The 69,439-nt window shown below is 37.4% G+C and overlaps 8 protein-coding genes across 11 annotated transcripts; 2 read left to right on the top strand and 6 right to left on the bottom strand.

Annotated features, from left to right (window-relative positions):
- Positions 1-6,492: 6,492 nt before the first annotated feature.
- Positions 6,493-11,696, bottom strand: LOC110786798 (glyoxylate/succinic semialdehyde reductase 2, chloroplastic). Its single transcript, XM_021991382.2, has 12 exons — positions 11,410-11,696; positions 10,757-10,835; positions 10,166-10,231; positions 9,882-9,957; positions 9,745-9,800; positions 9,014-9,098; positions 8,707-8,767; positions 8,474-8,526; positions 8,321-8,391; positions 8,148-8,220; positions 7,028-7,132; positions 6,493-6,924 (listed from the first exon to the last, which is right to left on the bottom strand). Exons 1-12 carry the CDS (start codon positions 11,618-11,620, stop codon positions 6,766-6,768), a joined length of 1,095 nt encoding a protein of 364 aa, XP_021847074.1. The 5' UTR covers positions 11,621-11,696; the 3' UTR covers positions 6,493-6,765.
- Positions 11,697-19,421: 7,725 nt separating this feature from the next.
- Positions 19,422-21,443, bottom strand: LOC110786806 (DEK domain-containing chromatin-associated protein 4). Its single transcript, XM_021991388.2, has 2 exons — positions 20,754-21,443; positions 19,422-20,096 (listed from the first exon to the last, which is right to left on the bottom strand). Exons 1-2 carry the CDS (start codon positions 21,235-21,237, stop codon positions 19,570-19,572), a joined length of 1,011 nt encoding a protein of 336 aa, XP_021847080.1. The 5' UTR covers positions 21,238-21,443; the 3' UTR covers positions 19,422-19,569.
- A 1,435-nt stretch (positions 21,444-22,878) lies between these two features.
- On the bottom strand, positions 22,879-30,267 carry LOC130463614 (uncharacterized). Its single transcript, XM_056832800.1, has 6 exons — positions 30,130-30,267; positions 29,769-30,044; positions 26,571-27,959; positions 26,125-26,443; positions 24,727-26,021; positions 22,879-24,613 (listed from the first exon to the last, which is right to left on the bottom strand). The coding sequence occupies exons 1-6, from the start codon at positions 30,233-30,235 to the stop codon at positions 23,301-23,303; spliced, it is 4,698 nt and encodes a 1,565-aa protein (XP_056688778.1). The 5' UTR covers positions 30,236-30,267; the 3' UTR covers positions 22,879-23,300.
- Positions 30,268-32,208: 1,941 nt separating this feature from the next.
- LOC110801066 (replication protein A 70 kDa DNA-binding subunit C-like) lies at positions 32,209-34,290 on the bottom strand. The gene is made up of 10 exons (XM_056832799.1): positions 34,114-34,290; positions 33,953-34,010; positions 33,744-33,874; positions 33,548-33,660; positions 33,262-33,419; positions 33,054-33,180; positions 32,796-32,969; positions 32,549-32,659; positions 32,313-32,411; positions 32,209-32,214 (listed from the first exon to the last, which is right to left on the bottom strand). Exons 1-10 carry the CDS (start codon positions 34,238-34,240, stop codon positions 32,209-32,211), a joined length of 1,104 nt encoding a protein of 367 aa, XP_056688777.1. The 5' UTR covers positions 34,241-34,290.
- An 806-nt stretch (positions 34,291-35,096) lies between these two features.
- Positions 35,097-39,190, top strand: LOC130462720 (quinone-oxidoreductase homolog, chloroplastic-like). 3 transcript variants are annotated; one of them, XR_008923423.1, is made up of 4 exons: positions 35,097-35,328; positions 35,416-35,489; positions 36,623-36,764; positions 36,909-38,193. XR_008923423.1 is itself a non-coding variant. In XM_056831550.1 (4 exons), the coding sequence occupies exons 2-4, from the start codon at positions 35,424-35,426 to the stop codon at positions 38,945-38,947; spliced, it is 240 nt and encodes a 79-aa protein (XP_056687528.1). In that variant the 5' UTR covers positions 35,104-35,328; positions 35,406-35,423; the 3' UTR covers positions 38,948-39,190. The 3 variants fall into 3 exon arrangements, 2 of the variants coding, with proteins under 2 accessions (XP_056687528.1, XP_056687527.1); XM_056831550.1 differs by lacking the exon at positions 36,909-38,193 and adding an exon at positions 38,916-39,190 and having other exon boundaries at positions 35,104-35,328; positions 35,406-35,489; XM_056831549.1 differs by lacking the exon at positions 36,909-38,193 and adding an exon at positions 38,916-39,190 and having other exon boundaries at positions 35,105-35,328.
- Positions 39,191-41,167: 1,977 nt separating this feature from the next.
- LOC110801065 (uncharacterized mitochondrial protein AtMg00810-like) lies at positions 41,168-41,869 on the bottom strand. The gene has a single exon (XM_022006385.1). It carries the CDS (start codon positions 41,867-41,869, stop codon positions 41,168-41,170), a length of 702 nt encoding a protein of 233 aa, XP_021862077.1.
- A 15,330-nt stretch (positions 41,870-57,199) lies between these two features.
- Positions 57,200-61,048, top strand: LOC110801045 (uncharacterized). The gene is made up of 10 exons (XM_022006359.2): positions 57,200-57,725; positions 58,054-58,148; positions 58,672-58,739; positions 58,823-58,866; positions 59,113-59,190; positions 59,279-59,432; positions 59,684-59,824; positions 59,940-60,050; positions 60,291-60,356; positions 60,557-61,048. The coding sequence occupies exons 1-10, from the start codon at positions 57,442-57,444 to the stop codon at positions 60,653-60,655; spliced, it is 1,140 nt and encodes a 379-aa protein (XP_021862051.1). The 5' UTR covers positions 57,200-57,441; the 3' UTR covers positions 60,656-61,048.
- LOC110801046 (uncharacterized) lies at positions 61,001-63,745 on the bottom strand. Of its 2 annotated transcripts, XR_008923165.1 has the most exons (6): positions 63,433-63,745; positions 63,241-63,345; positions 62,364-62,434; positions 62,203-62,265; positions 61,685-62,102; positions 61,001-61,353 (listed from the first exon to the last, which is right to left on the bottom strand). XR_008923165.1 is itself a non-coding variant. In XM_022006360.2 (5 exons), exons 1-5 carry the CDS (start codon positions 63,491-63,493, stop codon positions 61,827-61,829), a joined length of 576 nt encoding a protein of 191 aa, XP_021862052.1. In that variant the 5' UTR covers positions 63,494-63,745; the 3' UTR covers positions 61,531-61,826. The 2 variants fall into 2 exon arrangements, 1 of the variants encoding a protein (XP_021862052.1); XM_022006360.2 differs by lacking the exon at positions 61,001-61,353 and having other exon boundaries at positions 61,531-62,102.
- Between the last annotated feature and the right edge of the window lie 5,694 nt (positions 63,746-69,439).

Raw genomic sequence — 69,439 nt, 5'->3', positions numbered from 1 at the left:
ACTTGTTCATTCTCAATAGCTTCAATATGTAATGTTTTCATATCTATTACAATGTACATTATTCTATAACAGACACCAGGAGTGACATGTGTCATTTTCTGTTGCAAAATTTTTTCGCAAAATTTTTTTCCCTAAAAATATACTACCTCCATTCCTTAATGTTCTTTACGCATTGGAATATGTGTCCAAAGTAGGAAAATTTTGACTGTGGATTATCACTGTTATATACGTCAAAATGTTATCACGTAAGATCTTGTTAGATTGGTCTCGTCATGTATTTTCAAAATATCAAATATTTATAATTTTTCCACATACGAAAATGGATATATACGTGGTTAAATATTGCATTGGAGTCCATGAAAATAACATTATACTCCCTCTGTCCATTTTTATTCTTTACGTTTCTATTTAGGGTATTTACATTTAGAATATGTCCTTTTAGATTCTAACATAAAAAGTCCTTAATAAACTATCAAAAATCTTGTCAATTGATTTTGTAACCAATCAAATTCTTTGGGTCATTAAATCCTCACACTTTCCCATTGGAAAAATAAAAGTTTCTCACTTTTTCAATGTCAATTTTTTTATAAAAGTGAAAACATTGTTAATAAACGAAATTTACATTGTTTTATTAAATAAATAACAAAGAAATCATTATCTACCTTAATTATTGTTAATTCGCGTGCAAGATACCAGGTGTAAAGAATTAAAAAAAAAAGGCAGAAAGATTACCTTATAGGAACTTATAAGACCTTATATAACCTTATTGAACCTTATTAGACTTTATTTAAAGTTTATTAGATTATTACTAAACTTTTAACCATTAATTATAATGTTAATAGTAGTTGATTGCAAATATTAGTAAATATAAACTAATAAAGTAATTGTTATTTAGTTCTTATTATATTAATAATTATGTGTTATATGTTATTATTAATAATGCGAATCATTACTCCGTGATAATAATTCAAAATTATAAGATTCAAAGACGAATTCGATCCGTTTGTAAAATATTTATACTTAATAGTAATTGAACTTTATTGCGGAAAAAAATAGCTCTTTGAAAACCCCTTCGAGTATTTCACAAGTCACGTATCTATGGAAAAAAAATCTAAGTTAGGAGTTATTACTTCCAATGAATGCATTAATGTAAAGAAGTAATATTATAATCATTTGCGTATCACCAAAAAGACCGTCCGTTGATTTAATTTGTGATGCCCACGTAGTTTTAAAAGTATTTTATTAAGTTTTTCCCTTAAATTATATTGATAATAATTAATAATAACATATTAATTAATAATTATGTATCATTGATAATTGTTATCGTCAATTAATAACCACAAGTTATTTTAATATAATAATATCAATATGATATATTTAGGGTGTGTTCTCTTCAACTTATAAGGCATGAACTTATCTGAACTTATAGGAACTTATAGAAACTTATATGACCTTATAGGATCTTATTTAACTCATAGGACCTTATAAGACCTTATTAAACCTTATTAGAATTTATTTAAAGTTTATTAGATTATTACTAAACCTTTAACCATTAGAATATTGATAATAATTATCCAAAATTTATAAAATCCCGGTACGGATTCTACCGGTGTGTAAAAAAATATTTGTGATGTACACATAATTTTAAAAGTGTTCACTAAGCTTCTCCCTTATAATTATATTGATAATAATTAGTAATTACATAACATTGATAATTATTAACTTCAATTATATTAGTAATTACAAATATTTTAATATAATAACATAAATATGATATACGAAGTATTTAATATAAATACGCAAAAATGATAATATTAAATATTCTATTTAAAACGTTATTGAAACTTATACGACCTTATTAGAACTTATACGCCGTATTGGAACTTATAAGACTTTATTGGAACTTCCACAACTGCCTAACTAATAGTATAAGGCAACAAATAGAACAAAATCTAATTGAAACTTATACGACCTTATTAGAACTTATAGGACCTTATTGGAACTTCCACAACTGACTAACTAATAGTATAAGGTAACATATAGAACAAATTGTTAAAACGAAATATAATTTCCACTTTGCACCGGTAGTCGCTAGATATTGAAACAAATTCCCAAAGTACGACCGTCCATATAGGATCGTCATGGGCTTTAATTTTTGCCTATTTAATCTCTACCCTTTAAAAAGTGAATGGACACATTACTGTAGCTTATAAACAGTAACTATATTTTTTTCTTTTTTTTAAAAAAAATAATGTATTTTTGTATACACGTGCTCAGTGCTTCCCATTCTTTCTTCTTCTCCCACCTTCCATTGAAGTTGTTCCCCTTCTTTCTCATGAAATACCCTCGAGGTTTCATATAATGCACCAAATACACCTGCGTGTTTCAAAATACATAATATACCCCTATTTAAACTTATTTGCACCAAATGCCCCTGAACTTAACGGAAGTCTAACGCCGTTAGTAATTAACCTCTAATTAATCTAATTAACCCCTTAATTAACCTAATTAAACCTAATTAACTCTAAACTATCCTAAACTAATCCTAATAACTACCTAACTACAACAAACACCAATCCACCATTGTCGTCCTAATACCATAACCACCGTACCTGCAAACACCTTCGCTGGCCCTTGCGTCACGTCGGCATACTCCGGCTCCCTCGCTTGACATGTCAGAGCCGCCGACGCACCTCACCGTCCCCTATTCTTGCTCCCTATTCATGAACCCATGCCTCCACAACCCAACCCAATTCTGTTAACTCTCCACGAAGTATCTCATTTTTCATCTCTCCACCTTTACCCCATCACCATTAACACTAAATTACGTGTGGGCTTCGTCGAAGTCGAACGCAGTTGCTGCTAGTAGTGGAGGGAGTTGTGAGCTTTACTACGACAATGGTGGAGGATCTGGGCTTCGATTAAAGGACATCCATGGTTAACTACCATGGAATTGGCTTGAACGAATGAGAGGGGAAGGGATACATTACAAGAAATCAGATAACAAATCAAACCCAATTCTAATATGAAACCACACAACACCAATTTACAAGAACAAACCAAAATAAAATTAGAACATCCCAAATTCAACCGCCTTCAAAGTACCGCCGGGAACACAAATTTTGTTTTTCCATAATCCCATTATTTGTGCTTAATCATCGCAAATCATCACAAATCATCCCAAACACCAATTTTGTTTTTCCATAATCCCATTAATAGTATGGGGAAAGAGAAGAGAAGATGAAGGTTAGGGTTTGATCAATTAGGGGTTAGGGTTTCTAGGTCTTCAGATTGGGCGTTGAGGGTAGAAATGAGCGAGCCGATCCACCATGCTTGGGCCCACATGAAGTAGCGTAGGTTGGTTTGCCGGCGGGGTTTACGGGGGACTTTTGATTAAGGGTGGTGGCGGTTGTGGGTAGAAATGAGCGAGTCGAACCACCACCGTCGCTGCCTCTGCTGCGGTTCCCCAGGTAGGTGGAGATGGGCGTGGAAGTTCGGTAGTGGTGGTGGTGGGAGGTCGGTAGTGGTGCCGCCGGTTGGGGTAGTGGTGTCGGGTTGGGATGCTGGAGAATGGTGGTGTTGAATTGAGTGATGGTGGGAAGGAGGAGGAAGAGAAGCAAGGAGATGAAGTTAATTAGTTAATTGGGGGCTAATTAGTTAATTAGGAGTTAATTTTTTAATTAATTAGGTTTAATTAACAGATTTGGGGTTAAATCACTAACGGCGTTAGACTTCCGTTAAGTTCAGGGATATTTAGTGCAAATAAGTTTAAATAGGGGTATATTATGTATTTTGAAACACGCGGGTGTATTTGGTGCATTACGCGAAACCTCGAGGGTATTTCATGAAAAAACCGTTAATTAAAGCTTTCTATCTCCTTTAATTAATGGAGGCATGAGCCCTAGAAATTTCTCCTCTTTAGGGCATGCTTGGATTGGGTGTAATGGATTATGGGGGTAATAAAAGTCAAACCACCATAATAAATGGACAATGAAAATGAATTGAGGTGGTTGCAAGGAGGGTGTTATTTGTGGTATTGACATGAGAAATTGTGGTAGTGGTGGTGTTGTGAGGAGAAGGGAGGAAGGGGTGAGTAATTACCCCCTAAATGAGGGTAATAATCACCCTAGTGGGATGGTGGGTAACTATTCCACTCATGATGAGGGTATTTGTTCCCCCTTCCCTTTTATTTTTTTCTTGCCAACACTAGCTTGTTTCCTTCATCCCCACTTCATCCCCTCAACATCACCTTCAATTACCATAGTTTGACTTTTATTACCCCTTTAATACATTACCCTCAATCCAAGCATGCCCTTAATGTTAGAATTCATTGATCAACTTGATACGGAGTAATAAGTTACAGATCCCAGTTATATGAGCAACAATTACTCGGTCCTTCATGTTCTTCTTCCAAGAAATATGAGTAGCAAACTTTAATGGCCTCTACTTTAATTGTAAACTAAGAGATGTAGTGACCCCTGTTAATGTCGCATGAAACCCAACTTGATTTTCCTCCCCAGTCCTCCCTTGTTAATATCATTTGTGAATTAAAGATTTTAGGGTTTTTCGGCTTCATTTTCCTCCTCGTTTTCACCAAAATTTGGTGGTGGAATTATATAATTCAATTCCAGAGAAACCCAAAATCAAAATCTCTGGGTTTTTATTTTATTTCTGATTGTGGATTTTTTGGCTTAATTTTTCTCCTCGTTTTCACACACAAGGCTATCAAAAAGGCCATTGAAATTTGTCTCCTGATTAGTTACTAATTTTTTTTTTTGTTCTACTGCGAGGAGTTTCCACCGCATTAGGCGAGTGGACTAATCTCCCGCGGGAGTTTGCATGGGTACCTCGATGGGCAGCATCCCTCCCAGTTGAGATTTTTTCCATTCCCAAGGCTCGAACCCGAGACCTTGGTTAAGGAGCAAGAGGCCCTTAACCACTCATGCCAACCTCAATTGGTTAGTTACTAATTTGAACATACTAATTTGAATTCTTCATGTGTAAACAAAAACGGTAATAACATGATACTTCAAACACTAGCGTTGTTGGTATAGAACTACAAATGCAAACATACCTCTGTAAGTCTGTAACACGTTTATTTTCACATATATTTGAAACATACATAAAGGCGGTGAAAAAAAATCCGTTAGTAATGAAAAAAGGGTATTGCGGGTGCCAACAGTAAACAACGGTTGCATCTTATTATGTCTATTGGTCTTTCATTTGTATGCTATTAAAGTTGTTCCATGCACAAACAACGAAAATAATATGATATCAGTCCATTGAAAGATTAATTCTAAAGTAGAATTTAACAAGATGCAAAATTAATTAAAAAAAAAGCATGAGAGTTGAAATGTAGTAGATCTAGCCATCTAGGTACCTCAATGGTTATATTTATTTGATATTTTAAAGTCTCTCTTTTTGGTCAATTTTTTTTTGAAAGCAAGTAAATCTTTTCATGGCAATTACTTTCTGTATTATGATTGGTATAATATGAATCACTTAGTAAGTTTCAATATTCACTTTTTACGACGTGGAAAATGACTAAACTATATTACAAACCCTCTTGCCTTGAGAACAAAACTTCTAGATACCATTTTCCTACAAATCTTTAGAAATTTGAAGTCACTTTTATCTGAGTTTGTGTTACCAGATAATAAGCTCTGAATTCTTTATATTGAATTGGTTATTAATACCCAAAGAAAAATATCAACATCTTTATTGAGTCATTAAGTCCAAGACCGTGTTGTTCTTGTGAGATAGAAAATATGTCAAATTTACTTTGAAACTTGTCAATATACTTTCCCACGTCTTGTATATTTTAAATACCCCCAATGATAACACAATTTCAACTCTATGGTGAATGGGAAAACATTGCAGAAATAACAAAGGAGTTGAAAACGATAATCACATTCATCCAAATAGGCCCAACAACAACATTACCAAGGAGAAGGTCTTTGAGATGGATGATCAAATCTATTTCTCTTGAGTAGAACCTCCTTTCTTGATGGCTTTTTTGGAACTCGCTTGGGCTTCTTAGAGGAACATATGATTTCTTAATGTTGTATATAAAAACAAGCTATCTGTTTCTATGAAACACGTTTTGCTATATTAAATTAGTTGTCCGTCTTATGGACATGTAGTAATAAATATGTTTTGCCAAAACACGTACAACTCTAAATAATACACTATAAGCTGTACTCCGTAGCTAACACATATTTGCTTTTGTACTATGATACTGAAAAATACTTAAAATATTAGAACATCATTTGTACCAAATCTAAAATTCCCGGCCACACCGCGCGACGGCCAGACACTAGTGTTATAAACAGCGAACAGTAGAGTTATAGTATAAATACCGCTACTAAGGTTAGTGTTTTTACACGGCAACGGAGTAAGAGGGCATGATTAAAAATTTAAGGCGGCAAAGAGATGGCACTTCTGGCTTACATTGTTTTTCTTCAGAAACAGTCTCTTTGGCTTACACTAAAATGTTAAACTTTGACAAGCACCTGTTCATTCACAATTACACAAAAGTTCATAGAACTTGAGAATCACATACTACAAATTTAGTACCTTTTTTCACCAAGAAGCAAAACAAAGTACACAAAGAAACAAAGGTGGGGAGGGGCGGGGGAGAAGAAAAAGAAAAGAATCGATCGGACTTATTTCGTACACTTCTCTCATGAGAAAGTAGGTCAGATTCTACAGGACCAAAGAAAGATAACAAAATGTGGCAAGAAGCAGTGTAATATCAGATGCTGCTTATTCTGTGGTGTTGGATTTCAGAGCCTCAATGACAGCTGAGAAGTCCTGATCACTAAGGCCACGTGATTTTGCGATCTTGTAAAGCTCATTTGTAGCTGCTGCGATTGGTATTGGCTGAGAGACAGATTCAGCTAATCCAAGAGCAAGCCTTAGATCCTGTCCCAAGTGTTAAAAATCCAGGTCAAATATTTTCAGCAAATGAAGTTGATCACTGAAATTCTGGTATGAATTAACGGTTTATATGGATGCTTCAACTGACCTTCTGCTGATGCTTTAAGGGAAATGCTGTAGGATATTGGGATTGGATCATTGATGGCCCCTTGAGTTTGAACATTGGTGCATTAATTGCACCTTGTGTGATTACCTGGAATTGTAACATAATCAAAGATTTCGAAGAATGTTATTACACTCAGTTGTTATTACCTGCAAGTGTACTAAATGTCATGCAGAGCTATCTATAATGTCAAAAATATTGTTAAAAACAGCTTCTTCCTCAGGGCCTCCCAATATGCTAATCTAACTGCTCCAAACTAGTCCTAAACTTCCTCATTAGCACATACGGAGTACAACCAGAACAACTCAACATATAGCAAATTGTAGGCGCCAAATCTCCACATCAGATTGTGTTCCGATTCTTGCACTTTGCACAGCTTAATTTAAATTTAAGCTAGAATAACAGAACGCATGAAATAGGAAGTGTGCACTGGTAAATTTTGGGGGGAGATGGTTGCACAAGGGAAAAGTTCAACATTCTATGGATAAATTGCTAATTCATGGTGAAGTATCCCAATTCCCAGCAGTACTAGGTTACAATAGTCCTCCAATTCAAAGAACGTCGGTTAAGTTATGAGCTAAAATCAAAGAAATAGGGTAAATATGTCTCTGCATCTCTGAATATGTCACAAGTAGGATAGGGCATACTGAAGAATGAAAAGGAACCTTAGGGGAAAAGTCACAGATCAAAACTACTCCTTTCATCTCATATATAAGTATACATAAAAAAAATAGCACGCAATTAAGGATGAAGAAAAAAGGTGAGTGGGCGGGCGTGGACCCAACTTTTATTTTATGTGAAGCAGAGAGAAAAAACTTGCTTAAAAGGACATGCAAACTTTGAGATTAACATTCGTATATTGTATATGTATACTTAACTATAAGATGGATGAATGTATACTTGACTATGAGATGATGGAGTCGGTTGTTACTATTATTGGCAAGTTACCTTAATGGGACATACCGACTGAGGACACTTCTATGCATTGAATGCAGTCACAGACCTCAAAGTAATGCAGTACTTCTTTGGCACGACTCAATGACCACACTTGGACCCAAAGAAATGCAATCACATTTGTTCAATACGAAGTACTTCTTGTATATACCTCAACAAGTACACTTGGATCCAGCCCAACTTTTTCACTAAGCAGCAGTCCTTCAGAAAATGATGCCATCATACTGCAAAATGGCCAAAAATTATGGATGTGATGCTAGTTAAAATCATATAAATTTACCCCTTTAAGATGAATAATCATCAAGGATTTGATAGTCTTCGTACCTTCCCATGACCATGTTCACAACAAGTTTCATTGCAGCTCCATTGCCAACATCTCCAAGATAGAATTTTGACTGAAAAGATACTGTATTTGATTGAGGGACATACAAAATTAAATACGGGTTTGAGAAATAATACCTAACAAGAATGATGTACCTTTCCCATGATGTCTAAGAGGGATGCAACCTTTTCGTATAGGGACTGGTCACCTGTGATATTGCAAGTTGAAAAGTTGTTCAAACAAGAAAAAGGAGATAAGCTGAACAACAGCACACAACAAGATATGGTGCATTGAAAAATACTTCGTATCTACTGAGTACAATAATTCATCAGCTGAATATTGGAATGTCAGACACCAAATTTGGAGATGGTAACGGACCCAGGGTTACCTGCTGTAAGAAAAATGAGCTGCCCGTCTTCTGCAGGCTTCTTGGAGCCAGAAACTGGAGCCTGTTAAAATTCACAAGTGTGAAACAAAATAATTTGGTCAAAATTTATGTTTCAACAGAAACAAATGATTCCTGAATTTTCCGCTTTAAGGACTCGAAAGACATCCGTGGCAGGAAGCTACACAAACAAAGAACCAATTTCATATTGGCCATTTCCTGCAATTCCTTTTATCCCTTTTCCGCAGGGGAAAAAGGGTTCTGATAAATCTTGATAGCATGCAGACAAAAAAGGGAAAAGAAGTACTACCTCCAAAAACAATGCCCCGGTAGCCTTTATACGCTCACTTATAAGTTTAGATGTCCCGTCATCAACAGTTGAAATATCTACATACCTTCACATCTCAATCCAATAAAAGTTCCAGTAATCAACATGTAATGTTATGACATACATAGACAATCGAATTACAAGTATGAGAAGTTACTTTTTCCCTTCACTACTACAGAAACCATGAAGTTCCTAACTTCCTAAGACTATTGATTTTTGACTTATTGGCCTAAGGTTTCGTTTGGTTTGGTGTCGATTTTTCCCTTTCCAATCATTTTACGTTGTTTGGTTTGACAAGGGATGAAAAAATAATTTTCCATAACCCCATCAAAGGTGGAAAAACCTTTTCCATTTGAAAGGAAGAGAAACCACTTTTCCACATTTCTCCCTTACCTCTTCTTCCTTCTTCCCCTCAATCTTCACCCATTTTCTTTTTTCTATTAATTTTCTTTTAAGGAACCAAACAAATGAAAACTAGTTTGAAATTGTGTTTTCCCTTTGGAAAATGTTTTCTATGGAAAATATATTTTCACTGAAAAAGTTTTACACCAAACCAAACGGAGCCTAAGAGTCTAACCCTGTGTGTAAGAAATACAAGTACAAAAAGAATGAAGAAGATAGCAACTACCATTGTGAAAAACATCTCTTATAAGACAGAGAAAGTGGCATTATGTATAACTCTAAAAATCTGACATTAATGTAGAACTCCTCACCCTTTGCCAGGACCCATTCCATTTGCTGCTCCATGCTTCCCACATGCAACATCAACCTAATGCAAAAGGGTTAGCTATTGGTATCACTGTCACTGCAAATAAAATCAAGCAATAGAACACAAAAGAAACATACGCACTGCACTCTCAGGATCTGCAAGCATGGCAAATGTCACATCACAAGACGCAGCTACTTCTTCAGGAGAGGGTTGATACCTGTGCCAGGGACAAAGCTATAAACTGAATATAGAGGAGCTTTTCAAACAATCTATTTCCAGCAGCAGAACTATAAATTACTTTGGTAATTTAAGGAATATATACACACTTTGAGTCAAATAGACCAAGTATTTTCTACCAGTTTTAAGATAATATGAGCAAGAAGGAATAACAATGTTGTACGGAGTATATGTATACAGAAACTTACGTAGCACCCAAGCTGATGAGAGGATCACATTTGCTCTTTGTCCTATTCCAGACAGTCACATCACATCTACATCATGCAAAATCACAAAGTCACAGCAATAAGAAGAAAATTTTCATAGTTGATTCAGTACAGAGTAGTATTTGTAGTATGTAATGAAGCTCATTCATGCAAGAAAACACTTAGAAAATCCTGCAGATTACACTATGGAAAGAAGACATAAATTATTTCTTAATTTCAAAATTTTAATCAGCAAAATGATAACTTTTGTCAAGCAAGGAAGTACGACTCTTTAAGAGACTGGGCAGTGCTGCCATGAGCATTTCCAGTAGAAGCCAAGAGAGTAATAAACTAATAATGAAGGATGGAATCAAGGGCTAATGTTAATCATAGAACATCTAGGCTTGAGAAAAACCAAATATTTTTCTCATTCCAAAAATACCAAGGAGCATAAAAGGTAAGTTCATCATGTCTATCCTGAACATGAGGAAATATCAAACCCTTGATATGGACAATCGGACATACGATAAGACAAAGTAGTTTCTTCTATACTGGACAACTAGTGTAAGAATAGCTAATTAACACAGTTCTCACCCGGCCTTTAGGAGATTTTGGGCCATCGGAGAACCCATGATTCCCAAACCGAGAAACCCAACGCGTCCTGAAAATTCATCTGCAATAACACATACTCCGTATCAAAAATCCACCAATGTTATATTTCCAATCTCAACTAAGCATTGAAAACAAATTAAACTGGAGCTGAACTGGAAGTAGCAGTACTCATAACTATCTTATGCACATTCACCATTCTATTACAAATATAGCTTCATTTGGTAATATTCGATATTTCCATTCAATATAAACAATTGCTTACTTCATTCTATCACGATGTCATTTGTTCAGGTCTGTTTTACACATCATAATTTACTACATTTGATAATATGAACAAGAAAAAGAAAAGCATACTTCATAATATTTACAAAATCCAGCAATTTCTTGTAAATTCTAAATGAAAGACACTCTCTTAATCACATCATATGCATCAATTTCAATTTAAGAAAGCTAACAAATTTAAATCAGACTACAATTTCAATTTTATATTTCCAATCTCAACTAAGCATTACAAATTACAATACACCCAAAAAACATGATTGATTTAAGAAAGCTAAAAAAAACCACATCATAAAAAGCTGAAAAAATATCAAAGACTGAAACCTTAAAAGATAATAAAAAAGAAATGGCGGTACCTTTGGTTGAAGCATTGATCACCCGTGAAGAAAATTGCCTGGAGGAGAGGAAAAAAAGAGGTTTAGAGAAGAGAGGGAAAGTGGGTTTAGGCTTGAATTGGGGACAAAACGCCGAGGCAGAGTTAAAAGCAATAGCCATTGAAGTAGTGGTTGAAGGACAAATTGAAATGGGCGTTGTTTTAGATATCAGAGTAGTCATTGCCATGGCCATTCCAATTGCAAGATAATTTTGTGGAGTGCACAAATGCCTACTGGTATACTGGATAGAATTTATTTATTTTTAAGTTAACCTAACCTTTTTTTTTAAGGTTATTGTAATGTTAGAAAATTTAATTCTATCTCCCTACAATAAAAATCTAATAGAGGATAATTGTATTATTGTACAATCTATCTATACTACTCCCTCTGTTCCAAAATTATCTTCCTGCTTTCCTAAACGAGCGTCCCAAAATTATCTTCCTGTTTCTAATTTTGGCTACTAAGGTCCCCACTTTCTCATGTACTATATTAATTAAAATTGAATTGAAAACCCCACTCATGTACTATATTCCACTTTTCCCATGTACGTTATTCTACTTTTCCATACAACTCAATCATCATTTGTACTTTATTCCACTTTTTCATGTACTATATTCCACTTACATGTCATTCCATGTCATCTATATGTATTCCAAAATCTCAAAATCAATTAGAAATACGTGTATAGCTTATACAAGATTCTAACACATGATCACTTGGTTCAAATGCATATGCCTTATCCACTTGGCTATGTCATGCTAGATGTTATTTTTTGCAAATGAAATATAGTTAGTGATGATAAAATCAATAACTTAATAAGAATAGGAGTTAATTATATTTTTTTATTTACAAAAAGGTATAGTTAAAGTTATCCAAGTAATGACTCGGGGCATCGCCCGAGCCAAAAAACTAGTATTATTATAAAAGAAGTATGTGAATTTTAGATACCTTGTTTCGGAGTAAGTCATATTGTATCGTAATATTCATATAATCTAATCCAATCTACAATAATTAGTTGGAAAAATTACTTTAAATAATCCAACCTTTCGACGATTTTCCGTTAATAATCCAACTTTTGGATTATTATCTAATAATCCAACCTTTATACCCCATTAACTTTTATTGAACCCAGGTGACTTGAAACCGGCTAAGAAGATCAACTTTTATTTACTTTTTAATTTTTTTTCAAGCATCTTATTTCCTCCTCCTTCTTCTTCGATTATATACCTGAAGTTCTACCATATTAGCAAAATCACCAATCAATTTCAAATCAACCAATCTTAATCTCCATCATCAACAACATTCAACAATGGCGTAATTTATAGAACTAGAAACACAAGGAGTTTGAATACCATTCCACGTCGTAGCCCAAAACAAGAATCATCCAACAAGACCCGCCTACTGAAATACACATTTATAATTGACAATTTGTCTCCTCCTCCCAGCTTTCTCTCTCCCCCATTCATCTCCATCAAATCTTAGCTTGAAGCTTCAACGATGGCGGTACCCTCGGATGAATTCACCCAACATCAAACGACAACATTAGAGCCGACAATCCGCAGGAAAATGGCAACATTGAACTACTAACGACGTCGTTGTAGCCATAATAATCCAACAGAATATGGGCGTCTAACACCATCTAATTTTACCCACATCAATTGCCATAATCAAAAAATAACATCAACAATATAAGAAAAATAATCTTATCTCACTAATTAAATTAAGCTCAATCCCGTAATTCTCATCAATTTGGTATTGTCGCCAATTTACATTCCGAAAGAAAATAACTTTATTCCTTAAAAATTGAGTTTACCTCTGCAACTACCTCGAATTTGATTAACTTGTCGATCCTTTGATCCACCGCCGTTGTAGAAAATGAAATCGTAAGTTTTGTTATCAAAATTGTACTTGAGGGGAGAGTTAGTTTGCAGGGCAGCAATACTAGGCGTTGTGTTGTTCGACGTTTAGAAGCAGGTTGGAGGACGATGGTGGTCGTCCGTAGAGACTGCTGCCATTGAGGGATTGGGGTGTGGTGTTGTGGAGGAGAGAGAACAGAAGTCATGGTTGAACAGAAGAAATGGAGAACAAGAGGAAATAAGGAGAAAGGGAAAATGGGATAAGTTAAAAGAAAATTAAAAAAAAAAAAGCTAACGAATGGTTGCTTAACACGTGGGATAGGTTACCTGCTGATCCGACTTCTTTACCGGTTGGGTACAATAAAAGTTAATGGGGTATAAAGGTTGGATTATTAGATAATAATCCAAAGGTTGGATTATTAACGGAAAATCGTTGAAAGGTTGGATTATTTAAAGTAATTTTTCCTAATTAGTTTTACTCAAAAGAAAATGAGAAGAGTATACGGAGTACGTTATTTCCGCTAAGGTTTTTGTGAAGGTTTAAGGGTAAAGATAAGGTTACACCTATAACTGTCAGATTTCACCATTGTTGGATGAAAATCTGTTAGAAGAAATTGAGAGAGAATTCTGAAAGTAGAGTATTATTGCTTGAATGAATAATTAGGAAAAATGTTTACAATGTATGCTATATATACACGAATCTAAACTAACACCAATGAGGTGTACTAGCTAATCAGGAGCTTCTATTTGTACACTTCAGCATCAATATACAAAGCTGACTAATATTACAAGGATGATCAGCATTGATCATCATCTAACAAACCTAACAACCTTCTAACAACCTTCCTTGTTTGTAGGGAAAGTAGTTAGAGTTGTTTCTAGAAGCTTCATAATGCATGTGCATGGTTAAACATGCAGCTCGTGCTTGCTTACAAGAGGGAATACCAACACCCCCCCCCCCTCAAACTAGGCATGAGATCAGAGTTGAGCATGCCAAGTTTGCTAGATAGATTTCTATGTTGAACTCCAGGTAAAACCTTAGTGAAAATATCAGCCAACTGGTTTTGAGTGGGCAAATAGGACAGTTGAAGAAGTCCTTCCAGAACTTTGTCCCTTGTGAAGTGGCAATCCACTTCAATGTGTTTTGTTCTCTCATGGAAAATGGGATTGGTAGCAATGTGAATGGCTGATTGATTATCACAGTGAAGCTCAACTGGTTTGAGATTGTTAACACCAAGTTCTTCTAGTAATCGAATTGTCCAAGTCACCTCACCAGCAGCCTGTGACATGGCTCTGTACTCTGCCTCAGAAGAACTTTTAGAGATGGTACTTTGTTTTTTAGATTTCCAACTGATGGGGAGTTACCAAGCAAAAGAATATAGCCAGTGACAGACCTCCTTGTGGTGGGACAAGCTGCCCAATCTGAATCAGAAAAGGCTTGTAACGTAAGCTTGTCAGTGGCTTGTAACAAGATACCTTGACCTGCAGTCCCCTTTATGTACTTAAGGGTATGAATGAGATCATCAACATGCTGCAATTTAGGAGAGTGCATGAATTGGCTTAATGATTGGACAGCAAAGGAAATATCAGGCCTGGTGTGAGTGAGAAAGTTTAACTTGCCAACAAAACACCTGTACAATTCTGGATCATGATAATCAACTCCATCAATGGTGAGTTTCAGATTGAGAGGGAATGGGGTAACAGCAGATTTGGAGAGATCCCATTCACAATCATGGAGAAGTTCCTTGGTGTATTTCTTTTGGGTGAGAATATATCCATCATCAGTGTGGCTAATTTCAATTCCCAGAAAGAAATTTAAGAGACCAAGATCCTTGATGCTGAAAGTAAGATGCAGATGTTGTTTAAGTGCAGAAATAGTGTCTTCATTAGAGCCAGTGATGATTATATCATCAACATAGACAGCAACAACAGTAATATCAGTAGAATCCTTCTTGATGAACAAAGAATAGTCATTTTTTGATTGAATGTAGCCCTGAGATTTGAGTTCACAGTGCAATCTTGCAAACCATTGTCTAGAAGCTTGCTTGAGCCCATACAATGATTTATTCAGCTTGCATACATAACCAGGTGGAGCTGGAACCCCTTCAGGAATCTTCATGTACACTTCTTCTTCAAGTGTACCATGTAGGAAAGCATTATTGATATCCAACTGAAACAATTTCCATCCTTTGCTGGCAGCAAGACTAATTAAACACCTCACTGTAGCCATTTTAACAACAGGTGAAAATGTTTCATGATAATCTATGCCATATTTCTGAGTAAATCCTTTAGCCACTAATCTGGCCTTGTACCTCTCAACTGATCCATCTGCATTCTTCTTAATTCTATAAACCCACTTGCACCCAATTGCTTTCTTTCCCTTAGGTAGGATAACATAATCCCAAGTTTTGTTGTGCTGCAAAGCATCAACTTCTTTGTTCATTTCCTCAATCCACTTAGAATCAGCAGCAGCTTCAGAATAGTTAGTAGGTTCAACAAGCTCCATATGAGCAGCAATGAGCAGTTTGTGATTGTCTGGCAGTGTATCATATGCAACAAGATTGCACCAATGTTTATGAGGTTTATGGCATATATAATCATTGAAATGAGAGGGAGGTTTAGAAATTCTGGTAGATTTTCTTGGTTCTGGAAGAGATACTGTAGGAGAGATGGGAAGAGAAGTATGTGAAAGGGAAGGAGAAGTGGGTGATGACTCTGGATTGGACAAAAAAGGTCCAGAATTGTGAGTGTCAATTTCTTGATCAACAGAAGTGTGTGTGTTTGAGTCTGATGTATTTGATGTTGGTATATCTGGTGTATCAGAAGTGTATGGAGTTTCAATAGGCAAGAAAAATTGAGTAGAGTATGCAGTGGATGGATTTTGAGAAAAATGAAAAGGAAAGTGATGTTCATAAAAGGTAACATCCCTTGAAATGACAGATTTTTTTGTTGTAAGGTTGAGAACTTTGTAAGCTTTATGAGTTGGTGGATAACCAAGTAAAACACAAGCATCTGCTCTAGGATCGAATTTAGACCTATTGATTTTAGGTGTGCTGATGTAACACAAACAACCAAATACTTTCAAGTGTGAAAGATCAGGAGGTTGTCTGAACAACCTTTCATAGGGAGTACTGAATTGAATGCTTTTCAGTGGCATTCTGTTAATGAGAAAAGTTGCAGTAAGAACACAATCACTCCAATACTTATCAGGCAGTTTGGATTGAAAAGAAAGTGCCCTGGCAGTTTCAAGTAAATGCTTATGTTTCCTCTCAACAACTCCATTTTGTTGAGGAGTGTAACTACAGCTCTTTTGGTGTAGAATTCCTTTGCTGAGAAACAATTCTCTCATTCCACCTTCTGTCAGATCAAGAGCATTATCTGATCTAACCTTCTTGACAGTAAGACCAAACTGATTTTCAACATACAAAATAAAATCACTCATGATTTTAACAGAATCAGTTTTATTTCTCATTAAATGAGTCCAAGTCATTCTGGTGTAATCATCTACAATTGTAAGAAATTGATTACATTTGGATGAGTCATATACAGAGTAGGGACCCCACACATCTATGTGCAACAAATCAAAAGGTTGTACTGACTTAATACTACTTACAGAGAAGGGAAATCTTGTCTGTTTGGCTAAGGGACAGATTTGACAGAAACACTCAGCTAAACAACCCTTGACATCAATGCCTTTAATATTCTTTATTTTGCCAAAAGAAATATGTCCTAGCCTAAGATGCCACAATTTGGCTTCTTCAATTGCTGAAGTACTTGAAAGAGCATAGTTATTGGACTTTGAACTGTCTGATAGTAAGTCTTCATCTAAGCAATATAGGCCTTTGTCCAACTTACCAAGCAGAATGTGTTTGTTCTTGGAAAGGTCCTGTGCAAAACATTCACCATGTGTAAACAAAATTGTGCACTCAATATCACAGCATAGTTGGGAAACACTAATCAGGTTAAACTGGAAACCTGGCACAAACAACACATTCCTAAGTGTTATATTTCTTCCTAGATCAACTGTGCCTTTGTGTGTTACTTGAATTTCTGCACCATTAGGAATTGTGATTGTATGACACTTATCATCAACTGGTTCTAGATTGCTGAACATACTTTTGTCTGAACACATGTGATCACTTGCTCCACTATCTAAAATCCATTTAGTTTTGAATTTAGAAAATAAACAAAATGTACCTCTCAGCTGAGTAGCAGTTGCTAGTCCAAGTGAACTAGAGCCTGAGTGTTCAGCTTGATTAGCAGTTTTCTGAGTGTTGAGAAAGCTTAAAAGCTGATTGTATTGCTCTTCTGTGAAAGTTGCATGAACCACTCCTGTGTCTGACTCAATTTGGTTTTCTTTCTCAGTGAATTCTTCCAACTGAGCTGCTGCTGCTACTCTTTTTCCTCTGCCTTTGAAATCTTTAGGATAGCCATGTAGTTTCCAACACTTGTCAACAGTGTGGTTTTTCATCTTGCAATGTTCACAGTACAGATTATTTCTAGAATAGGTAAAATTCCTTTGCTGATTTCCACTGCTTGCATTCTGAACACCAAAATTACCAGAGTTAGAAGCATAGGTAGATTTATATGGTCTATTGTCAGTAAACTTGCTTGCAGTAAACACAGTTGATTCCATATTATGAGTCCTGTTGCTGTTGACTTCTTTCTGCTGCTCTTCTTGCAGGAGTAGTCCATATGCCTTTGAAATTGTTGGCAATGGAGACATCATAAGAATAGTGCTCTTTGAATGATCATATTTCTGATTCAACTTCATCAGAAATTGTATTAACCTCTGATCCTGTTGAGATTTCAAAAGTTTTTGAGTTAATGTGCAGCTGCAACCAGTACAAACACATGATGGAAGTGGATCAAGGCCATCAAGGTGGTCCCAAAGAAGCTTGATCTTGGTAAAGAAACTTGAAATTTGCTCATCATCTTCTTGATTCAGATCACAAAGTTTCTGTTGTATTGTGAACAACTGTGGACCAGAAGATTGACAAAATCTTTCCTCAAGATCCAACCAGATTTCTCTAGCAGTTTTCAAGTATAGCACACTCCTTGCAATTGAAACCTCAAGAGATCCTAGCATCCAGGATATTACCAAATCGTTGCACCTGTTCCAAATTCTAAAGTTTATTGATCCAACAGCTGGCTGATTCATAGTTCCATCAACAAAACACAACTTGTTCCTAGCAGATAAAGCAATCACCATAGACCTTTTCCAGTCATTGAAGCATTTGCCATCAAATACTATGTTAACCAATTTCGAGGTATTAAGATCATTGTTGCTGAGGTAATAGGCAGAGTTTGGATTAAGAGAAGAATCCTGATCATCAGGCATTTTGAAAAATTTCTAGATAGAATTTCTACAGAAAATCAGGAAGAATTCCTAAACAGAAATCGAAGAAAACTGATGATTTAGTTTGAGACAATGACTTGATCAGTTGATCAAGTAATCAGAATGAAAAACTCAGCAGGATCTAAAGATCTTGCTCTGATACCATGTCAGATTTCACCATTGTTGGATGAAAATCTGTTAGAAGAAATTGAGAGAGAATTCTGAAAGTAGAGTATTATTGCTTGAATGAATAATTAGGCAAAATGTTTACAATGTATGCTATATATACACGAATCTAAACTAACACCAATGAGGTGTACTAGCTAATCAGGAGCTTCTATTTGTACACTTCAGCATCAATATACAAAGCTGACTAATATTACAAGGATGATCAGCATTGATCATCATCTAACAAACCTAACAACCTTCTAACAACCTTCCTTGTTTGTAGGGAAAGTAGTTAGAGTTGTTTCTAGAAGCTTCATAATGCATGTGCATGGTTAAACATGCAGCTCGTGCTTGCTTACAAGAGGGAATACCAACAATAACTATTAACTATATGTACGATAGTATTTGGTTCCTTAGTAGACTAATGCGTGCTGCAACTCTTGTGAGCCTTCGTTGAATGTTGGATGCTATTAAGGTAGCAACAAGGCATGATTATATAATTGATGTTGTTTTGGAGTTATTAAGAACAGAAGGCATGATTATATAATCTGAACTTAGAGATGATTATGTTCATCTTTCTAAATAAATCTGAAAGAGGATGGGGAATGTTGTACGAGTAGCACACCCTATGGTTAGAGTCAAAGAAAGAAGACAATTCATACTACAAAAAACTGGTGATACATTCATACATTTTATACAACGCACAAAAAAGACAATGTACAGCTGATTTTATGCAACATTAAGCTTAAACTATCTAGTATCGAGTATGTAAAAGTGCCATTAGTCTTCTACTTCATCTTCCACAAATTCTTCCTCTTCATCTATTTCATCATTTTCATCTTCTTCTTCTTCTACAGCCTCGTCGTCATCAGTTACAATAAAGCCTCCTAAGGTTTCATCCTCCTCGTCTTCAGATTCATCCTCCTCGTCTTCAGATTCATCCTCCTCTTCTTCCCTCCTGCTTGTTTTGGCAGAAGATTTCCTATCTGTTGTCCCTTTTTGGCGTACAGCATTGTCTTTTGATCGTGTATCATACTTTGGTCTTTGAACCTTCCTTGCTTTTGTAGTTGGTTCCTCGTCTTCGCTCTCAGCACTCCACTCCTCATCTACATCACCATCACCATCACCTCGTCTATTCCCTTTCTTCCTTTTCCCCCCACTCCTAGTTCCTTTCTTCTCGGAATCCTCATCGTCGTCAGTATCTCCCTTCTTAGGATCATCAAGGAACCAATCCCATTTCTTGATATCACGGATCATTTGCTTCGGATACTGATCAAATTCATGTCCAATCACAAGAAACCCAAACTCTGCATTTCGAAGAAAAAGAAGCAAATGAGAGCTATTTAAATTGATTTTTCATAAACCACACATCACAGAGCAGAGCAGTCCCAACTCCCTAGTCCCTAGTGAAGCAAACAAATCCATCCTAGAACTTCGGCATAACATTGCCAAATTAGCACAAATTTAACAATGATAGATGCGGCTACTTCATTATCAGTTGGAGCTCTCAACTTCTCAGAAGACTAGCATTCTAGACTTCTAGTATGAGCTACTTCTTAATTATCCATTATCTTCGCGAGTGGCGACTATACAAAAATTCATAAGAAACAATCTTTAAGACAACAATGAAACTACAGTACATCACAATGCTTTCATAAACCAACCTCCCTAATTTTGCAAATTGCAAAAGCAAATCAACTTTGAACACTTTACCAAACCTGTTCAACAGGAGAAATACAATTAAGCCCTAGAACAATCCTACATTATCTAAAATCAGAAATTCATCATCAGCCTTCAGCACTCACAATCAAATTTACAAATTCACATTGTCTCCCACGAAACCAACTACAAGAAAACAACAATTATTGATGTTGCCAATAATGCAAAAACCATGATGAAAAAAAAAAGGGTAAACTGAAATTACAAAATTAATGAGAAAAATGGATTGAAGAAATAAAGCAAACCTTGAACTGGGTTAATATTGGCAACATCAACAGAATCCAACCCAAAATCATCAATTCCTTCAAACCCAGAATCAGTTTCCAAACTTTCACTCAAATCAGCATTAATTCTTCCCTTCGTTTCCTCACATTTAGTTTCTCTCTCCTCAAAACCCTCGTCAACCTTCTTGAGAGTAAACCAAATTGGGGTGTTAGGAGAAACACAGAACATATCATCTATACCCAATTGACCCCTTTGAAATCTCTTGAAAACTTTCATATTCCCATTATCTTGCTGTTTATTGTAAACCCAAATTGGGTTTTTACCCAGGACTTCAAATGAAACCCTAGGGCCTGTTTGGGTGTCGAATGAGGGATTGAATTCGAACGAAACATGACGACGAGAGACTGTTAAATCGTTTGAATTAAATCCATTCCCTCTACCAAAAATGGCGGTTGAATCAGGCTTTAGCAGTAATTTAGAGCCATCTGAACCTTCGATCTCCATGGCTGGTTTTTGGTCTATTTCTCTCTTCTACTCCAGTACTCCGTGTAGAAGATGGCCTCGACCTGGAGGAAGGTTTCTGCTGGACGACGTGCTAACTGCTAATTAAGCCCAACTGCCCAAGGTAAGTGGCATCGAAGTGACAATCAAGTCATTCGGTTAAGACTCGGTGGAGTTCATTGGAGGCTTTGGAGCAACCCCAATAGTTAAGAAATGCACTAGACTAGTATTGAAGCCCGTGCGATGCACGGGTTTGTAAAGAAAAATACATATTTAATTATCTTATTATATTATCGTATACAGATAGATAATTGTAGATGTAATAGAAAGTTAAAATAGTATGCATGGGTTTTTAATAAAAAGTACATATAGAAAGTTAAAATAGTATCTCAATATTTAAAATGTTTATGCATAAGTCGCTGATAGAAAAATCGAGTTATAAAATGATTAGTTCGATAATGGTAAAACTCAAGTTAGTCATGCATGTGATCTCAACACAATAATTACATATAATTTGTATAAGTATAGACTCACACTGTCCTTATTTTTTCGCCTCATATTCTATTTAGTGCATTTTTAGAGATTGTGTCATTTACCACTATATACGATATAAGTTGTGGAATCATAATCCATTAGTTGATGGAATTAAATTCCCTTCAAAAAAGATTATAAATTACTCTCCCACCATTGCTCCGCATGCATGTTGCATTATAAGCAAACTATTTGTGTTTTGTTCTTAGTTATCGGCATAACTGATTTGTGATTTTTTATTATTATGTTTTTCTAATATTATTGTATTTCATCAATTAATATTTTTTGCAATAATTTTGAGTATATCTATAATAAATGTATTAAAATTACTACTTCCTCCGTCTCTTTTTGTTTTTTACGTTTTCCTTTTTGGGTATTTCAAAATGTTCTTTACATTTCCTTTTATATTATCACATAAATAACTTAGTATTCTATCAAAATTTGTGTCCAATCATTATTTAACCAATCAAATTCATTGGGTCATTTAATCTCTCACACTTTTCAATTGAGACATTAAATTTTTCTCATTTCCCAATATCAAAATTTTGATAAAAGTGAAAACATTATAAATAAACGTAATTTATCTTGTTTAAATAAAAAAAAACTTAAGGAATTTCAATGCAAATTAATTATTCGTTAAAACGCGTGAAAAACACCAAACGTAAAAAACAAAAAGAAATGGAGGGAGTAATTATTTTCTTTGACCCATTGACCTGGCCTTTTTATTTTGCTTTCCAACTATTAATGTAGTAATAAGCGGTAAAGTGGAACTTGTCATAACATGATGGCCATCTAATACCCCAAGACCCAAATACTCAATTAATGTAATAATTAGTGGTAATTTCCTATGTCCAAAAGGGGAAAAAACGTGATGATGACGGGTCATCACATCCAATTTAATTCTTCCTCCCTAATTTTGTCACCGACACCCTCATTCATTAGAATTAGCTTACTTTGGGTAAATTAAAAGAATTTGGAACTTGTATTCATCAGATCGGAAAACAACCACAAGATCGTCGGCGACGCCATGGATCCGCCTGCATATCAATCCCAACTATCTTCTTCGTCCTTTACTCAATATTCCGGGTAATCTCTCTTTCTTTTTCGTATCAATTATCTTCATTTTCATTTTGATAAGCAATTTCTTGGAATTATCACTATTGCTGCACTAATTTTTGCAATTTCATCCAATTTCTATGTATTACATTGAGATTTCTGAGTTAGATTTACTGGTTAGTGTAGAAGATAATAAATTTTGTTTGGGCTCAATATTAGATGAGATTTCTTTCTTTCACAGATTCTATATTAAATCCTTAGATTAGTTCTTTGTTTGTCTTTGTTGATTTGTTTGTTTGTCTGAGTGTTTTTTTGATGAAATATGTTTTGCTATTTTCTTTCGATTTAATGTAGGTCGTTGGTAACTGATCTCAATCATAATTTATTATTAATAACTACAGAGTTTTTAAGCAACTACTTTTTACTACTTGTTTAAAAAGAGAGTAAAACATCTAATAACATCCAAGTAAAAGAATCCATCAATTGTTTTCCTTAAACATGCTTGGCAAGTTTGTAAATACTTCCTTGTAGACGATGTTCTTTGTGTGCCTTTTGTACTTTTGGAAGGAATCATCAATGAAGAACTTAAGGCCCTCCGGGGAAGTTGTTCTTGATGCCGCCACATAGAGTTGTCCATGGCTGAAAACGGGTTTTGGCAGGTAAACTCCTACATGTGAGAGAGACTGACCTTGGCTTTTGTTTATAGTCATGGCATAGCAAGGCTTTAAAGGGTACGGTCTTCTTTTCAAGATGAATGGTATTTTGGTGTCCGTCGATGTCATGACAATTCTGGGTATTAGATATTTGTTACCTTGTTTCGATCCTGTTATGATCCTTCCTTCGATTACAAACTTTCCGAGGTGGGTTATAATTAGGCGAGTTCCGTTACACAGCCCCTGTGGTGGGTTGATATTCCTGAGAAGCATGACCGGCATTCCTACTTTCAGCTTCAGCTCGTGGTGTGGTAAGCCTGATAACTTTAAACTGTTTAGATATTCAGTGGGATATGCAGTGAACTGTTGCTCGCCATCAGTCGAAGATAAGCATACTTCATCACAGCTCTTGTATGTCTTTTCTTCCATGGGTAAGAGACCCATCATGTACTCGTTTATGGTGTCTGCGGTATCATTTAAAGGAGTGAGTATTGCCATCTCCCTTAAATATTGCTCTTGACATCTTTTCTGCTCAAAATTTGGGTAAATGGTATCCACAATCCCGTGTAGATCAGATATATCTACGTCACCTATATACTCATCCGGTATTTCAATCCACGTGCCTTCAGCTTCATGGTCCTCCGATCGTACTTCAAGCCTTCCATCACCCATTTCTAGTAGCCACTCATTGAACCTCTTATTCTTTTTGTAATTCTCTGTCTCGGCCTCCCCTTCTTGTACCCTCATACTCTGTTTAAGAACAAACACGTTGCAAGAATTCCATATGTGGGACCTGTTTATAGACGCTTGGACGATATCTTGCCTGCCTCCTTTTGGCACTATTGGTAGTACTTGGCGAAAGTCCCCTCCGAGTAATACAACCTTTCCTCCAAATAACTTAGTTCCTGCCTCTGGTTTCTTATATCCTACTATATCTCTCATAGTGCGATCAAGGGCTTCAAATGTGAATCTGTGGTCCATGGGTGCTTCGTCCCATATAATCAATGATGTATGTTGGAGGAGTTCTGCTAACTGTGTTTTGCGCTTGATGTTACATGTTGAATTCTCTAGTAGGTCTATCGGTATTTCAAACCGGCTGTGAGCTGTCCTTCCTCCGGGCAAAAGCAGTGCAGCAATACCTGACATGACATTCCAAGATGTGGAAATATATTGTGTTAGTTGTGTTTATCCTTTTTCTTAGGTTTAACTTCAGGAAATTAATGATGAATATTAAATTATTGCCTTCTCTTACCCGATGACGCAACATTTAAAACTATCTTCCGATCTGCCCTGAGCCTTGCTGAGATGGTGCAGTACAAAAATGTCTTCCCGGTTCCTCCGTGACCATACAGGAAAAAGATCTCCCCAGTATCCTTTTCAACAGCTTGTACTACTCTATCATAAACATCTAATTGCTCTTTGTTCAAGCTCCTGATTCTTGTTGACCAATCTTCTTGTAGTTGTTTGATGTCATAGAGCCTTTCTTCTGCTATAAGCCTGTTATCCATGGACTCCACTCCCGTCAAATCAGGTTGTGGCATCTCTTTGAAATCTGCTAAGGACTTTCCAAATTTCACCAGGATCCTATCTATTTCCAATAGCGTGTATGTCCTTATCTGATCTTCTGAAAGTATGAGCTCTGGATGTTTAAATAATCTCCTTTTCTTCCGCTCTATGTCTTCTGAGAGGTCCTTGAAGCTGCATTCCCATAGTGTCTTTACATCAGTTACTTCGCAGAATAAAAGTAGTGTGACAAAAAGTTCCCTTAGTTGGTATGGCATCGCCCACTGACTTGCTTCTTGTAGTGCGTCGCGCCACTCTTTGTCGTTGTTTAGTAGGCCTAAAACATAGCATGCTTCCTTGTACGTAGGGTGCAAATGTCCAACAACAGTCCTAATTTGCTGAAAGCTTAAAGAGCCCCTGACAATGTTGAGAAGCAGGCGAAGGTAGTACCTCTCCCCTGATGTAGGGTGAACATATGCGATTCTCCCTATGGCCTTGCGTTGTTCTCGGGCTGCCCATGACTTTTTCTTCTTTTTATTCCCTAGTTCATCTACCTGTTCAATGTCTGTCCACACATATTTTGTAGGAAATTCTGCATATGTTAAGGTCCTTGCATTCTCGTCAATGGCATTTGTTTTCATCCATTCTGTGAGCATTGTTTCATTTACATCTGATTTGTTAACTACCATGCTTAAATTTTCGCTGTCTCTTATCACAACTGCTTGTTCTCCTTCCAGGTGTACAGGCAGGCGTATGACTGCAGGACTTCTTTCCTGAATTTCAAACTCAAAAATTCTCCATGCGGCCTCACATGCTGAGATGTATCTACAATCAAGGTACGATTTTATTTCATCAGCTTGGTCATCAGTTATGATCATGGTTGTCCTATCTGGTCCCTTGCAAATGTACTTAAAAAGGTATTTGATTGCCCGTGCTGTGTTGCACCATTCCACATTGATATGAGCGTCAAACATCATAAGTAGGCCTGGATTGTATGGTACTATTGACCTATTGTCCATAAGATGATCGCCTTTTTTAATGATCCTGGTGCAAAAGTAATTATTTATTATCTATATTAAGAATATAACAATGCTTGAATTAATTGGTTGAATAAACATAATTGCCATGAAAATACATGTGTTGGTACCTTCCGTCTTCCCTTCTTCTGTATTTTGGATGACCGTTGCTATCAATAGTTGTCTCTTGATTGAAATTCTTTGGAAAATTCTTGCTGCACTTCTTATCGATCATGCATGGGCATTTTGGATTGGCACTACCGCATGGTCCATGAACCATATAGCGTGATACAGCAGCGTACAATTCAGGATTACTTTCTTTGTCCGGAATTTCTGCATGTATGATACTGTCAATGTATTCCGGCGTGAGCTGTAATCCCTTTCCTTCTAGCCATAGAAGTATATGTGCATGAGGTAAACCTCTCTTTTGGAACTCCACGGTGGCAACATCTGCATTGCATAAAAGGTTATAGATGTTAATTATTTTTAACTACTTTAACTTTGAATTAATATATCTAACTGCCAAAAGTGATAGTTGTTAATTTGTCTAACTGCCAAAAGTGATAGTTTTTTTTACCTGCCACGTCAACTCCGAAGTAATGGTCTTCTTTAAGAACCTTCATCAATTGTTTTAGCTTGAGCTTAAACACTCTTGCCATGATATCGGGGCGATCTTCCGGCTTTTGTCCTTCTATATTACTTAACATAGATTCTACTTCTGGCCATTTTGGGTTTGCAGTGAATGTTATGAACAGATGCGGGCTTCCGTACCATCTACAAATTGCCATAGCGTCTTGATAGTTTTGGTACATGTATCTTGGACCTCCTGTGAATGATGCTGGCAGAACTATTCTTTTTCCAACTGCAGCCCCGGTTGTGTCTCCATTTACCATTGCATCTCTTAGGTTGTTGTAAATTTCACACCTAAGTTGTGGTTGGTTGTGACGAATAAAAGAAAACCTTTCTTCTTCAATTGCACAGTAGCAGTCGACTATAAATTGCTGTAGTAATCGCCCTCCTCGGATTAGAGTTTGTGCTTCAGTTTTTCTTGTCTGCAACCTATATGCGTAATACTCCCTCATCGTGACACATTCCCTTTTGGCTCTTCCTGACCCTTTTTCGTTGCTGTAAACTATCCCAAGATGGTAGCTATCTTCACCATATGGGAAAAGCAATGGGTACTGTAGAGCCATGAAGCTTGGGTGAAGCTCACTGATTCTTTGTAATCCCTCCGATTTGTGTTCAATTATTACATCTCTTCCATAAGTGTTGTGGCCAATATCTCCTACTATGGGGGCGGCTACCTCTGATGATGTTGGTGCGTTATATGCCTTGTTTTTTTTGTCTCTTGTACCTAGCAGCCTGATGGACCATGTGGTTTTCGTTGACTGTTGTATTCTCTCTTGTGCCTTACGAAAGGTTCGGGCTAGGGGGTTAACTTTGTCAAGCATTGTTTTCAATTCGGAAACTAAGTCTGAATCCAATTCCGGGCTCTTTTCATGCTTGCAGATAGCTCTTTCTCTCATGCTAATTTCATTAGCACTGTCATATACATATAGCTGAGCAAATGCTGGCTGATTGTCATCAACTGGGAGAAGTGATCCTATTAGGTGATGGTTCTGTCCACTAACTCTGAAAACATATGGGCCGGGAGTTGAGTTTACAGAAGCATCAAGCTTGGCCCCCATTGAAGTAAATGCAAAACATGCATTGTACATGCGAATAAGCTGTCTAAATATTGCGGCAGCTCTGCCCCCAATGTAATCCAGCAGCTTCGCCAAAGGCTCTGGTGGTTCTTTAAGTTTTGGCAGTTTTACTTTACCCTCTCGACAACACATGTTGAAGACTGTCCTGTTTTTCTTGCTTGCTGTTTTGACCCTCTCTTCATACCACATTAGTGCACTGCAATATGGACATTCATACTCTGGTGGGCCTAAATCCTTGTACTTGTTATCAGTTTCTGTTCCTGCACATTAATCAACTCATGCATATAAATTATAAGTGCAAAGTCATGAAAATATACACGAAAAAGAATTTGAAGCTATTGAAGCGATTGGATGGTGGCTGTTAAATTTGTCTGACTCCGGCAGCTATATATGATTTAATGACTTAAGTTCTTTGAAATTAATTTTGTGTTTTGTAGCTTATTAACATGTTTATGTTATCTATTTTTCAGCTATCTTAAAGTGGGATATCTAGAAGTGTAGTCAAAAGTGCAACAGAAGGGAACACAACAATAAACAAAAAATATAGAAGAATTTCTTTCAAAGAGAATAATCAACCTTCATTTCAGAAGAGACCTATTTGGTAGCAGATTAATTTCGGCATCAAATACATGGAACACAAATATGATTTTACACAGCAGTGAGGATACACAGCAGCTTAAAACGGGGACTCACAAAGAATGGAGATTTTACAGTTAAATTAGGTTATTGGCTCTTGCAAGTAGGAAAGACATTGCAATTAGCAGGAATACGGTTTCGGAAGACTGGAAACCTCCAAAACAGAGCTACGCCTACAAAGAAGACTCTTCGGGAAAAAATATAGATGTCATGGAAGGAGGATATGTGATTTGGGCCGAGACCAAGAATCTTTCTAACACTTGTTTAGAGACAGACAGATGACCAAAAAAAAGCTGGAAAGTGAGATGGTTAGGGATGGGAGCAATTAGTACTGTGTTTTGCTAAGCTACTTGTTAAAGAAAGAAAAACGGCATGGGGAGGGTTATGGAGTTTACAGCAACCCTTTGGGCTTGTGGCTTCACAGTAATGATATTATCTAAAGAAACCCTCAAGGAATTTTGATTCTCCCCCACAGTCATTTGAAGCGGACACAATTTGTCCTTGACCATGAGGGTCTTTATCAGGTAATTTTACTGTCTCATGGCTTGGGACGGAAAGTGAATATTTATTCAGATACAGGAATTTAAACAGGCAATATTTGTTTGAGCTCATTACAAACTTCTGGTGGTGTGCTTACCATGGCTTAGTTTGCACAATTTTTAAATGAAAACTATATGGGAATTTCTACAGAGTGACCTCATGGCTATGCTCAACTGAAATAAGGCAGCACACTTCATAAATTTCTTGTTACATGGAATTAGACTGAAGAAAATTGTGTAAAAGCAGAGAGAAGGGTTATGTCATCATTATTTCTCACTTTGTAGCGATTGCACGAATACTCCACTATTGTTAATTTCTACAATTCAATCATGATTGTTTAAGTTACCTTTATTTGGTACTATAAAATTTGTTCTTTTGAGAATAATACTAATTAAGGCCTTGTAAAGTGGTGTACTTGGTCTCATGAATACTTGTCCTGTTTTTGCAGATGACAACAGCTATTGCAATCGAGGAGTATAATGAAGATGATGACAGTGTTTATGTTGTGATAGAGTAAGTCACTACATTATCTTGAATTATCCACTTATAGCTCTTCTCTTTTTTCTTTTTGAAATTCAATTTGGCTTCATTCTGACTGCCACTGATATGATTTTACGCATGGTGGTGATGTCAACTGGTCACAGCGAATAATGGAAATTCCTTCTAAATACTCAGACACTTCAGGATTTTAAACAGGCAATATTTGTTTGACCTTATTATAAACTTCTGTGTTGTGCTTTCCATGGCTTAGTTGCATTGCGTTTAAAGCACTATTTAGGCAAATAATCCTAATTTTCTAAACATGTATGAAACTATATGGGAATTTCTGCAAGGCTAAGTATATATTATTGATTCAGTTAAACAAAATTCTAGTTGAGTTTACAATCGAGTACCTGAAATTGATTCAATTCGTCTCCGTTGTCTTTTTTCATTGATTATTATCCGTCTTCTTTTTCTTCGTTCTCTTTGTAAATCCTTTTCACTGGAGTGCACTTCCCTTATTATTTCTTCATTGATTATTGTCCGTCTTCTTTTTCTTCGTTCTCTTTGTAAATCCTTTTCACTGGAGTGCACTTCCCTTATTATTTCTTCATTGATTATTATCCGTCTTCTTTTTCTTCGTTCTCTTTGTAAACCCTTTTCACTGGAGTGCACTTCCCTTGTTATTTCTGCCGCACAAAAAGAACATGCAAATTATGTAAAATCAAATCGCAGAGCTAAAAACATTAAAATTCGAGTTGTACGGTCGAGTACCTGGAATTGGTTCATGTCGTTGTTGCTGTCTTTTTCCATTAATTATCATCCGTCTTCTTTGTCTTCTTTCTCTTTGCAAAGCCTTTTCACTTGAATCCTCATTCATAGTTTTTTATGTTTTTTTACGTTGGTATGTCAAGACTAATATGCTTATGATAAGAGATATATATAGTACATGCTGATTCCAATACTTCTAGTTGACTTAGGTACGTAATATCATAATCTAATGCTACTGCTAATGTATGGAAATCCAAAACCAACTTAAACTCTAGGACTAATATATTGGTATTAGAATTGTAATCCAATAGTGTTTTAAAGATAATAATAATTCTACGTTAATTATCATCTTTTTTTCTTATCATTATGGGTAATATATATAGAGTATAATTCTATGTTAATTATCATCTTTAAAAAAATTTATCTTATACGTAGTAATTTCTAATCAAATACTTATATTTTATAATGTTAAACGATTTCACGGGTCTACTTGTTTATTTAATCCTATACTCTTATAATATTTTGTTTTTATTAGACTTTATATTAGATTTTAATTATCATCTTTTAAAACATTTATCTTATCATTATAGTATAAAACATGGAGAGATAGATTATGAACCAATTTCGTTGGAACATTTTTTTCGTATGGAATGTTTTAAAGATAATAATAATGCTATGTTAATTATAAACTCCTTCAAAAAGTATTAGTATATTAAAATTCTATTAGACTCCTAATCACTTTCCAATTCTAAGACTAAAATTAATTATGCTGATAGATACTATATACGAATTTACAAACTTTTTGTTTATTATCTAAAGATCTACCTACATACGGAGTATGTTATATATATTCGCCATGTTATAAGGTTAGTCCTAATAATTAGAGTAAGATAATTACCTTTAAAAAATAATTAGATATAGATTAATGTTTGGTACATGAGCTGTGTGCTGACTGCACATGCACATTTCTTTGATCTATAATAAGAGATTCAGAGTCAAAGTTTTAGGTGGCATGGAACAGAGGAAGTACAAATACATATCTGATATGTATGGGCAAATACATATCAGAACATAAGACAAAATAGGAAAAAGGACAAAAAAAAAAATTAAATGGTACTTTTCTAAACACAAATGGTACTTTTTTTTACAGAATGGTATTTTTTTTACAGAATGGTACTTTTTTTACATGAATGGTACTTCCTTTTTTGTCTTTTAGCTATTTGTCTTTTAGTTGATATGTGTTTGTTGTTGCATGCCCGATATCCGCCTCGACGCACTCCATGGAACATGATTGTTGTTCTTATTAAATTCACTTTGAAGTACCGTTTTAGCTTTGATTTGCGATCTTTATCACAGTATTTGTTTTTGCATGAAATGCTGTTTTCGGGTATGGTCCAACACATCACATCATTTATATAATATATGTATGTAACGGTGTCTTTTATACGGAGAATCAATTTTTTACTAAATAATTACACTTTATAGTTAAATATTATGATCAAATAGTTATGTTCAATAAATTATAATCAATTAAATAGTTATACGTAATTTCTAATCAATTAAATAGTTAAACATAATTATAATCAATTTAATAGTTATACGTAAATAGTAATTTCTAATCAAATACGATTTCACGGGTCTACTCATTTATTTAATCCTATACTTTTATTATCTTTTTTTTCTTTCTTATATTAGACTGATAGATTCAAATAAATTAAACTTATTTGACTCAAAGTCCGGCCTATCACATGAAGATTTCAATTTCATAATTAATTGAGATATGATAAAGCACATATAACTCCATTAATCATAAGTATGTGCAATGTTATAGATTACTAAAAGGAACTTTAACTAAAAGATAAATTGGATTAAAAATCATAAAATCCTTTAAAAGATAATGAAAATAGTGATAATTGTAACTAAAAGATAAGGAAAATCTAAATCATAAAATACTTGATCAACACAACTGTCTACTATTATTGAAAGTGATAATTGTAACTAAAAGATAATAAAAATCAAAATCTTCAGATCCATGAGCATGCTTCCTTATTATTATTTTTGAGAGAACCCCTTGTCATGAAGTTAAGCCTGCATATATAAATGGTTGAACATATAGATGAGTACATTGATTTTTAATTTAAATAACTATTAATAAAAATGGACGAATGTTTGCTAATATGGTTTACCTTGGCCTTTTTTATTGTGTCGTTGGGCGAATCATTGTTATCTTCCTTAGTATCACTACCATCATCAGGACGTTTTTTGTTGTCTACAACTTCCTCGTCCTTTGTTGCATATATACAAAGGGTAAAACCAAAAGATTAATACATTGATTCTTAATTTAAGGATGAAGGAGTAAAAGGATGAATATATTTATAAGTATTTATTAATAAGTAAGAAAATTTTTGTGCATATTATATACCTTTGACTTTTTTGATGTATCATTGGACGAATCATTGGTATCCTCCTTAGAATCACTACCATCCTTAAGGTTGTCTTCCATTTCCTTGTCCTTTGTTTCCTTATCATTGCCCTTCAAATAAATAGTGATTTTAGGAGATAAAATCACATTAATGTTTGAAATAAAAAAAAAGGTACATGTATTTTTAAAAAAATTATTTATTTGTAAAACTTAAATTTTTACAAACTCATGAACATTTAATAATTACCTCGATGAAAGTTGGATCGATAATTTTCATCACAGTAAAAGTTTGTCTTTTTATCTTACGGTTATAAGCAGTGAGTTTAACTTTGAATAACAATTCTCTCCCTATATTATTTTCAATGATTTTCGGAATTTGTACTTCATCATCGTTGTCGCTATCATCGTTGTTGCTAGTAGCCTGCAAAGATTAATTAGTGCCAAGTTATAAAAGCATTTCAAAGACATTGTTAAGATGAAAACAAAAAAGCAGCTATTGAAAAACCTTTTCATAAATATTTGCCTCAAAAAGAGTACTTGCATCTTGTCCAATGAGTTTCTTAGCTTCTTCATCAAAAATCACAAATATTGTAGATCCACTATGATCAAGAACACCAAACTCCAAACGGTACCTAAGAAAAATATAAATGTTTATAAAAAAGGAGCATACGATAATTACTTGTTGAGAACATTGAATTTAAAATGATACGAACCTTGGAATTGGCCTTTCAGTTTTTTTCTCACAAGGTATGCACCAGAAGTCTGTTTTTCTTGGTGTTATGCGTCTTTTACACCCTGGACATGAGATATAGTACCAGCTATTTTCACCGAAAACTTTAGTCACTTTAGCCTTGCAATAGAAGATTAAGTCCTGTAAATGCCCAAAAATTAATAATTAAGATTTAGTTAATATAAAAAATATATACATAAAGCTAATTCCTGCAACAACGACGAAGGACATGGGTCAATATTATTTGATTTGAAAGCAAATTTTTATACATCCAAAATAATACTATTTGCATACCTTAATATAGCTTTCAACTCAACAACTTCAGAGACTTCAAGATTTATATAGATTTTAGTTGACGAAGAAGTACATAGATTAAGTTTACCTATACCATAAAAGTAAAGGAGAAAGTTATCAAGCAATGGTAAGAGCTATTGTAATGTTTAATATTATTAGTATAATACTTACCATTAAATTCTTTAACCATGGTAGAAGTAACGACTATAAAAAAAGGCTTAGTAGAGTCACTAAGTAAGTCTTTTTGTTTTGAGTACTCAACAAAGCAATCGTTCCAAAACTTGATTTGGATGCGTTGTCCCCTGAACATATTTGATAATTCAATTAAGCATATTATTTTTATTATTATTGCTATTAAAAAAAACTAAAATTGTATGTACCACTTGTCTTCTATTTCGATTGAGTCTCCGACTTCGTTCACAACCAGACCAACCACATCTTATAAGAAAAGGTAAATAATAGCGGTGAGTCAATTATAATTTCATGTGCATGAGTTGGAATAAATAAAAATATACTTCGTATAAAAGGGAGAAATATATACCAGGGAGTACTGCATTACTACGGAATTGTTCCAAAAAATGTAATTGTATAAAATCAAATCTATACAATGGGATGTTATCATCATCTGCAACAGCTCTAACAATTGTATTATGAAAAAATTGTACCATTATCTTGTTGTCATGGACAACACGATATAAATCCTTATTAGGGATGACAGAAAAATGTCAGATTATTTATTTAATTAAAAGTGGGACTCTTAGATTTAGATCCTTTTAGTTTCTTTTAGTTTCAATCTACGAAACTCTTAGATTATTTATTTAATAAGACTCTTAGATTATTTATTTAATTAATTAACAATCTAATTACACTTGATGACGTGGAAATCCTACGTGGCGCACCGAAAACTCTTGAAAAAACTCCCCTTTATATATATATATATTAGATTTGGAGTAAATATTAAAAAGGTTTTTTTTGCGATTTACCACCTAAAAAAATCAAATTTGTGTTTTACTATCTAAAAATCTCAAACTTTTATTTTACCACCTAAAAAAATTAAAAATATTCGTTTTACCACCTTTTAATAATAAAGTTAACGAAATCGTTATTGAACCCACTTCAACGGCTAGTATAGCATAACCCTTATAAAATTCCACAATGTTTAAGCATGTTGTATAATATAAGTTTGTAATTTGATTAATTTGGAGATTTGAAGTGCAAAAATGGGTGGTGAAAATTTAAGAATGGTAAATAAGGTGAAAAAATTGAAAGAGAATGAGTAAAATAAGATAATCATATAATTTGGTTAAAGAGAAACTTACACTACTACAGAAATATGCTTTTATAGCGTTTTTTTAATAGCGCTTTTACCCATTTTGCTTTTAAAGATATCAAATAATGTATTTAATAGTGCTTTTAAGATAAACGCTATCATATGTACATTCTATTATAGTGATTTCAAATAAAACGCTTTTAAACGTTTAAGAAAAAAAAATAAAAAAATAAAATAACCGTCTATGAGAAAATTAAAGGACGGCTTATTCATGTCTCTCACGGAGATTGCTCTACGCCTCCTAACCTCACCTCCTCGCATCTCCATCTCTCTCCTCCTTAAACCAGCCCCTCTCTCCTCCTCTGCCGTCATTGATCTTGTAGCGTCTATGGAAACGGTGTCGCGACGGTGGCATTGTGGGCGATAGATGTCGGTGCTTGTGGCTCTGTAATTCCAAGATTAGGGTTTCTATTTTGGTTTATTCGGGTATGAGCTTCTTCAATTTTCTCTCATCATGTTTTTAATTTGGGTTCTTTTGCATAGTTCACTAGTTTAAATGTTAGGTATCATCAGACAAGCAAATGGTTGCCAAATTAATGAATGCGATTCGGTATTCTCGCTATGGCGGTGGAACTACTGCTTTAAAGGTTGTTTTTTTCCTCCCTTATTTCAGTTCCTTATTGTTAATAATTTTCAATTTAGTTCACTTTGTATGATTTTGGACTTGGGTTTTTTCAATTTTATGATTTTATAACTGGGAAATTGAGGGATGGGGATGATATTTGGGGAAATCAGAAATTTGTACTTAATTAGAATGGTGATTGGTATGTTAACTTGGTACAATATATTTATTATTATAATTTTTATGTTCAACGGAATTGAAAATTTGAAATATTGCATCAGTTTAGAGAAACAACTGATTAGAATTTCAAATGTGTGTTGTATTTCTTGTATAGAAGAATGATATAAAGGCTTGAAGAACACTGTATATTTCACAATGATGTTGTTAGGTGCATTTTACACTTGTTTATTCTGATCTTTTTGGGACAAAATTGAAATGTGGGTGGTTATGATTCAGTACTAGTATCTCTCGACTGGTTAGAGGTTACTATGTAGGTTTTTATATTCTTGGTTATCTGTTGTTTTGGCATCTCCGTTCTTGTTTTAAAGATTTTGATATGGAATACATTTGGTGATTATTGTTGATCAACATAATCCTTATTTATTGGTGTGTCGTGGGATATCTTTAAGACTTTTTGGTTCAAAGGAAACCCTCATGAATTAGCAAAAGAGGGAGGAGCTACAAAAGTTGGATCATAGGAACCAAAGTAAAGTAGCTCGATAGAGATAAGTAAAACAATGAATGGTTTTCGTTAAAGGTTTTAGGCTTATTAATTAATCAGATAAACAGGTTTTAGCGTAAGAACTTGGTGTTATGCATAAAAGCAGTTCTGGGGTTAAACCTAAGTTATCCCGGGGGAGTTCATCCTCTGAACTTGGTGTATTTCGTATATTATTTAGATATGCATCAACATGGAACATTTCAATTCTTCTTCTTTGCTGTTTTATGTGTTTTCCTTTGAAGCTTAGCTCTGGTTGTCCAGATATTGATATTGTACTTATTGAGGTTAGTTTTGTGAACAATTAGGAAACGAAGCCATCTGCTTTACTCTTAAACCTCTTCTCATAATCAATTGATTCAGCATTGTATATAAATTTTTGGTAACTGGATTTATGTAATTGTGTAGTCTTCTAACGAGAGTTGTTGTCTATGTTTCAGCGTGTTAAGATTGATGTTCCTGATCCAAAGGCCGATGAGGTTTTGCTAAAGGTTGAGGTTGTATCTTTAAACGCATTTGATTGGAAGATACAAAAGGGCGTATCTCGTCCCATATTACCCAGAAAGTTCCCTTATGTACCAGGTTTGTCATACTGCATTTTTTCTCAATTTACCCAATTTCCTTGAGGCTTAACTTCATGCTGTTAGGATTGCATACTGCTACAGCAGTTTGAATGTCATCTTCTTTTTAAATTTGCAAAGCTTGATGTTGCAATGCATATTGCAGTTTTCTGAGCATGAGGTTCGGTATGGATGGAAGGCATCCCATCTCCTTTCTTCATCTGATACATTACTTGATAATATAACTGCAGTTCTTGTATATATCTTGAAATATTAAGTTGTTTTGTTCTTCAACCTTCCCCTTTTCCTTTGAGAAACCTGTGGATGGGGTACTTATTATTTTAGTGGCGTCCTTTTCAAGAAGTTATTATTGTACTAAAGGTATATTATTTTAGTGGCGTCAGCTATACTAAAGATCATATACATAATTGTCCATGCTTTTAGTAGAAGCAGTCTTTAATTGCATCGTTTTCTGACAAATCTCATCCTTTAACTAGATCATTTAAGTATAGAAGTAGTTTAGTGGTCTGAAAATTTTGGAGTCTGGTGTTCCCGTGATGACTGTCCTGCTTATACTTCTACTGCTGTTGACTGTCCTGCTTCTTGTCCTGCAACTCTGTTTGTTGATCGAGCTTCATAAATCAGACTAGTTCCTGTAAGTTATATATAGGAATGCATCAGATAGGAGAGAGTAGCATAGGCAGACTGTGACTGAGTACTCAAGATCTAAATCTGATATAGTAATCTGATTTAGTAATCTGGCCATACTAAATCTGATTTCTAACCATATAATCTGACCATATAATCTGATCAGTTAGTTACACATAATCTGATTAGTTAGTTACACATAATCTGGTTGGTATGAGAAGTATGTATAGAAAAGGCAGACATCATATGGACTAACAATGATAGACAACCCCCTAATGAATGACCTGTAAATTGAAATTTTGCATCTTCTCCATGGGAATCTATATGGTTTTGGATTTCTGGCATTAATTGCTCGTATATTTCCTTTGCTGCTTCATAAATCCCTCGATGAACAGCTACATGTTTTTCATGTGTTTGTTGCTAGTGTTTAGAAAGGTTTTACAAGCTAGCACCTCTAAATAAATCTCAAAATTAAGAGTTGAACTAGATCGAATAGGTTGCTTTTACCTCGAATTTTGCTGGCTCATAAAAAAGGTTTGTTTGCCAAGAAGCCATTGACTCAGACTCCTGCAATAGTGCAGTAAGTTTAAACAAATAAGGTCATGTTTTAAGAGAAAATACTAGGCTTACTCTTTTGTCGAGGAACTTTACCAGATCCTTGGTTTCTGAGCTTCTGCTTACCCCAAAATATACAGCAGAATCGTACAATAATAGCCAAGACAACCAAGATAATGGTTTCAAACAGCAAGAATAGAACTATGGCTCTTTCGTTTCCTAGACAAAGAAAGAATTAGTATCTCAAATAGTCCTAAACTGTAATCAGTTTGCAGTCGATCTAAACAGAAGGAAAATACATCTCATTTACCTGTATAAACATTGATGCTCTTAGGCCTTAACTCGGAGCAACTAAATGCAAGTTTCAGATCTGCAACCACAAACATAAACTACTTAGTATGCTAGATGTATGAAATTTATAGGCTTTAAAAGAATTAAGTGTCTCAGAGATGATTTACTGTTGCTTCTGCATGGAAGTGGGTTTCCAATCTATGCATCACATTTTAGAATTGCAAATCTGTCAATTGGACCATTCTAGTAAGAAGCGATACAATATGGAAATTATTTAAAGATTTTCAGAAGATTTGTCCCAAAGTTCTGAGATGTATCAAATTATTTAGCATTCAAATTCATAAAATTTCAGCTATAAAGAATCAGGCGAATGGAAAGGGTTATACACATATCAGTTTCAAGCCATTAAGTAAGAGAGCGACTTTAAGAACCTTACTTGCTGCAGCGATAAAAGTGAGATTATCTCCTCGTCTAGATTAAACTTGTATAGGTCACTTTGAGATAGGTTTAATACAAATTCACCTAATACAACCAACCTGTGTTAAGTGATAATCTATTCCTATAATGTAGAGTTTAGGTATTTTTTCCATATATGGCACTTATTGTTTATTGTAATACTAATTCTTACGGGTTTTTTCCCATCTATGTATGAATATCTTATACCCCCATTGTTTCGCAGTACTTTTCAGATTGTCAGTTTCCAAGTTATGACAAGGAGCAGATTGACGAAGTAAGAACTGAGTGGGTGCGCCATGTTGTTCAACAATTGTATAATCGCTAGGTTACGTTGAATGAACCAACAAACATACAACTTTATTAATTAATGTATTTTGCGTAGTTTAATGTTTAGAATTTTACTTGTGATCTATGTAATCGGTTTTATTAGGGTCCTATTGCAAAAATTCTTTCCATTGAGGTTTGGAAATTAATATTCAACTATTCACTACTCTTCAATATATGGTTTTATTTTGTGGAAAAAAATGAAATGCTTTTCAGGTAGGCAGCGATATTATAAATAAAAAAACTAAAAAAAACTTTAATAGCGTTTCATAACATCCGCTATTAGAAAATAATTTGAAAAATGGCGCCAAATCTTCAATAGCGTTTCTTTAATAGCGTTTATAATGTGCTATGAAAGAAACATTTGAATTATCCTAGATATTACATATGACAGCGCTTTTGAAAAGCGCTATTAAAGGTACCTTTTACTTTTAATAGCGAAGCCATCAACAGCGCTTCAAGAAGCGCTGTTAAAAGCATTATTAAGCGCTAATAAAAGCAATTTATGTCGTAGTGTTAATTTGTGGGCTCCACGAACGTTTTCGTTAACTTTGTCGTTAAAAGGTGTTAAAATGAACTTTTATTTACTTTTTAGTTGGTAAAACAAAAGTTTTAGAATTTTAGGTGGTAAAACACAAATTTGGATTTTTTTAGGTGGTAAAACACAAAATTTCCTATTAAAAATGTTAGGGAAATTCCCATAAATACACTTGTACTATTGAATTCTGTCAACTATACAGTCAGTATATTGCTAATAGCACACTTTTAATGTTATTACGATGAACTTTTTCATTAGATAATTTAACTGCGGTTAACCATTGAAAGTTTGAAAAGAAGTCATCTGACATATTTGTACCCAATGACGATAGTAAAACTGGTGGAGGCGGTGGAGGGAGTAATTAAGCTTTTGAGATGATTGTTGACGGAGAAGCTCCTTTAATTACGTCTTCCAGGCTATTTCATATAAGGCGAACACATAACTCACATCTTGTATGATTGGTTGTTGAAATGTGTTCTTATTGGGCTCAGACAGGTTAACCCCATCATCTAGAGAAGAATATGAGCAAAAAATAGCGGCAAAGAAAATCACTTCGGCAACTTGTATTTTTAGAGAAACTAATTCATCCGTCATCAACTCATCACCCTTTTCTGAACATAATTTTTGATACTATGAGACTTTTTATTTATATTTTTTTATTTTTAACCCAGTTAACCATAGTTAAATATTTAATGGAATAAGTCATGGTAATAAGGAAGTCAACCCTTAAGTGTACCATTGGCAATATAATTCTTACAACCTTTTAAAAGCAAGGAGTGTGTTTTCACTATTCACCCAATAGTGTAGTACCTGAAAAATCCTTAAGTTTCTTACAATTTATGGTTTTGCCCTCTTTCTCAGCCATTGACACGTTGTTGCAAATTGGATTACTAACGAGTCTTCACTGCTTCCCTTCCTCTCCTTGTTAGGGTTTTCTCTTTCCTCCTCGACTCCTCGCCCTTTCGGTGCTTCCCTTTCCGATCTTCTCTTCCCTTCCCAGTTTCTTTTTCCTTGTTCTTCGTATCCACTGTTGTCCATGGTCATATATTTTCCTTCTTTTTTCTCGATCTGGAAGTTGATCTCTCCATTCGTCATTTTCTTCGTTCTGGTGGTTTTCACTATTTTCTCCTTCCTCACTACGCGTACTCCTTTTGAATCTCCTTGTGAGATTGTGAAACTCCGTGATCGGAGAGTATTCTCTTGATCAATATTTATAGGTTACAATATGTATGACAATCCTAACTGTGTTAGGAAACCTGTTTGTATAAGACAATATTTACATTAAAAATATATCCTAAACCTATGAGGAGAATATTCGAGTAATATTCTCTATCACACCCCGCAGTCGTAGCGGGAGGAGGTCGTACGCTAAGACTGGATCTGAAATCCAAGAATAATTCTCGAGGCAGGCCTTTCGTGAAAATATCTGCAAACTGGTACCGCGATGGTACATGAATAACCCGAATCTCGCCCAAAGCGGCTTTTTCACGAACAAAATGTATATCTATCTCGACATGTTTTGTGCGTTGGTGTTGGACCGGGTTGGTAGACAAGTAAATTGCGTTGATATTATCACAATAAACAATGCTATCCTGACGAAGAGGACAATGTAACTAAAGTAAGAGATCACGGAACCAACAAGCCTCAGAAATAACGTTCGCGACGCCTCGGTATTCTGCTTCGGCACTTGATTTAGATAATGTAGGTTGACGTTTTGACAACCAGGAAATAAGATTGTCACCTAAAAAACAACAATATCCTGAAGTCGAACGACGAGTGTCTGGACACCCACCCCAATTTGCATCTGTATAAGTGATCAAGCGCATAGTAGAAGAGGGATATAAATGTAACCCATGATCAATTGTACCCTGAATGTAACGCATGACACGATGTAATGCACCTAAATGTGGTTCCGGGGGATCGTGCATAAACAAACAAACCTGTTGTACCGCATAAGCAATATCAGAGCGAGTAAACGTAAGGTACTGAAGAGCACCCGCAAGACTGCGATACTGAGTCGGGTCCTTTACCGGAGGACCTGTATTGGCGCTAAGCTTAGAATTAGCTTCTACAGGAGTAGAAGCAGGCTTGCACTCACTCATACCTACGCGTTTAAGAATCTCATGTGCATACTTTTTTTGAGAGAGAAGCATGTAAGATGGTGTGCGAATAACAGAGATGCCCAAAAAATAACTCACGGGTCCCAAATCAGTCATAGGGAACTCAGATTTTAACTGAGAAATCATCCAATCACGCAACTCATCGGAGGAAGTTGTCAAAACAATGTCATCAACATATAGTAATAGGTAATCCATATCCTTACCCTGACAATAAGTAAAGAGCGATGTATCACTTTTTGCAATGACAAACCTTATTTTTAATTGTTGATTTTGTTGAACTATGGTCGGTTTAATTGAATTGGAATATTGATTTGGTGTTTTTGTTTTCTCTATTTTCCTTGATTTCTGGGTATTTTTTTGGGATATGGCTACAAAAGCGCCACCAATCACATGTTTACGCTTGGTTGCTTCTGTGCCATATACAACAAACGTTGCTTCTCATAGGCTTTCCATTGTTAGAGTTTGTAACTTTGTATGAGATCTTTTTTCTTTGGCAACAATGGTAATTTACCCACCTTCAGTTTTGTCTTAAATTTGGGTTTTATGCATATTTTGGCACATTGGTAATTACCAACCTTCAATCCTCTATGTAATTGTTATTTAATTTGATTTTTGTGCTAATTTTAGCTCAAGGGTATGATGGGGAATTGTCTCTTTTATCTTGTAGTTGTTGATTTTAAATGTTGGTTATAATTGGTAATTTGTGTTTGGGGTTTAATTAATGTGGTGGAACAGTTTAGTGAAATGGTTGCTACTTTATGGATTCAGTTATTGGGTTGTAATGCTTGATTAGGTTTTAGTGGAGATTTGACGAATTGAGTTGATTTTATTTTTTTATTTTATGGGTTTTTCTATTGTTTGTATGCTTCTGATTAGATGCATAATGCAATGCTTGCAGTTGGAGCATTGAGATTGAGTGGAGTTCAGTTACAACATTCTAATAGGTCTAGGTGTAATGGGCACAGTGGTAGTTCTCTTGGTTCACAAATGAACCTCTTTGATCGATTTGCTAGAGTTGTCAAGTTTTGAATTTCGAAGTTATTTGTTTGCAGAAATTGGATTTATTGGATTTGTATATGTTGTTGATTGGTGACATTTTCCCTAATGGGTTGTCATATTTATTAGACTTAGGCGTATGCAAACTCGGTTCTAAGCAATTTTGAGGACCCGGAGAAAATTTTAGAACTGACTGTTCTTGAGTGTTGAGATGAATGACGATTTGACCAAAATGCAACAGCTAATAGCACAGGTACGACGGTATTGCCCCCGCCTCTCCCTCTTTACTACTGGTATGTGCTTTCTTATTTGTAGGTTGAACTGGTATTTCATATTGAATGGTGAAAGCCATTGTATTTTGATTGTTAGTAAAGCCTTTATGTGCTCTAGTTGTTTGTCTTGCATTTTTTATTTTTAGAGCATTTATTTTTTATAACTGTAGGTGAAAAGGCTTTCAATTAAGGAACATGCGGTTCGTAATGATTTGGTCCTTGCTTTACCTGATAGAATTCAATCAGTACCAGATAGAACTCTGCACCTAAAAAGAATGAGGTTTGGACATCTGGATGGAATTCTTCAGCCACTCTCTAGGAGATAAGATTTTATTCAAGTGTGTGTTGCAGTGATATTTTGGAGAATAAGTAAGTTTTTGTCAATTTTAAGGTTGACGCGTGAAAGGCTGAAAGTGTTGGTATTCTTTTAACGTTTTGTGTTTTGTTCCCGGTTAATGCTATATGGAAGATTTGATGATGAGTATCTACAAAAGAAAGAATAGTCGAGCCAATTTAGCAAGAGTATGAAATAAGAAAAACTAAGCAGATAAATTTGTGCGAAGCCTTTATTTCTGGACATTTAGTGGGAATTTCGGTTCTTTGATTTCCTTTTTGCCTGTTTTGATGAAATGCCTGTTGGAAATGGTTCATGTACTAAATATTGTTAGTTGAATCATATACTTTTGAAGTTGGCTTTATGCCTAAGTTTTTGTTCCTGAATTCTTTCACAAGAAAAAACAAAACAATGTTGGTCTGACACTCTACATAACTATAGAGAAGTGCATTCGAGAGAAATTTGAATCGAATAAGATGGTTAGATTCCACTAAAATATTCAACAAAAAAAGTATGCTCATACTTTACTGTGCCAGTGCCCTTTTCAATATTTTGGAATGCTTAGTAGATGTTCGACATGTTCTTATTTGTGTTAGTTATCCTGGTAAGTTCTCGACCTAGATAATATCGGTGATATTGAAGTTATTGATAGAATGAAATCATTGATATCTTCCTTAATTTTTCCATCATCTGAACCTAATATGCAATCCCAAACTGTCATTCCTTTCTTCTAACTGATGCCCCCTCCCCCTCTCACTACCTCTCCGTATTTTTTTATTTTTTAAATCGCCACGGACTCTGAAATCCTTGCCTCCATCGTAGGGACTGATGAGATCTTATGAATGTGTGAGTGACATACATTGTTATTGTCTGCTTGTGAGCATGCAACTTTCTATCACTTTTTCGATGTCTTTAGATGGCCATAGTCCAAAGTGATCCCAGATCAGAAGCTATGTATTTTCATTCATGATTATCACAATACAATATCATATTAGAATGTCAAGCCTATGACATTGTGTCACATATAAACTTCACAATGTCATCCACCCTCAAGCTTGACATCCATAAAATTTCAACATCAAATTAAAGTGAAGCGTATATACATCCTAAAAAATGACATTTTCATCCAGCATTTGCGATCAAACCAATACCGCTGAAACTACACAATACCAAAAACAAACTTTCTAGTCCACCAAAGGCAGCCTATCCTATCCACTTAAAAACCAACAATGTCAGTCTTCTCTGTTGTTTTAAACCTCTCCAAATAGCAGAGGGAATCCATCACAGGAATCTACCCATTCGATACTCGGCATTGCATACATCCATATGGCATTATGCTCACAGATGTCGATTACAATCCAACGGGTAAATCCATTGAAGTTACTATAAACCAGTTTCGGAATGTCCTTGTAGGGGTTTCGTGTGTAATTCGGAAATGATGTTTTTGGGGGAAAAAATCAATTAAAAGATAAATCTACATAAAGGTTTCTATCAAGAAACTTGACTCCAAAATGATTTTGAACCAAAGAGGAATAAGGGGACAAGGTTATGGGTCGGTATTGTATCAACCCACCCACTTAACCCCGTATTAATTTTTGAGTTCGCGTTTTTGGATATTGTATCAACCAAAGATGGATGCACGGTGTAAGGTTGATTTGACCATGCATCTTCCAGGATACTCCCTCCGTATTTATTTAAGAGATACACTTGATCGGGCACGGATATTAAGAAGAAGAATTGAATGAAATAAAATAATAAAACAAATGGGGATGGTTAGATATTTTAATAGGTAAAACAAGTGGGGACCATGTCATTTTAGGAGGTGGGGGGTGAGAGTGGGGTGTAGATAGATTATTTAATTAGAAGGTGGGGTTGATAAATTAGTAAAAATGGCAAGTGTATCTCTTAAATAAATACGACCGGAAAAAGCAAGTGTATCCCCTAAATAAATACAGAGGGAGTATATATAAAAAAAATAGTTGATGTCGAATTGACGCATTAGGTCGAGAATAGCATATCCAAACCTCAAAAGAATAGGTTAAGTCGATTTAAAACTTTAAAACTAGTTTAAAAACACATTTATCATTCGTAAAACACGAGACAAATCTAAATTTCAATTTCCCCATGTACGGAGTAGAAGTAACCTAGCAGATCATCCATGTCACAGCAGACCATCGGACATCAGATAAGACAGATCAAGCAAAACAACCGCAGGAAGTACCTATTGAAAGTACCACAAGTCCTCAAGAACCGCACAGACCCTCAGGTCTGCGGGGAAACGACCTGCTAGACGACAACATAGATACGTCGTTAAGCAAAAGGACAAACAACAAGTACATCACTAGCGTACACGCGGCAACATCTGAATAGGCCAAAGTACTGAATAGTACGCCTATAAATACTGCCGTCCCCATTCATTTGCGGACACGTTCAATACAAGTACAATTCTTAACCCTCTCTACTTTCTCTCTCTAGAACATTATCTCATTTGCTGACTTAGGCATCGGAGGGGGTTTCCTCGGTTAAACCCCCGAGGTTAGCTTACGTTCGTTCTGTCTGACAGGGCAGCATCACCAAGCAGGGCTCCTCCAGTTCCACACCCGGAACAAGTGGCGCTAGAAGGAGGGGGCTTCCCAGACCTTGCTTCTGAAAGACCTACCCTCTCACGCAATGACTGAGTCAAGCGAACCGATAATCCAGCAGATAGAACCACCCACCTCAAAAAACAACCAGAGAACCACAAATGTACCCTTGTTCGGCATGCCTCAGAGTCTTGGTCCGCCAAGAGAGACACCACAACCCAGAGCTATGGCAACCCCTAGCCAGGGCCAGGGTATCCCAATTCCAACCAGTGCTTCACTAGCACGATTGGGGGCACAGTTCTCACCCGACCAGATGCGCACAGCAATAGAAGTCCTGACATTCCTTACTCAAACAACCCCACAAGCCCAGGTCATGAGAACAGCCCCAGAGGTTGAGGTTGAGCAGAGGAGAAAACGTCCCAGACCCCAGCATAGTCCGAATGTTTGGAGGAGGAATCTGCAGCAGGACATGGAAGGGGCTGATAATCAAGAGTATGAAGCAGAGAGTATCACACCAAGCAGAGCTCAACCCCGGGCAAGGACTGAACAAGCACCCAGTCAAAGACACCACTCCATGTCAGGTATGCCCAATCCCATCCGAGCAGTAGTTAAACCTGATAATTCTCCCTTCTGCGATGAAATACTCTCTGAAAGAATGGAAAAGATAAAAATGCCCACCTGCAAATACTCCGGAAAGACAGACCCAACGAATCACCTCTCTGCCTTTGGGGGACACATGATGCTATATACCAACACAGACTCTATGTGGTGTAAGGTCTTTCCTTCCACTCTAGAGGGGATGGCACAGAGCTGGTTTGGTAAAATACCCAAAGGCACCATAACATCTTTCCGGCAGCTAGCTATCTTGTTTCGCACCCAATACGTGGCAAACATTGCCAGAGAAAGGATGACAGGGGAGCTGATGTCAGTCATCCAGGGGCCTCAGGAATCTCTGAGGGAATACATATCCAGATTCAATATGGAGGCGTCAAATATACCCAAGTTGCAGCAAGAGGTAGCAGTCCTGGCCATGATGACTGGTCTGCGGGATGGAGAGTTCAAGAGTTATCTGGGCAGAAAATCATTCACAACCCTGGCAGAGGTACTGGGAAAGGCAAATGAATTTATAAAGAGTGAAGAAATTGGCAGAGCAACCTCACGTCGATATGTGGCAAGTGAGAACAATTACGGTAGTCAGAGCAAGAAAGAGCCATACAAAAAAGAGTACTCAGACTGAAGAGAAAACCCACAGCCAAGAAGAGACTGGCAGGGACCAGGCAGAGGCAAAGGTAACGAGTTTAAAACTGAGAAAAGGGGGAAGTTTAATGAGTATACCCCCTTAGTGGCATCCAGAACTCAAATTTTTGCCATCAGCAAAGAAGACGAGAAGTGGCAGAGACCTCCCAAAATGTACAACAAGTACAGGGACCCAAAAAAGTACTGTGACTTTCACAGAGACCATGGCCACCTCACAGAAGATTGCACTCATTTGAAGGATAATATCGAAGATCTGATCCGGAGGGGATACTTGACTCAATTCAAAGCAAAAAGCTCGTATAGCAGGACCTATGAGAACAGAGATAATGATAATAGGTCCGACAATAAGAAGGCGGAACCCAAGCAGAGCTACCCAGCAGACCAAAAGAGAATGGGCGACATTTTGGTCATAACAGGAGGGCCAGTTTACGCGGGAACCACTGTTAGCGGGGCCAAGGCCAGTGTGAGCGAATTCAAACACCAGGTTAATTACCATAATTCTGGCAGGTGGCCCGCCCCTCCAAAAATCCCGCAGTGCACTTTCACAGAGGAGGACTGTAAAGACATAATATACCCCCATGACGACCCCATGGTACTAGCCCTGAATGTAGCAAACAGAAAAATCCATCGTATTCTGATAGACGGAGGTAGCTCTGCGAACATCTTATTCTGGCCTGCTTTCCAAGAGTTGCAAATTGATGAGAAATATGTAAAACCAGTCAATTACCCAGTAATCGGATTCACAGGAGCCACAGTGATACCAGAGGGGATAGTCAGTTTGCCGGTGCAGATTGGCCAAGGGAAGGATATCAAGGATATCATGGTAGACTTCATGATTGTGAAAGTCCCCGCAGCCTACAACGTTATTCTTGGCAGACCATTCATCCATGACGCAAGGGCTGTAGTCTCCACTTATCACCTTACCATGATGTATACGACAAATGATGGCCGCTCAGCCAAGGTAAAAGGCAGTCAGGAGCAGGCCAAGAAGTGCTACCACACTGCGCTAAAACAACCACCCAGACCCCCACCACTGGCAGAAGAAGAACTTCCCCAATCTCGAAAAAGAAAGAGAGCAGAGCGCAAAAAAGACAAGTTGTTAAGCATGGAAAACTTCGAGCATCGGGAGGAAGGTCTGTTGGAACCCACGCCAACTGACAAAACTGAGGAGATAGAATTAGAGGAAGGGTTGACAGACCGGACGGTTCGAATTGGCACAAACGTAGACCTATCCCTCAGAGTGAACCTCATCGGTCTGCTGAGAGAGCACGCAGACATATTTGCTTTCTCAGCGGACGAAATGCCAGGGATTGACCCCAGTGTCATGGTCCATAGACTGAATGTCAGCAGAGAAGTTAGGCCAGTGAAACAGAAGAAAAGAAATTTTTCAACAGAGAAGAATGTGGCCATCCAAGAAGAAATCAACAAATTGCCAGCAGCCAAGTTCATAGAAGAGTGCGATTACCCAGAATGGCTGGCTAACGTTGTGATGGTAAAGAAAGCAAACGGTCAATGGAGGATGTGTGTAGACTTCACGGACCTAAACAAGGCCTGTCCGAAGGACTGTTACCCATTGCCCAGAATAGACCAGCTGGTTGATTCCACCAGTGGACACGCTCTCTTGAGTTTCATGGATGCATTTTCCGGCTACCATCAGATCAGTTTACTCGAATCAGATCGTAAGAAAGCTGCTTTCATCACAGACGCTGGAGTTTATAACTACAAAGCTATGCCATTCGGCCTGAAAAATGCGGGTGCAACCTACCAAAAGCTTGTAGATAAGATATTCGCACAGCAAAGGGCCGGAATGTGGAAGTATATGTGGATGATTCCATAGTCAAGAGCAAAAAAGAGGCCAATCACATCGCAGACCTGCGAGAAACATTTGCTACGTTGAGACAGTACGGCATGAAACTAAACCCAAAGAAATGTGTGTTCGGTGTTAAGTCAGGAAAGTTCCTGGGATTTCTGGTCAGTGAAAGGGGAATAGATGCCAACCCAGAGAAGGTGGAGGCCATACTCAACTTGCCAGAGCCAAAGAACATACGAGATGTGCAGAGATTAACGGGAAAGATGGCAGCACTCACTCGTTTTATCAGTAAATCCGCAGATAGATCCCTCCCATTTTTTCAGGTACTGAAAGGCAACAAAACATTCAAGTGGGAAGCAGAGCAAAAAAAGGCATTCGCAGAGGTAAAGAATCACCTAAAGAGCCTCCCAACAATAGCCAGACCAGAAGTAGGAGATGTTTTGCAGTTGTACATCTCGGCCTCCAAAAAGACTGTAGCAGCAGCCTTAATAGTGGAAAAGGACAAAGCCCAACAACCAGTATATTTCGTCAGTCACATTCTCAACCCCGCAGAGCAGAGGTACCCACTGATCGAAAAAATGGCCTTCGCAATTATGATAGCTGCCAGGAAGCTGAAACCATACTTCGACGCTCACAAGGTACAAGTATTAACAAATCAGCCTTTGGAGAAATCATTGCGAAGGCTGGATACCTCAGGCAGATTGCTGAAATGGGCGGTAGAACTCTCAGAGTACGATATTGAATACAGGCCAAGAACGGCCATAAAGGCACAGGCATTAGCAGACTTCATAGCTGAGGCATCGTACGAAGAAGAAGAAGAACCTCTGGGGACCTGGCAGATATATGTAGATGGCTCAGCCGCAGTAACAGGGTCAGGAGCAGGCATTATAATGACTTCACCAGAAGGTAATGTCTTTGAATATGCCATAAAGTTCAAATTCAAAGCCTCAAATAATGAAGCAGAGTACGAAGCAGCGATCGCAGGCATTCAAATGTGCAAGGCAGCGGATGCTAAGAAAATCGTGTTGAAAACAGATTCCCAGTTAGTGGCCAGTCAGTATAAAGGCGAGTATGAAGCTCGAGAACCGTCCATGCAGAGGTATCTGGCACTGATGAAAGAAGCAGTAGCCCAGTTGGAAAGCTTCGAGATCCAATTGGTCCCCAGGGCAGAGAATAGCCAAGCAGATGCTCTCTCAAAATTAGCAAGCTCTTCGCTGCAAGACCTGGAAAGAACAGTGATGGTGGAAGTACAGGAAGAGAAGAGTATCGATAAGAGGCCCATGGTAAATGCCATCAGCACAGAGCCTCAGTGGTACGACAGTATAGTATCATACAAGCTTGGCAGGGGTCTCCCTACAGCAGAGCCAGAACAGAAGAAGATAAAGCGAAATGAACACTGGTTTGTGATCTACCAGGGCAAATTGTACAAAAAATCCTTCTCCCTACCCCTGCTGAGATGCGTCTCAACGGAGGAATCACAGAGAATCATTGAAGAAATTCATGAGGGCATATGCGGTAATCATATTGGGGGTAGAACACTAGCTTTGAAAGCCCTCAGGGCAGGGTACTATTGGCCAACTATGGTGAGTGACTCGCAATCATACGTGAAGAAATGCGACAAATGCCAAAAGTTCGCTCCAGTAATCAATCAGCCCTCAAATGATCTGCAACCAATCGTCAATCCCATACCATTCGCTCAGTGGGGAATGGACATCCTGGGTCCGTTTACAGCCGCGAGTGGAGGAAGAAGATACCTGATCGTGGCAGTGGATTATTTCACCAAATGGATAGAAGCAGAGCCCACAAAAAGCATAACAGCGAAACGAATGAAAGACTTCATCTGGAGAAACATCATCACAAGATTTGGCATCCCAGAAAGTTTGGTCTTTGATCACGGGACACAATTCGATTGCACACCGGTAAAAGATTATTGCGCAGAGCTAAGAATCAAATTTGCTTACGCATCAGTATGCCACCCACAGAGCAATGGACAGGCCGAGGCGGCGAACAAACAGATCCTTGGAGCTCTGCGAAAGAAAATAGAGGATTTTAAGGGTGCATGGGCAGACCTCATACCAGAAATTTTGTGGTCCAATAGAACAACTGAGAAGGAGGCGACAGGAGAAAGTCCCTACAAGTTAGCCTTCGGAGCAGAAGCAGTATTACCGGTGGAGGTTGGCCTGCCCAGTTTCAGAGTGCAGTACTATGATGAAAGCACCAACGAACAACTCATGAGGGAATCATTAGACCTTCTGCCAGAGGTAAGGTTGCTAGCAGAGCTGAGGCTCACAGCAAACAAAGAGAGAATGAGCAGAGCTTACAACAAAAGAGTCAAGCACAGGCCTATGCATGTGGGAGACCTGGTACTTAGACGAACAGCAGCTACAGGAAAGGGCAAGGCAGAGGGGAAATTCACTGCAAATTGGGAAGGACCATACCAGATCACAAGGGAGATAGCCCCTGGCTCATATCATCTTATGACAATGGATGGAAAAGAGCTAAAGAATAGTTGGAACGCCAACATGCTCAAAAAATACTATGTTTAGTACAGATGACCTATACAATGATAAGGCAGGATAAGCCAAAATTATCCCTCTTTGTACTCCTTCTTACAGAATACATATAATAAAATGAGCTTGGCGGTTCCAAGAAAAGATAAAGTGATAAGCAAAGCACGACGTAACTTAGAAATACGTCATGACACACACATCCAACAGATGACTTGACTTGATCACTCAAGTCAGCTGAAGAACAGTGTCATGATGAATTTCTAAGTTAGAATATCGCAGAGCAATTTCTGAGTTTTGCCTTGGCTAAAACCAAGACAATTCAAAATTGGAAACAGCCCAAAAGGCTAGTTAGAATATCGCAGAGCAATTTCTGAGTTTTGCCTTGGCTAAAACCAAGACAATTCAAAATTGGAAACAGCCCAAAAGGCTAGTTAGAATATCGCAGAGCAATTTCTGAGTTTTGCCTTGGCTAAAACCAAGGCAATTCAAAATTGGAAGCAGCCCAAAAAAGCCTATTTAAAATACGCAAAACAATTTCCGAGTTTTGGCCTTGACCGAAGCCAAAGCAATTCAAGGTTGAAGGTAGCTCAAAAGGCTAGCTAGAATACCGCACAAATGTCACAGAGCAGTCCCTAAGTCTGCCTTGGCAAAAGCCAAGACAATCCAGAAGGGGAGGTAGTAATAAAACATGCTATAAAGCTTGACTCTGATCAAGGCTAGAACTTCCAAAAGACAAACAAGATATCAAAAATTGGCTAAGTACCTAGCAAAAATACGCATATCAAATGCCGGCGGCTATACCTTCATTAAAAACCAAGGAAATAAACAAAGTACAGCCCTACAAAATGGCTTTGGGCAGTACATACACCAGCCCAGCTCAAGAATATCTGAGAAAAAAGGCAGAAATAAACTAACTGTAAATTGTTCCAAAAACAGAATGGCACAAACGCCACCACCCAACAGGGCAAACCCTAAATAATATTGTTTAAAAACTAAACTATTACATAACAGGCCCAGTCACACAAGAAGAACTGGGGGATAGCCGCCACACCCATTATTCGTCATTGCCTGCAACATCATCTTCATCTGAGAAAGGCAAATCTCCAGGGTGAGTGTTCTCGACGCAGAAGTCGGGCACATCACTAGGCTCTACGGCATGACCCTCAGCAGCTTCAGCCTCCCGCAGTTCCTTAAGAATGGTAAGGTGCAGGCCAGCAAGCCAGTCCTCTTCGATCAAGCTCCAATCAAACTGCGGATATTTGTGCTTGATTATGAGAGAGGCCGCTTTCCACCCGCCATCACACCTCTGCGTTAGAAGGGCATACTGAGCGTCAGAGCGACAAAATTCTCGCACAGCAGCAGCCACCTCCTTCTGCACAGAAAGGCGAAGTTCTGCCAGCTCATCAGCATGCCTCTGCTCAACAAAGCTTAGCTGCTCCGCCAAATCCTCAGTACGTTTCCTCTCCGCCTCCACCTCCGCCTGGGCTTTAGCTGAATTCTCCCCAGTTAGGCGCAGAGCTACAACCTCACTAGCCAAGTTGTCTCTTTCGACGGATATCGTTTGAACATTGGCATTGGCAATAGTGAGGGAGGAGGATGCTCTTTCGTTTTCCAGGGTCAGGTCTCGTATCTGCCTGTCCTTTTCTTCAAGAAGAGCAAGATGTTCATCATGCTTCCTCTGATAGAAGAAAAAGAAGTCACAGAGCTCCTTCACAGCAACCCCAGCCTGCAAATAATAATAAAAAAAAAAAGGCTAAGTACAAAAACATGCAAAAAATGGCTAAGTATAAAAACAGCATAGATTCAAAAGCTTCTTACCTCTAACACCTTTTGGCAGGCGTTAGCCCCAGGGGTGTAAACACGCTCAAGAGGGCGGTCAGCTGGCAGTGTTAACCCCTTCAACATCCGGTATGCCAACGTTCCGCCTTTCTCTGGGAAGCTGGCATACAAAGACTCGTTAGCTCTAACATCCCAGTGAGGAACGAAGATGTCGTCGCTAATCGGCGTAGGGGAGAAACAGGCAGCCAACTCAGGGTTCACCGCAGGGCGAACATCAATGGCCTCCTTCTCCAGAAATTCCCCGTTCCTAATATTCACAAAAGCAGGAACAGAAGACTCAGGCAACCTCAGTTGCTCCTCCAAATAAGCAGCAAGAGCAGCAGGCGAAGTAGGAAGAGAAGCGGTGCTTTGGTTAGCAGGGGCAGAAGCTTGGGCCTGCTCCTGCGAGCGAGAACCCTCCCCAGTGCAAATGCGCTTACCTGGGCGCTGCACAAAAGGGACGTCCTGCTCCTCGGTCACGATCTCCACCTGCTCGGAGATAGAGGAATTCACGACTTGGTCAGGATGAGCAGATTGCAATTGGTCTGCAGCAGTTCGCGTAACGTCAACAGAAACGCTTTCCGTCTCAGGGCGAGGCCGACGTTGGCCCGCAATATTACCCCCTCCCCGTGTGGTCTGACCACGCCGAGCAGAGGCAGATATAGAAGGGGTAGCCCGAGAAACAGGGGCAGAACGTGGCGTTGAGGTGCTCGCCCCAGCGGTTACTCCTGCAGAGCCTCCCCCTCTGCTAGTGCGGCTAGCCACAGAACCCCCACCTCTAGCAGTACGACTAGCAGCAGAACTCCCCCCTCGAACAGTTCGTCGAGAGCTTGCTCTGCGTCCGCCAACAACATCAGCTATGGTACGGTAAGCATTGGCGGGGTCTTCAGCTGGCTCGTTAGTCTGGGGGGGTTCCATCAGCAGTTAAACCCAGGGAGCTCATATCAAGATGTTGACGACCTAGCAGGACAAGGAAACATAAGAAAATGTTATTTAAACCCAGGGAGCTCATATCAAGGGGTCCTATAAAAAAAAAAAAAGCTAAGTACAAAAAAAAAAAAAAAAAAAAAAAAAAGAAAGAAAGAAAAATGTACCATGAGGATGAGTGTTGCACAAGTGCATAGCGGAAAGAACATCATTCCGCAGAATATACATCGACTGAGGCAGCCAATTCTTAGGGGCACGGCCGACGTCCTTTCCGTTCGCGTCGCGCTTAACTACTGAGTCAAACCACTCATAAGCAGCATCCTCCAAGTTATGACCAACCAAAACCTCCACACCCTCCATCTTGCCATTTGGAGAAACAAAGCTACGAGGCAAAGGAAAGTCAGCGGGAACTCGAAGCCAGAAGAATCGACCCTTCCAATCCCTCTGCCCAGTGGGGTTGCCCAAGCAGGTCATTTTGCCTCGAGCAGTGTAAGTGGTAAACCAACCAATGCTCCCTTCCTTGTTATCACTGCTTCGAATACAGTGCAGTCGTTTGCACAAACAGAGAGTCTCAGGGAAGCCTTTGAAACGCACCACCCACAAGTAGCAGACCAAAGTCCGTATAGCAAACGGATGAAGCTGCGCCAGGCAGACATTAAAAGCCTTCAAGAATTTGGCCAAGGTGGGATCCAAAGGAAAGCGCAGCCCAAAGTCCAGATGATATGAATACAACCCAATATGACCTGGGGGAGGAGCAGTAATACGAGCATCATCTGCGGGGACAACCAGCTCGTATCCAGGGGGAAAAGCATAAAGCTCCTTTCCAACACCAGGATAATCATGTTGACGAGCTGCTTTGAGCCAATCCGCATCCGGCGCAGCGTTTAAGGGACCATATGAAACCTCGGGAGTTAAATAACTCTCAGTCGAGCCAACGGGCAGATCTTCCTCAACATACAACGGAAACGGTCGGAGAAGCCCCACCTCCTCGAGAATGGGATTCTCAGGATGATGCTCTGCGTCGCCGAAACCACTGCTAGGACCACTTGCCATCGGAGAACGTCTGCGGTAAACATGCAACGACCCATCAGTACTCCCAATAAAAGGCCCGTCTAGTTGATCAAAACTGTCCAACCAAGCTACTTCGGCCAGGGGTTGGATGTCTAACCCAATAGGGGCATTAGGGGGAGGGTTCAATCGAACCGCACTGGCCAAATGTTCATGGCGCAGTTCTCTAAGACGTTGACGAAAGGCAGGAGTAGGCCCTGACACAACAGGCGTAGCCCTGCCAGCGACGGGAGACACACCCCCAGAGGAAGACCCACTGGAGATAGATATCACCGCAGGCTCAGAACGAGAGATAACATCATGCATAGACTTAGTTCTATTCTCTGCTACTGTCCTAGCCTCTTCATCAGAGGGTAAAGAGACAGAGGAAGGGGAAGAAGGAGAATATGGCTCGGAGGAATCGCTCATATACCCAGGGCTACTAGGGTTGGCACTATCAGAGGTATCAGACATGTTGACTGAAAGAAAAAAGAAGAAAGAAAGAAGAATAAACAAAGGGTAGAAGGAGAAAAGTCAAGGCAAAACGACAGAGAAAAAAGAGCAAAACGACACAAAAATATACATGTAATGTAAAAATAAAAAAAATAAAAGAAGAGAAAAGGAAGAAGAAGACGAAAAACTCCAAGAAACGCAGAAATGGCGAAGCCAAAAAACACAAACACTCCCACATTTCATTCAAAGAACACATACCACAAAAACTCACAAAAACTACTAAAACAGTTGAATGTACATGCAAAACCAAAGAATGCAGCAAAGAAAAAGCAAAAGAATTACCTGGAAAAGAGAAGGGCGAAGAAAGAAGTTCAACAATGGCGGACTAGAAACCCTCGAAGAAAAACACGAACCCAGAAAACCTCGACAATTTCAGAAGAAAACACCACCACCAGCGAATGCGCAATCACCGGAATAATACGAAAACACAAGAAAGCAAAGAACTTGGAGTTAGAGTACTCGGGAAATGGCGAAATTAAGTTCGAAGCAAAGTGAAGTTAGAGGAGAGTAAGAAAATGAAGAAGGTAAGAAAGAGGAGAGAGAAGAAGAAAGTAACTGAAACCCGTATTTAAAAGGAGAAATAAACGGCCAAGATTTGAAGACCCTTCGAGTCACCGACCTGGATGAAGGACACGTGGGGCGCAATAAATCATGACGGTTTATTCTCCTTTCGAATGCTAACTACAGTAAAACCACGACGGTTTAAAAAAAAAAAAAACGTACAGACAATCGCGCAAGTTATGACCGGAAAGAGCAGGTCTAACTCCAAGTAGTCAGCCCTACTCTTGGGGACTAGTTGTACAGGATGCAGCCAAAGAACACTGAAAGAGCAGGTCTAACTCCAAGTAGTCAGCCCTACTCTTGGGGACTAGTTGTACGGAGTAGAAGTAACCTAGCAGATCATCCATGTCACAGCAGACCATCGGACATCAGATAAGACAGATCAAGCAAAGCAACCGCAGGAAGTACCTATTGAAAGTACCACAAGTCCTCAAGAACCGCACAGACCCTCAGGTCTGCGGGGAAACGACCTGCTAGACGACAACATAGATACGTCGTTAAGCAAAAGGAAAAACAACAAGTACATCACTAGCGTACACGCGGCAACATCTGAATAGGCCAAAGTACTGAATAGTACGCCTATAAATACTGCCTTCCCCATTCATTTGCGGACACGTTCAATACAAGTACAATTCTTAACCCTCTCTACTTTCTCTCTCTAGAACATTATCTCATTTGCTGACTTAGGCATCGGAGGGGGTTTCCTCGGTTAAACCCCCGAGGTTAGCTTACGTTCGTTCTGTCTGACAGGGCAGCATCACCAAGCAGGGCTCCTCCAGTTCCACACCCGGAACACCCCATATAATTTCTCTACCAATGAGTCAATGAGGTGTAAAAGAAAGTAGTTAAGCCATCAATAAAAGCTTAAATTACTCCACAAAAGAAGCAATTATGTTCTTTTTACATAATCCTAATACTACTCCGTAATAATTAGGACAACAGTAACATTTCCCCTGTTTCACCATCGTCTCCTTTTCCCTCTCTCTCCCTTTCAAATTCATTCTCTCTTTCTATAATCAACACACCGTTTTAAACGGAACGCCATCGTCTTACCTCAAAAGAAGAACCTCCTTTTCATTATTTCCTCTCTTCAAATTTCCCCCATTTTATTTCCTCTAGTTCTCATTTTTATTTTTGAGAATGACAACTTCTGTGAAGAACAATTTCATGCCACCCAATTTAATTTCCAATCTTAACCAAGCCCTTTTGAGGAGAAAAGATGCAGAACAAGATGAATCTTTTAAACCCACTTCATCTTCTTCACAATCCGAGGATGTGAATTTTAATGTTGAAGATGAAGAATGTACAAAACCCAAAATTTTGGTTACTAATGGTGATGGAATTGAGTCCCCTGGTCTCACCTATCTTGTTGAAGCTCTTGTTAAAGAGGGTCTTTACAATGTCTTTGTCTGTGCCCCTCAAATGTATGTTTTTTCCGTCTATTACGTTATCCAACTCTAGGTACACCCGGGTGTATAATACAAATTGCGGTCTTGTACCTCCCTATTTCTGTTATGTGGAATGGCATTGTGTTTTCTGCGAAATGTGTTGGTTTATTTTTGTTTGTATAATCTAGTTTTGGTGACAAATTTGTTTATCATAATTAGGGTTCAATGCTGTTTTTCTGTATGAATTTTTGTTTATTTCTGATTGATGAAATGTCTGCTAATTTCTGATTTTGGTAATATACTAATATTAATGATGTTTTAAATTTTGGCTTTTGGTTAATTTGAGGTTGATTTGTAATGGTAGGGACAAATCATCATCAGGGCATGGGGTGACTTTTGGAGAAACAATTGATGTAAGTTCTGTTGAGATGAGTGGTGCCACAGCTTTTGAAGTTTCAGGTAGTTTTAGTTTAGGCCAAATTTTGCTTATTACTATGTTATAAACTTATAATACCTTCGCAATGTTATTATAATCGTCAAGACATACAATTGTTTAGTTCTCCCTTGAGTGTTAGTTGTAATTATTGGTAAATCTTGTTACTCGGACTCTTTATTCCAACCAAAGGTGCCCATGTTCAACCTCGGCCACCTTACACTTATGTTTCGTCCACAGACAGGTTTGTTCAAGCCTGTTTGTACCTTGTGCCGGGTTCTGAGATATGAAGCTGAGATAGAATGATGAATTGAACTTTACTTTTTTTTTAAACTTATATCATATTTTGCACGTACCTTAGCACTGCTTTTTTGTAAGAAACATCACATAAGTACTGCATTGGGGTTGTGTAGTCTGTTATATAATCACTTTATTTACCGTCATGATCCTGTTAGTTCTTGTGTTAGCCATCTTTATAAAGACCTATTGATCAAGTACTTGTTGTTGGTGCTCTTGATGTTAACTAGCTATTTTTCTTGCTGACTACAGGGACACCTGTTGATTGCGTCTCTCTGGCATTATCCGGGGCTTTATTTTCTTGGTCCAAACCCATGCTGGTATTAATAATGTATACATAAATTTGGAACACAAGGATTTAGGCCTTGCAAGTTGCAACTAACCAATTCAGTGTAATGTTTAGGTGGTTAGTGGGATCAACAAGGGTTCAAGTTGTGGGCATAATATGTAAGTAGTTTGTGCTCTAGTTCTTCTGAACTTGGATTCTTCATCATCTGCTTTAAAAGTAACGGATGCAAATTTTAGAATGCTTTGTAAACAATGACAAAACAGGAGGCACATATTCGAATTGCACCATAATGAGAAAATATCATTCGTAATAAAGTGTGGCATATTGTCATAGGAGTTCAGAGCTTAATTTGTGATATAGTTTCTTTTTTCCCTTGGTTTAATTTACCATTGATGAATCTTTAGGTTTTACTCTGGTGTTGTTGCTGGGGCAAGAGAAGCATTGATTGGTGGTGTTCCTTCAATTTCCATATCGTTGAATTGGTATAGTTGAGATTGTATTTTTGGTTGGATTATATAGCTACAACCTTGGAATATCTTAGCTCATAGTCTTACTATGATACGCTTTCAGGAAGAAGGACGAAAGCCAGGAAACTGATCTCAAGGATGCTGTTTTCGTTTCATTACCAATAATAAACACTGCTATTAGGGATATAGAAAATGGGGTCTTCCCTAAAAAATGTGCACTCAGCATACAAATCCCTACCTCTCCCTCAACAAATAAGGTTCATGGCTGCCTGCAACTTTCTGACAAATTTTCTTGTTTATAATAAAAAAAAGTGAATGATATGTTATAAGTATGTTCCTGATAATTGTGCTTATACTCTAATCACACAAACATAAATCGCTGAAGCCTCATTCGCAACATGCTTTTTTTTCTACTTTTGAGGGTCCTAGGAGAAGCTAGTTGAGGTGTGGCTTAAGTTAATAGAACTGAGCTTTTTTTTTTGTCTTCTAATATTTGAGGTTTTGGCAGGGTTTTAAAGTGACTAAGCAAAGTTTATGGAGACCTACTTTGTGCTGGCAAGCTACATCTGCCAAAAGGCATCCATACATGTCTAATCAACCTTGTTTAGGCTTTCAGCTTGCACAACTTGGTCGGGATGCATCTGCTGCAGTGAGTAACTCTAAAACTGATTCATCCTTACAGACTTACAGCGTTGCAGCTTACTTGGCAGTACTCTTGATAACTAATGTTCTAATGAGAGTAATGACACCTGAATGTTTCTTAGGGTGCAGCTCGCCATCTGACCGGTCAAAAGAAGAATGTGGAAATCGAATCAGTTGGGTTAGCCGGGAAATCCAATCCTAAACAGGTTGTGAAAAAGCACTTCCGTCTTGAGGTAAGAAATGTTTTATTTGCAGGACAGTCTAACACTTGATTGTCCTAATGTTCTACATGACAACAAGTGCCGGTTTATAGCCTGCATCAAGCAAGAAATTGTCCATACTCTATATTTGAACCATGGTTGGACTTTTGCAGAGAATGACATATCCAAGTCACTAATTGAATATTATCTTTTATTTTATGCCTTGTTTTGCCAAAATTAGAGGAATAGTCACACTTTTAAATACTTTTTCAGTTCATCGATAAGGAACTTGATGGAGTAGACGAAGATTCAGATATTAAAGCACTTGAAAGCAATTTTGTAAGTGCAAAAATCAGAGACTTCTTTCAACTTCAGCCACTTCCCTCCCCCTCCCACATTTGTTGTTTTTCATCTGATACAGAAGAGAGTTTTCTAGTACCAATGAATCAATGGACATTCTTGTGCATCTTTCAGGTTATTGTTTGAGATTTGTTATCTGCTCATAAAGAGCTTAATTCATTGTATTAATTGACTGGCAGGTTGCTGTTACTCCCATTTCTCTTTCTCCCTACATGGAGTCTGACATTCAAATAGCGGCTGCAGATTGGATTATGTCTGCTTTCATAGATAACCAGTAAGAGCCTCCCTCGTATCTGTCTGATCATTGGTTGATGACAAAAGGCACTAAGGCATTGGTGCAACAATTGAGAGACTTGTTAAAGGAACATGATTTTGGGTTGTTTTAGGTCCACCGTTACTTTCTTCTTGTTCTTCAGTTTCTCGGATTGTGGAAGCTCAAGGAAATGCTTCAATATTTATTTATGATTGTAGAAGGGTGGCTTTTTTGCTTCTTAGTTACCAGATCATTTCAAGTTCAGAGTCTTTGGGGTTATGTACTTATGTGTGTCCTCAGCAGCTTTCTTAAGTTATGGCTTGTAGCTTTTGGCTGTTGTATTTCAAAAAAGCAATTGTAATCAAGATGGTTTAGCGACTTAGGGTTGATAATTAATTAATTATAAATTGTTTTAGCAGCCTGGCTTAAAAGATCTCCATTCTCCTGAACCTGTGCCTCATATTCAGGTTTTGTTGTTTCTGTCTGACAAATTATATTTTACACAACTTGTAGTGTTAGGGTGTTGCTATTTTTATTGTTTACATCAAACGAAACTGAATAAACCAACATAAGTTGGTGGAGTTGGTGGGGAACTCACCTTGTGACTTGGAGGTCACAAGTTCGAACCCCATCAACTGCGAAATGCTTGGGAGTGGCTCAAGCGGGAGCTGGGCTGGTTCACCTGTGCTAGGTGCTGGTTCAGTTAGGGTCCCTTATTCTTACCTGTTAAAAAAATAAATCAAACGAAACTGAATTAACGCAACATCTTCCATCCAAAGCAAACTCTGAAAGTATGCTCGGAGTTGGAAATTTTTTGCTTCGTTAAGATTACTTAAAAAGCTAAAATCAAATGATTTATCAAGTAAGAAAACCAGAGCTCTTACAAAAATGAAATATATATAAAGAAAAAAAAAACCAATGATGAATTAAGAACAAAATATTACTCGTACAGACTTTGGGTTACAAGGTTTGCATCAGTGTGCATCACGAAGTTTGGAAGATCCAACCATATAGGGGGCAAAATAATACGGAGTAAGCAGTAGACAGCTAATACCTATGTATAAGGATCAAGCAGCAAAACCTCAGCAAAATTTAGACTACACATAGATCACGATTGCTGTATCCATTCAAAACAATCTGCACCAACAGAATGTGTAGCGTAATACTCATTTCTTGATAGGAAAAAGGGAATCGTTTTATGGGAGCTCAACAATCTTTGACCGTTTTCTCTTTGTACGGCTTTCTGACTGCTGTTTTAAAGAACCATCAATCTGCATTTCTGATTGTCCACCAGCCTTTCCATTTTCATCTACATCGCTGTCATCTTCATCATCGCTATCACTGCTACTATCTGATTCTGAGGAACTATCATTGATATGTAAATCAACAACTGACTGGTTTCCGGCGATTGCAGCCTCTGCAGCTTCCATGGCCTCGGGAGTTTGAAGATCAGCAACGCCCAGCATCAAATCCTACATATATTTAAGCATCTGAGTCTTAGCTCTGACGTACTATCACTCTTGATGTTGCCTAACATTTGACAGCAGATTAGGGTAGAAAATTTAACAATACCATTTCAATGTACTCTGATTCATTACCATGCAGAACTTCAATATTAAATTCCTCAGGTTTGTCCTGCACATTAATAAACATGCTCGTTATAGGAATTGGTATTGTAGATTGAAGAGCACAAAGAATCCTAGGTTCTGTTACAAAGGTTTGTCAGCTGTTACCTTCGCATTGAGTTGGAGAGTTTTGTTAGCTTCAGATATTACTCCTAAGAAATCCCTCACCTTACCAAGCACTGCACAACAGTTTATAAGTTGCAAGCCAGTTAAAACTTACAGTTCTATTGAAATTCTATACATGTATATTTTTCACCTTCATGTTAGTCTGAGATTGGCCTATAGAGGATAAAAAAAGTGAAAGACAGGATAGTAAGCCTGGTGGCCAGAGAAAGAAGTACTGGTAATCGACCACAGTCCCAAAACCATTAAAAATCTCGACATTCAGCAAATCAGCAAAACTCACAACACTAAATGTTGTTAAAAGTGTTCTTTTATAGTTACTTATTCATATGCAAAATCTATTTTTCAGCCAAGGCAAAAGGCTAAACAAAGTGTATTAGTAGTCAAATGATTAAATCCAATAATGTACAAGTCTTTCAGATGAATCTATTTTTCCAAGGTTGTAATTGTGACTGTTGCCTGCTGAAGTATCCTTTTGGCATCCTTTCAAAGGACGAGTAAAGGCGATTGAATTACTCTGGTTCATTTTTCTTTTCTCCTCTAAACTCATCCCTACATTTTCCAAGTCCCAAGCCCAAACTTCGACCACCCAAACGATTTTCTGGTGCACAATTAATCGTTGTACAGGCAAACTATGAATTTGATTCTCACTTCATTTTAACCTCATTCATGACTAATGTAATATTTTCAATAGATAAATATACAAACAATTTTCAATATTTTTATGAACAAATTCACATCTCATACTTCTAGTAACAGCAGTAATCCCAAAATCCATCATACACCAAATTACCAACTGTATTTATTGACAGCAAAAACAAAAATACTGTAATTCAGAAAAGAAAGATAGAAGACAAAGAACCTTGGCTTTTAGGGAGTGGTGCAGTAAGGGGCTGCCGCTGCCCTTCAGAATTCGGTCCCTCTTCTGCTGATTTCTTGCTCTTCCCACAAACAAGCAACGCTGATTCTGCTTCCCCCAAATAAAAAACTTCACAATTTTATTGAAAAAACAAAAAGAAGAAAATTAAAGTTATGAGAGAGAAAATTAGGTTACCTTTGAAGGAAGAAGGGTCCTTGTGCTCAAATTGCAGCAGCTCTTTGCTTGTCTTCTCCATCTCTTTCTCTAAATATTATTTTCCTTATTAGGTGGAACACTTGAAGAAGGTAGGGGTTATATTATAGCCAGGCAGGAATCACCGTCGGAAGCTGCAACCGTCGAGCGTCCGACGTCCGGTATCGGGTGTCGGCTGTCGGTGTATGTGACGGCGAGGCGAGGCGACGGCGAGAGTGAAAAAAATTGAGAGAGGGTGGAATTAGAGGTTAGAGTCTTTTAAGAGCTCTCAAGCCAGGTTTGTGGAGATGGGTCCAGTAGACCTTGCAAAATATACCCGACCCAAACTATACCGAAAGGATGACATGAAACTGACTTGAATCAAAATAGAGCTAGCCCAACTTTACCCATACACGAACTAGATGACTCAAATTGAACGGACAGAATTGACCGTCCGATGGATTCGACCGGAAATTATACGTAATTGAAATGGTTATTTTTCCGTAATGCTCTACTGCACGGGATTTTTATAAAATTAGTAAATAGAGTATTAATTTTAGTTTCCTTCTTTATTCATATTATTATTTAAACTGACTAAAGTTTTTAATATTTTTCTGTTTTGGTAGTTTTTTCCCTCTTGTTGATATTTAAAATTTCATGTTTTGGTATTTAAAATTTCTGTTTTGGTTTAGCTTAATTTAAGGGAATTAAGGGTGATGACGTGGAGTAGTTGTGGTTTGAGAATAGGGTTTTGGTGCCTCACGTTGACCACCACTTCACTTTAATAAGTAAACTAGTATGTGCCCGTGCAGATTTTTAAAAAAAAACTCTTAAATGACTATGTTAATAGCAATGTTTATTATTTGGTAATATCAATATGTTTCTAAATATTGTATGTCCCTTATGCAAAACATAAAACCAGAAGTAAGAAACTAAAAAAGTATCCAAAATTAAGGTGATGTTTGGTTGCACTGGAGAAGTTATATTTCCCTTGTATTTGCAATTCCCATATGTTTTAACTTCCTAAGAATTGAGTATTCTTGTTTGGTTGAGCATAGAAAGTTCTACTTACCTAGGGAGGACTAGGTAAGCAAGTTCCACCATTTTGGGGGAAGTAGAACTTTCTGGGAAATTTCACTTCCTATGCACATGTCAACCAAACAAGCTCTTTGCTCTTCACTTCCTAGGAAATGAGAGTCTAAAAAAGTGTCAACATATTGTCTACCTTCTCTACCCAGAATAATCATAATCTGCAAATCTCGGTATTCACATTGGTCACACAACATATGGTTCGAGCATTCCGAAACATCGCAGCATATGGATTTACACTGTCAAGTATTTTTGTAGTCCTTCTGTATAGGATAATAGGGCTTATCATAGAAGATTCAGAACCATCTATCACATGCATGCGATTTTGTACTTCATTATCAATGTCATAACTGTACAATTACCCAAACTTTAGAAAGTTCCTTGGCTCTGGGATTAAAGACCCAATTTTTTGATGATTACTATCACTTATGCGGAAGACATAGGGCCTTTACCGTCATTAACGTGAATGCCAATAAATAATCGAATGTTCGAGCTTTATCTATGAAATGGCGATTCGACAAAAGGGAGTTGAATACCTTCATTTTATTTCTCATTACCTTTTACATTATTTGGATACCTTAATACCTTCACTTACCCACTTGTATTTTTCTTTTAATAAAATTAACTCACCCTCTTTAAACTTTGTGCCGGTCAAGTGCACCATTTATTATATATGGATGGAGTATGTTATTTTTTCTAATCATATCAACCACACATTACTATAATCCCTTCATCCCAAACTAAGGTAGATTTAATAATGTTTAGTTGGCTATGATATTAATGTCCATGTTTTAGTTAGGCTTAAATTAATGTTTCTTCGATAATAATGTAGTTATTTAACAAAATTAAAAATTAAAAAGGAAGCAGAGGCAACAGTTGCAGTGACCAACAAAGTAGCAACTACTTCAAATGCATTTGATAAAGTTTTTGGTACGATAGTGAGAAGCCCATTCAGGTTTCAAAGGACTCGAATATGGTAGAAGGTTCTTCTTCGAAGACAAAGGACTTTACTCCTTTTGTTGTGTAACGCCCCGACCTCTAATTCAATAATTTAAAGCATAATTAGCAGCGGAATTAACCTAATTGGTCGGGACATTACCTGCCGTAACTTCCTTTTCGGAAATTATAAGGCAAACATCAATCATAAGCCTTTAAATACTCCAAAATATATATAATAATCCTTTATATTATCAAAATGAAAGTGCATAACTTACTAAAAGTCTTTAATTAAACTATTAAAACTTAAGGCATAAACTAGGTGGGAATTATTAAAGTGAAATCCTCGCCACTACTCGTTCCCATCGTTCCCAGCGGTACCTAAAACAGAAAACAAAATAACGGTGAGCCGAAGACTCAGTAACGAACTATTCTAGCAACGTAAATTCATTTCAATTCATTTCATTTAATAACACAGGGAGAATAGAATAATGTAAAACATTTTATAAAGTCCTTTATTTAATTCATTTTCAACTTTAGGGTGCACATGCTAGTCGTGGCAAGTATGACATGGTGGAACGTCTTCCACGATGGACCGCTGTCCATAAACATGGGGCCTTGGCCCGAAAACATGAGAGCCTTGGCTCAATGGGCGGATGCCCCATGGGTACATGCATGACCGAGAATCGTAACCTGTGAACATATACTGCCAAACGGACTAGGAATTTCACTTTCATTTATCATGTTTCGTTTAATTTTACATTTTAGTCTTTTTACTTCAGTTGAAGTAACATAATTCCTTTGGATCATAAGATCAAACATCCTTTCTTTCCTGGTTTCTTATAAACAACATTTTATAAGAAATTCAATCAATCATCATAGAATTTTATAATCAATCATAAAATAAGGAATAATTCCATCAAATCATATTATAATAAATTATTCAATAAAATCATATTTCATTTCCCGCAATTCATAAAACATGTCAAAACATTCATTTAATAAATCAATCATACGTTGTAATTTCATAATTACATTTATAAGGGAATTGCGGGTACTAGCAATAGCCGTTACCTCACTTCCGCGATTTGCTAAGGGTTTTCGTTGGTTCGTTCGTCCTGAGCTCCGAGTCCAATTTCTTTAAAAGTAGTAAATAATTGAATTAGTACTAAAATCGATAAATAGTTATAAAATCAATATTTTATAAATCATAAAATTTATAAGTAATGGATTTATAAATAACGAATTTTAATAAAACATAATTCCGAAATTTAATGAAATATTATTATTATTAACCGAATTTTCGATCAAAGTAGATATATATATATATATGCTTTATGAATCGATTTTCATGAAAATATTATTTCATTTTTATTAATTCAAGCTAGTGAATTGATTTTGGTAAATCCTGAAAATTAAATACATATTTCTACTTGAAAAATAATAAACAATTTGATTGGGAAAATAACTAAATTATCAAAATTTATTAAAGCAAGCAAATTAATAATTAGAATTTCTGAACATGCAATTCAGTTGGCAAAATTGCAACTCACCCAAAAGCCCAAAGGGATTATGGCCCAAACTAAATTTAGGTTTGAGGGGGAATAAAATCACGTTTCAAAATGAAACTGATTTCTTTTCTTTTCTTTCAAATGAAGTCACAAGCAGGGGAGGGGAGAGAGACGCACGAGGAGGAGGAAAGGGAGGAGGAAAGGGAGGAGGAAAGGTGGCGGCTGGGTGTAGGTGGCTCGACGCCGGAGGGCGGTGAGGGTGGTGGGGTTTTTGTGGTGGCAGAACGAAAGGAGAGAGGGATAAAGGGGCGCGAAGGAGAGGAGAGACAGGGGAGAGGGGGGGTGTTTCGTGGGTGGTTCTGGGCGGCGACAGGGCGGTGCGGCGATGGCAGCAGGTGGTTGCCTAGGTGGTGAAGGTGGCTGGAGGTGGTGGTGCGTGGTGTGGTGGTGCTGCGAAGAGAAAATGGAGGGGGAAACAGGGGAGTGTCGAAGGGGGGGAAAGAGCAGGGACGAGGGGTGGTATGTGCGGTGGTGCTGGGGCGACGGTGGTCGGGGGTTGAGGTGGTTGAGCAGGTGAGGAGATTGGGTTGGTGTGGTGGCTGCGCGCTGGTGGCGCACCGAAGGAGAGAAAAGAGGGGGAGCAGGGGCGTGCGAAGGAGGAGAGCAGGGGAGGAGATGGGGGTATGCGGTGGTCGACGGTGGGTGGTCGGGTGGTGGTCGAATGGTTGGGGTGGTGTTGATGGTTGTGGACAGTGGTGGTGTTGGGTGGTGGTTTGAATTACAGAATTTTAAGGAGGGTGGAATTGAATTTGTGTTCTGTTGATTTCTTGGAATTGAATTGGACAACAATCTGATTTTGTAAATAGGTAGAGTAATGAACAAGGAGAAGTCCTTGGTCTCCAAGTCATGAATGTAGACAGATTTCAAGGGAAAGGGGAGTGGGTAACATACGTGGAGAGGAGAAAGAAGAAGAGAAATGGAATTATTTTTTTTCCTCTTTCAATGGCATTTTTTTTTTTTTTTTTTAAATTCACAATATTAGGCAAAAATTCAGAATTTGTAATTAATTTTCAGAAATAAAAATGTTTAATTAAAATAATTCCTTAAAAATAAATAAATTATCGTTAACGAAAATAAATAATTCGGTTTATAAATTTATCGTTTAAAATAATTCGTAAAAACGATTAAAATAACGAAATTCGATTATTCGTAATTTAATTAAAACGAAATTAAGTTAATAAATATTTTCAATTTTAATAAATCGAATTTAAAATTTCGGGGTATTACATTCTTACCCCCTTAGAAAAAGTTTCGTCCTCGAAACTGGAGCTCAGTCGAACTAGCCATTCATAGAATCATATAATTCATACTTAATCGTTCTATTCGCTATACAAACATGGCGGAATAACATTATAACATAATCATTCAAATAACATATTAACATGCATACATCTTATCTTTCTAAACGAATAACTGGGGATATTTCGCTCTCATTTGCGCTTCGACTTCCCATGTAGCTTCAGATGTCAAGTGATTGGCCCACAAGACTTTAACCATTGGAATTACTTTGTTTCTAAGTCGCTTTTCTCTTCGTTCAAGAATTTCAATTGGTTTCTCCTCGTAAGTCAAATCATTTCGCAATAACAAGGGTTCGTACGTAATCACATGGCTAGGATCAGGAACATATTTTCTTAACATCGACACGTGGAATACATTATGCACCTTTTCCAAGTCGGTTGGTAAAGCTAGTCGATATGCTACTGCACCTACTCTTTCTAGTATCTCGTATGGCCCGATGTATCTTGGGCTCAACTTTCCTGTTTGACCAAATCTCATTATTCCTTTTGTTGGCGAAATTTTCAAGAACACGTGATCTCCAACCTCAAACTCTAGAGGTCTTCTTCGTTGGTCTGCATAACTCTTTTGCCTACTTTGCGCTGCCATCATTCTTGATTGGATTAAACGAATCTTGTCAGTAGTTTCTTGAATCAATTCTGGTCCTATAACACGTGCTTCATCGATATCACTCCAACATAATGGTGTTCGACATTTCCTTCCATAAAGTGCTTCGTAAGGTGCCATACCAATAGTGGCCTGATAACTGTTGTTGTACGAAAATTCAACCATAGGTAGAAACTTCTCCCAGGTTCCTTGAAAATCCAAAATACATGCTCTCAACATATCCTCGACAATTTGATTGGTACGTTCTGTTTGTCCATCAGTCGTTGGGTGAAATGCGGTACTGAAGTTAAGTTTCGTCCCAAGGGCTTTCTGCAATTCTTTCCAGTAGGTTGATTGATACCTCGTGTCACGATCAGAAACAATCGAACTAGGCACTCCATGCAATCGCACAATAGTGTTCACATATAGCTCGGCCAGTTGATCTAAACTCGAATTACTCTTCATTGCTAAGAAATGTGCTGACTTCGTTAATCGATCAATAATAACCCAAATAACATTCATTCCCTTGGTTG

This window comes from Spinacia oleracea, chromosome 6, assembly GCF_020520425.1.
Source record: "Spinacia oleracea cultivar Varoflay chromosome 6, BTI_SOV_V1, whole genome shotgun sequence".
Taxonomy (NCBI): Eukaryota; Viridiplantae; Streptophyta; class Magnoliopsida; order Caryophyllales; family Amaranthaceae; genus Spinacia; species Spinacia oleracea.
Note: the sequence above shows the minus strand (reverse complement) of the source record. Positions and strands in the feature narration are given on the sequence as shown.

Excerpts from the sequence above, each read along its gene's own strand:
- LOC110786798 (XM_021991382.2), bottom strand. The coding sequence starts at position 11,620 with ATGGCCATGGCAATGACTACTCTGATATCTAAAACAACGCCCATTTCA. Across the intron at positions 10,232-10,756 it reads CAAAATCTCCTAAAGGCCGG|ATGTGATGTGACTGTCTGGA; the intron begins GTGAGAACTGTG and ends TGCATGATGTAG. Across the intron at positions 9,801-9,881 it reads TTGCAGATCCTGAGAGTGCA|GTTGATGTTGCATGTGGGAA; the intron begins GTGCGTATGTTT and ends CTTTTGCATTAG.
- LOC110786806 (XM_021991388.2), bottom strand. The coding sequence starts at position 21,237 with ATGGAGATCGAAGGTTCAGATGGCTCTAAATTACTGCTAAAGCCTGAT. Across the intron at positions 20,097-20,753 it reads CAATATTAACCCAGTTCAAG|AGTTTGGGTTTCTTGTGATT; the intron begins GTTTGCTTTATT and ends TTCGAAATGCAG.
- LOC130463614 (XM_056832800.1), bottom strand. The coding sequence starts at position 30,235 with ATGAATGAGGATTCAAGTGAAAAGGCTTTGCAAAGAGAAAGAAGACAA. Across the intron at positions 30,045-30,129 it reads ACGACATGAACCAATTCCAG|AAATAACAAGGGAAGTGCAC; the intron begins GTACTCGACCGT and ends TTTGTGCGGCAG. Across the intron at positions 27,960-29,768 it reads ACGAATTGAATCAATTTCAG|GAACAGAAACTGATAACAAG; the intron begins GTACTCGATTGT and ends ATTAATGTGCAG.
- LOC110801066 (XM_056832799.1), bottom strand. The coding sequence starts at position 34,240 with ATGGTACAATTTTTTCATAATACAATTGTTAGAGCTGTTGCAGATGAT. Across the intron at positions 33,661-33,743 it reads CATGGTTAAAGAATTTAATG|GTAAACTTAATCTATGTACT; the intron begins GTAAGTATTATA and ends TTTATGGTATAG. Across the intron at positions 33,420-33,547 it reads CAAATAGTATTATTTTGGAT|GACTTAATCTTCTATTGCAA; the intron begins GTATAAAAATTT and ends GGGCATTTACAG.
- LOC130462720 (XM_056831550.1), top strand. The coding sequence starts at position 35,424 with ATGGTTGCCAAATTAATGAATGCGATTCGGTATTCTCGCTATGGCGGT. Across the intron at positions 35,490-36,622 it reads GTGGAACTACTGCTTTAAAG|CGTGTTAAGATTGATGTTCC; the intron begins GTTGTTTTTTTC and ends TCTATGTTTCAG. Across the intron at positions 36,765-38,915 it reads AAAGTTCCCTTATGTACCAG|TACTTTTCAGATTGTCAGTT; the intron begins GTTTGTCATACT and ends ATTGTTTCGCAG.
- LOC110801065 (XM_022006385.1), bottom strand. The coding sequence starts at position 41,869 with ATGGATTACCTATTACTATATGTTGATGACATTGTTTTGACAACTTCC.
- LOC110801045 (XM_022006359.2), top strand. The coding sequence starts at position 57,442 with ATGACAACTTCTGTGAAGAACAATTTCATGCCACCCAATTTAATTTCC. Across the intron at positions 59,433-59,683 it reads CCTCTCCCTCAACAAATAAG|GGTTTTAAAGTGACTAAGCA; the intron begins GTTCATGGCTGC and ends AGGTTTTGGCAG. Across the intron at positions 60,357-60,556 it reads AAGCACTTGAAAGCAATTTT|GTTGCTGTTACTCCCATTTC; the intron begins GTAAGTGCAAAA and ends ATTGACTGGCAG.
- LOC110801046 (XM_022006360.2), bottom strand. The coding sequence starts at position 63,493 with ATGGAGAAGACAAGCAAAGAGCTGCTGCAATTTGAGCACAAGGACCCT. Across the intron at positions 63,346-63,432 it reads GGACCCTTCTTCCTTCAAAG|AATCAGCGTTGCTTGTTTGT; the intron begins GTAACCTAATTT and ends TGGGGGAAGCAG. Across the intron at positions 62,103-62,202 it reads AATCAGAGTACATTGAAATG|GATTTGATGCTGGGCGTTGC; the intron begins GTATTGTTAAAT and ends AAATATATGTAG.